We start from the raw sequence: 72,089 nt of genomic DNA, 5'->3' as shown, positions 1-72,089 counted from the left end.
ACAATGTTGCTGTCATCCTCTATAAAGTGCAGTATGACAACATTAAAGTTAGACATCTGTGGTGGTGCTAGTGTTGCATTGTATGCAATCCAATTTGTATGCCTGCACAGGCTTAATTTTCAAATCTCATCTCAGTCAACTGCTGTGTGTGTGATTCATGGTATATTATAGTAATTGTATGATCCGTTGAATCTCTTTTCATTTGACTCCCACTCAGAAGAACATTTAACGTAGCCCCATGAATTCAACATACCCTTTTTCCATCTGTCCACATAACATCCTTTCTGCGGAACACTGGAGGATGTCATCTTCTCTAAGATGTGTACACACATCGTGAACACAGCCCTTCCATGACCCTCTGCAAGACATCTCCAGACTACTGGATGTGTGATTGCTAATTCTGTTATGAGGTGGTGCACATGTCACATATGAACAGATATTGTATGTAATACAATCAATCAAACACACACACACACACACACACACACACACACACACACACACACACACACACACATGCATGTACTCCTATCTTCAATTATATATATATATATATATATATATATATATATATATATATATATAAAACAATTTTTGTGTATATGATGTAATTATGGCTCAGATTTTATGTGATGTTAGTTGTTAGCCTAGTAATGTCCTGTGACTCTATGAAGATTGCACATGTCAACATTGCTGTCATCCATATGTCCTATGTTGAGGTGTGGATGTACAGTAGACCTACAACAGTGTATTCCAGTCTGTGATTTGAGGTAATGTGTTGAAGGCCACTGGTGGCATTTGAATACATGTTACTTCCATAATAGCTGTAGCAATATGCCTCCTGAGGACTGCTGACATAGGATGATGCTATGTATATTGTTGCCTTAGGCATTTGTTCTTGTAGTGGAGCATATTAACATTCTATGCATTTCTCATTCAACCATCACAGTGACACTTTCATTATGGCACACTTGTGCATGTGTATACCTACCATTATGAAATGCTATGTGACATACAACAATATTACATCATACTGATTACATGTGCACAAACACCTTGTTTCATACACACATTGTAATACTGTTATGTATACAAACATATAACCAGTTCAACATTCACTGCAACCTTGGAGATTTCATTGTATGCACAACTGAGTTGCTGTTCACAAGGATTATTCAGGTACTGCCTAGCAGCATTGTGTGACTGTCAGCATTTGTGTCATTAACTGTTCTGGATGAACCACAACCACCTCATTTGTAATGTGTCCCTATATGGTCTCAAAGCACTCATACATAGCTTTCCTGTTTTTTTCCTTGTCTCTGTAAAAAAAAAAAAAAAAAAAAAAAAAAAAAAAATCTCTTGTTTTCCTGCCTTACTGAACTAGAGTAGTCCAGTTTCAGAGTTGCTGATCCCTGGGCTTTGTTTTTAGTTCCTGTTACTGATCCATTGCCTTATTAGGAAGGAGGGAAGTTTCTTTGCTTACCAGTGGGAGTGGGAAGCACTGCCTTTTGTCCGATTTGGTGAAGTTTCAGCCAGAAACTAGTAGTCCATTGGTCGTTTGGGCCAATTCTAGCTCCTTTCAGCCCCTGCTATAAAACACGCTTTCCAGCTTGTACCAACTCAGCACAGATCCTCGTGGTGGCCTGCAGAGTGATCCAAGCAGCAGAGAGCTAAAAGAGTGACTTTCTACCAGATATAAGTATTTTTTGTGGCTTTCCCACTGTTATTAAGCTAGCGACTGCATTTGCCTGTTTTACTGCTACTTTAAGTGATTTCTGCATTTTACACTGTTTATTGCACTTTAAGTTACTAATTGTTGCAAATTGTTTCTGTAGGCTACACACTAAAGTGCACTAGCCGATTTAAAGCATTTATAGCATTTACTGTCTGTTTTTCTCCTTGTCTCTGTAAAAAAACAAAAAAAAAAATCTCTTGTTTTCCCGCCTTACTGAACTAGAGTAGTCCAGTTTCAGAGTTGCTGATCCCTGGGCTTTGTTTTAGTTCCTGTTACTGATCCATTGCCTTATTAGGAGGAGGAAGTTTCTTTGCTTACCAGTGGGAGTGGGAAGCACTGAGTGGCCTTTTGTCCGATTTGGTGAAGTTTCAGCCAGAAACTAGTAGTCCATTGGTCGTGGGCCAATTCTAGCTCCTTTCAGCCCCTGCTAAAAACACGCTAAACACGCATTTTCCAGCTTGTACCAACTCAGCACAGATCCTCGTGGTGGCCTGCAGAGTGATCCAAGCAGCAGAGAGCTAAAAGAGTGACTTTCTACCAGATATAAGTATTTTTGTGGCTTTCCCACTGTTATTAAGCTAGCGACTGCATTTCGCCTGTTTTACTGCTACTTTAAGTGATTTCTGCATTTTACACTGTTTATTGCACTTTAAGTTACTAATTGTTGCAAATTGTTTCTGTAGGCTACACACTAAAGTGCGCTAGCCGATTTACAGCATTTATAGCATTTACTGTCTGTACAAAAAAATCTCTTGTTTTCCCGCCTTACTGAACTAGAGTAGTCCAGTTTCAGAGTTGCTGATCCCTGGGCTTTGTTTTTAGTTCCTGTTACTGATCCATTGCCTTATTAGGGAGGAGGGAAGTTTCTTTGCTTACCAGTGGGAGTGGGAAGCACTGAGCAGCCTTTCTGTCCGATTTGGTGAAGTTTCAGCCAGAAACTAGTAGTCTATTGGTCGTTTTGGGCCAATTCCTAGCTCCTTTCAGCCCCCTGCTATAAAACACACTAAACACGCATTTTCCAGCTTGTACCAACTCAGCACAGATCCTCGTGGTGGCCTGCAGAGTGATCCAAGCAGCAGAGAGCTAAAAGAGTGACTTTCTACCAGATATAAGTATTTTTGTGGCTTTCCCACAATTATTAAGCTAGCGACTGCATTTCGCCTGTTTTACTGCTACTTTAAGTGATTTCTGCATTTTACACTGTTTATTGCACTTTAAGTTACTAATTGTTGCAAATTGTTTCTGTAGCCTACACACTAAAGTCGCTAGCGATTTACAGCATTTATAGCATTTACTGTCTGTTTTTTTCCTTGTCTCTGTAATAAAACAAAAAAATCTCTTGTTTTCCAGCCTTACTGAACTAGAGTAGTCCAGTTTCAGAGTTGCTGATCCCTGGGCTTTGTTTTTAGTTCCTGTTACTGATCCATTGCCTTATTAGGAGGAGGGAAGTTTCTTTGCTTACCAGTGGGAGGAAGCACTGAGCAGCCTTTCTGTCCGATTTGGTGAAGTTTCAGCCAGAAACAAGTAGTCCATTGGTCATTTGGGCCAATTCCTTTCAGCCCCTGCTATAAAACACGCTAAACACGCGTTTTCCAGCTTGTACCAACTCAGCACAGATCCTCGTGGTGGCCTGCAGAGTGATCCAAGCAGCAGAGAGCTAAAAGAGTGACTTTCTACCAGATATAAGTATTTTTGTGGCTTTCCCACTGTTATTTAAGCTAACGACTGCATTCATGTTTTACTGCTACTTTAAGTGATTTCTGCATTTTACACTGTTTATTGCACTTTAAGTTACTAATTGTTGCAAATTGTTTCTGTAGGCTACACACTAAAGTGCGCTAGTCGATTTACAGCATTTATAGCATTTACTGTCTGTTTTTCCTTGTCTCTGTAATAAAACAAAAATATCTCTTGTTTTCCGCCTTACTGAACTAGAGTAGTCCAGTTTCAGAGTTGCTGATCCCTGGGCTTTGTTTTTAGTTCCTGTTACTGATCCATTGCCTTATTAGGAAGGAGGGAAGTTTCTTTGCTTACCAGTGGGAGTGGGAAGCACTGCCTTTTGTCTGATTTGGTGAAGTTTCAGCCAGATACTAGTAGTCCATTGGTCGTTTTGGGCCAATTCCTAGCTCCCTTCAGCCCCCTGCTAGAAAACACGCTTAATTTAGCTGAGTTACCACTGTTGCACACAAGAGCAGCGGTTAAACAAGGTTAAACTATTTGGGCCATCTAAATTCCACTCTTCCAATTTTCCCTTAGAACTACCTTCCTCGAGCTGTACTGCTGATCTAACCAGCATATCCTATAACTGAAAAGTTCATCTCTACTTGATTCCCAAGTAGACTATTCTCTATCTGTAAAGCCTAGCACTTACTCCTACAGTACTTGCACCTTGATAAAGCACTCTTATTATAGATAGTACCCCACCAGCCTAAAACCCACTTCCCCCGGAGTCCTTTGAAAGTCTCTTTATCTACTACTTCTAGTATGTCGAGGGATCAGTTGCTAGTGTCCTCTCCAGCTCAACTGGTGAACCTGGGAATATTGAGGCAATGTTACAATTGCCTCATGTACACTTACAATCCTCTCCTTCTCCCACAAAACACAAGTACATGCGAGAGATGCAACTATACGGCCAAACTGGAGGCTGAGCTCTCTCAACATAGGACTGGCAAGACCAGACAGGAGGAGAAGGTAACCACACACAATACATACCCAGTCACACATGGTACCATCACAACTTCAAATCATACACATACTCACACAAAGACATACTCGGAGGCTCTGATCAAAAATTTACCAAAACAGCAGAGGCCACCAAAGCAGACACCCAAACAACTACCACCTCACGACCCAACACATGCAACACATAGACCACACAGTCAGAGTGTCAAACAGTCACAGCCCTTAAGGCCAAACAAAATGCCAGACACACTTGTCATTGGTGATTCCATAGTCAGACACACTGGCGTCCCGCTCACCAGACTGAGTAAAGAGAAGGTCACAGTAAGCTGCCTGTCGGGCTAGAATCCGCCACATAACGCAAGCACTCAGGTCTCTCAACAGCAGACTCAGTCATTGTCCATGCTGGTGTCAACGACCTGAGACGTACCTCCTTGGACTACATGAAAAGGGACATCGAGGAGCTCTCTGATTATGTAGCCCAGGCAGGTATGACCCTGACCTTGAGCAGTATCCTACCTTCACCTAGAATGATGCCACAATACAGTGATAAGATGATCAGCTTTAATAATTGGCTTAAATTCTGGTGTCATTCAAAGGGGATCCAATGTCTGTCTGCCTGGGATGACATGCTGGACAAGCCATGCTGCAAGGGACGGCTTGCACCTGTCTCCCCTGGGCTTCGGATATTGGCAAAGGCTCTTGCCACCCCATAGTGCCTTTTTAGGCAAGGCTCAAATTCTAAACCTACCACCCTAGAACAAAAAGGAAAAAACTAAGGGTAATGCTGCTCAATGCCAGAAGTCTCAATCTCAAGATGCACGCACTCGAGGCCCTTCTCAATATGGAGAACATCGATGTCTGTGCTGTGACAGAAACCTGGTTCAAGGCTCCTGAGAGCACCCCAGCACTAACAGGTTTCACCTCATATCATGCGTTCCGGCCCCAAAATCCAGACAACACCAAGAAAGGAGGGGGGGTGTCCATATTCATAAAGGACACCCACACCTCAAGGTTGGTGGCAACGCGATGCATCGGAGACCATTCAGGTGCAATTAACCATAGGCAAGACTGCTCTGCAATTTGTAGCATGTTACAGGCCACCCTCTCAAACTCAGGAACCTCACATGGCCTTCCTGAAAACATTGGAGGGATAAATGTATCTCCAAACACCATCATACTAGGTGATTTCAACTACCCTAATATAGACTGGGAACACTACTCAAGCCCGAACACTCTAACCCAAAGATTCCTGGAGTTCATAAACTCAAATGCCATGGAACAACTAGTCACCATCCCCACAAGAGGAGAAAACATACTTGATCTCATCATCACGAACATGGGATCAAAATGTTCAACACCGAAGTATACCCCTCACTGGTGAGATCAGATCATAAACTAATCTCGCTGGAGGTCCTCATCCCCCCACCTGAAACAAAAAGACCACAGTGAAAAACTTCTCAAAAGCCGATTTCACACTTCTAAAAACTAGTGTGGTCTCCTTTAAGGCCCCTGAGCCAGTGGTAAACATTACTCAAACCGCTGAATCACTTACAAATGCCTTCTACCAGCACCTACAGGACTGCATGGATCAGGCAATCCCAAACAAAACTAAGACTCTCTGTACCAAAGGCAAGCGTCCAGTCTGGTGGACCCCAGCCATAAACAAACTCTACAACAAAAGGAGGAAGCTACTACAAGATAGAGCAAAATCCTTGAAAGGTAAGACACCTTTGATCATTATAAGTAAAAACTAAGAGCTCTCATAAAATCATCCAAGGCAAATTTTGAGAGAAAAATCACCAAGGACTCTAAAGAGAATCATAAGGCCTTCTTTAGCTATGTTAGAAACCTAGGAGGAAACTCCCAGATATGCTCAGAATTAGTTCAAAATGATGTGAAAATTACTGAACCTACACACATTGCCAACATACTGGCTGACAGGTTCAGTGCAAACTTCTCCCCAAAAGGAGAGATATCTATTCCAGAGGATTGTAGCCCCCAAACATCTCCAATGCCCAGGTGAGAACTGCCCTCACTAAGGCAAAAACACAGCATCCATGGGACGGATGGTGTCCCCGGCTGTGTGCTTCACGAACTCAACGAGGAATTAAACCCACAGTTAGGACAGCTGTTTAATCTTAGCCTCACCTCAGGATACGCACCCAAGGAGTGGCGACGGCGACTGTGGTCCCACTTCATAAGGGCGGTGCCTCCACAGACCCTGGAAATTACCGCCCCATTAGCTTGACAAGCCTTATCTGCAAAGCCATGGAGAGGATCATAATGGAACTCATAAATAAAGACATAGGGAACTTGCAGACTTTGGATCCAACCCAGTTTGGCTTTGTCAAAGGCAGATCCTGCCTCTTAAACTTGGTTGACTTTTTCGAGACTGTCACCAAGGCCATTGATGAGGGAAAGGCAGTCCATACAGCCTACCTCGACCTGGCAAAGGTCTTCGACACAATACCCCACTCAGGTATCATCGAAAAATCAGCTTGAATGTAAACCCATACATCACAAGATGGGTTGCAAACTGGCTAAGTGACAGAACCCACAGGGTCAGAGTTGCTGGAGCCATGTCAGACTCAAAGCCTGTCACAAGTGGTGTCCCACAGGGCTCAGTCCTGGGTCCACTCTTGTTCGGCATCTACTTTTCTGAAGTACAAGCAAACACAGGAGGGTTATGGCTGACAAAGTTTGCAGATGACTGCAAACTGGGCCATAGTCGAAAACACATCTGACACAGATATCCTCCAGAAGGGCCTCACAGAAATGGATAACTGGTGCCAGAGCCATGGCCTGAAGTTAAACGCCAAAAATGCATAGTCATACCCTTCGGGAAAAACAAGGTTACCCCTAGCTACCATATAGGTGGCAATCCACTGAGCACAGAAAAGTCATCAGGGATCTGGGGCCCAGGTTGACAGTAGCCTTCGTTTGACACTCATGTTGCTAAAGTAGTTAGGAAAACCTTCTATATCGCCCACCTGATCATGAAGGGATTCACATCTAGATCAACGGAGGTCATCGTCCCCTGAACTCATCACTCATTAGACCTATGATTGAGTACAATGCCCGTTCGAATGTATCTGACCAGACACCTGCTGCAGCTTGAAAGGCCCCAAAAGTTCCTCACCAAAAGGATAAAGGGTCTCAAAAATATGTCTTATGCTGCCCGACTGAAAGAACTCCAGCTCTATTCAGTCTCATACCGCTTGCTCAGAGGTGACCTGTGCCTGACATATAAGGCCATGTCAAACCCAGATATGATGAATATGCTTCACCTCAAAAATCTAGATCCCTCAGAACCACAAGGGCGGAGACTTAAACCTTGACACGGTTATAAATAGAACGTGCTGGAGGGACAGATTCATCACCCAGAGACTCCCTATGCTGTGGAACAAAATCCCGGTACATGTGAGGCAGAGCACCTCTCTGGCCTTGTTCAAGAGGAATCTTGACCAATGGATGGGAGATTGCAGATATACCCCAGGGATTACTTCAGTGTCACTGCTTGACAGAGGCACAGCAAAATGATAGGCATAGTTTTTATTCAAACTAAAGGGGTGGCGAAAGCCACATAACTATGGGCTAGGCTTATAAATGCCCTTGGGCAGATAGCCTAGTATGAACCTATGAACCTATATGATGTGCAAATTATGTAAATACATCAAACAGATAGATTTGTACTACTGTATTGACAGTTCCACCATGTGTCATGTGATGGCATTAATGGGCCCTGACAGTATCCCAGGTTGCCATATCAATACATTAAAACATGACCTAGCAGACAAAGGTGGAACTCTACTTAATAACAGCCTCCAGACAGGCTGTTTTCTGGCAAAATGGTAGACAGCAACAGTCATCTATCTGAACAAGGGGGGACCATCACCTGACACAGGAAAGTATAGACCCATAAGCCTCATCTGTAAGCCAATGGAAAGAATCATGATGTATCTTATCAATAAGAACATAATTAATCTCCTGACTGTGAACCAATCCATTTTTACTTATTAAGGTTAGAGCATGTCTAATAAATCTTGTTGACTTCTTTGAGAAGGTCACTAAGACCATGGATGAGGCAAAGAATGTGCATTCTGCATAACTTGACCTGGCCAAGTCATTTGACACAATTCCATACTCCGGTATTTCACAGAAACTCACTTAACTGGCCATAAATCACTATGCATATCAAAACAATCCTACCTTGGTTTGTGATTTACTGTGGAGTAAGAGAAGTTTTATTTGAATGTATATTGTATTTGTTATCACTGTTTTTAACTGTTTGTCGGTAGGAAGGGATAGTTTCTTAACAAGATATACTTTGATTCACATTTTATTGTTTTACCTATAATTTCACTGTTGGTTGTTAGAAAGGGATAGGTTTTACACAGGCACACTGTAGCCATCCCAAGAGGCCTAGACAGCTATAAATTCACACAGACCGCAGAGAGAAAAATCCTGAGCAAATCTAAACAACCCTACCTTGGTTTGTGATTTATTGATCTTTACTGTTAAAACAAAGTGTGACTGTGATCGATAGCGAGCAGAAACTACTGCACGTGATGTAAAGGAATTACATTCTGATGAATTTCGTGGTGTTTTACTAAACGAACGAAAGCTAAAGACAATTGTGGTTCCTTCCTAGTAACGAACGAAAGCTAAAGAGAATTGTGGTTCCTTCCTAGTCTGTGAATTGCTGCTATTTTCTTAGTTTTACATTGTTCTTTGGAGCTGCTCTGTCATTTTAAAGACAAATGTTGACTACGTGGCTCAAGCTGTGGATTTACAATACCAGCTGGATGAGAATTTAATACATAATGAAAACAGTGGGATTAATAAGACTAATGGTGATGAAGATCTATCCTTTGTAACAATTGATAGAGCAGCTATATTACTGTATTAGAAGCTGAAGATTCTTCAGAGCTGGCCAGCAAAGATATTCTTGTAATTGGAGATTCAATTATTAGAGGAACTGATACTTATGTATATTTGCAGAGAGGATAATTAATGTCAAATAGTGTTATTCTTGCCAGGAGCAAAAATACAGGATATGAGACAAGCCTTGGAATGCCTTAATGTAAGGAAGTATGGATCCATTTTTATTCATGCCGGTACAAATTAGGACATCTACAAGGATTCTCTGACTGTTAGTAAGGAACTGATAGCCCTCTTATATAGTATAGCTTGTACTGGTCTTAGGATGTATTTTTCACAAATCACGTAGAGTAAGGATAGTTAGGTCACTATGAATGAAAATATTTTGGGGGGTAAATACCTACATGGAAAAAATGTCCTCTTTTAAAAAATGGAAATGTGTAGAGCATCCAAGCATAGTTTTGGGTACACATGTCTTCAGGCAGGATCAAGTGCATTTGTCAAGATCAGGGAAGAGAATTTTTGCAGCAGATATTTTGCAATATTTGACAAACATTAGGCAGGATCTTTGCCAGGTCAAAAATGTAACAGTTCACAGATAGCAACATGCTAGGAGCATTAATAATAACGTTTTATTTATTGGAAAATTTGCTACATTCCCACAACATTGATGTTGTTATTGTTCGTGAAACATGGTTAAAGAATAATGACTGGAAACCAGTTCTGTCAGGGTATAATTGTTTTTAGTGTAGCAGACATTCTAACAAAAAATCAGGTGGATGTCTTATGATGGTGATTAAAGATAATTATAAGACCTGTGATTATTACATGTTCAGTGATAACACTAATATTGTAGACTGTGTAACTGCAACAATAAAGACACCCATGGAACATATAACAATTGTTGGAGTGTATAGACTCAACAAAGTCAAGTGCAGATGACCTAGAGGAAGTCATACATTTTCTGCATGAAACACAGGAGGGAAGAATAATATTAATTGGGGACTTAAATTTACCAGAAACAGACTGGAATAATATTGATGCAACACCATTAGCAAGGAAATTATTAACAATATATATTCAGTGACAACAATTGCTTTAGATTGTAAAAAAGAAAAACTACCAGGGGACAGAACATGCTAGACATTGCTTGTGTTCCTAAAGAAATTACTGTTACTTCAAGTTAAGTTTTACCACCATTGATGTGCAGTGATCATGGGGTTATAAAGATTAATTTATTGCTAGATAATTTTGCCAAACTGAAATCTAAACCAATGCACAGCAGGCTAATTACAGATTATATGGAAGTAAAACAGTCGCTATGTAAAACTAACTGGAGTGAGGTGTTCAGTGGAAAAACTGCAGATGGAATGTGGAAAGTTTTGAAATGGAAATTGAGTGCAAAAAATCAAAAAAATATTTAACATCAGGATCTAGGCATACAGCAATGGGGGATATATTTCCATAAGAACAAGATATCTTATTAAGGTGAGAGACAAAAAATAAAAAATGGAAGACAGGTCGAACTACAACTTTGAAAACTGAAATAAACAAGCTGGACAGACACATTAAGCATAGTGTAAGACAAGATCAAGAAAATTTGAAGAAAATTTATATAAAGATATTGGGCATAATAGGAAACCATTTTATAGACGCATAAGATGTGGAAGGAGTAAAGACACACAAAGTGATGAACTGTGTGCAGATTCTAAAATGTATTCTCAGACACAACAGATTATAGAAATATTTACAAAATCTTATGCAAAACAGTTTGGCATCACAAAAGGAGTAATAAGTTGTCCTAGTGACATCCAATTAACCCCAGATACTGGAATCAAATTAGATTATACTGAAAAAGAACTGCAGAAACTGGATCCAAACAAAGCACAGGGTGGAGACAGAATTAGTAATAATAACCTGAGAACACTTCAGCAAGAACTTACAGTACCATTGTATCTATTATTCACTAGGTCATTTAAATATGGGGAGATTCCTCAAGATTAGAGACATGCGTTTATTAAGCCTGTCTTCAAGGAAAAGTGGAGTAGGACCAACCCAGAGTCATATAAACCCTTAAATCTACTTTCATGTTGTGGAAAATAATGGAGAAGGTAATAATGGATAAGTTATTGTCACAGTTAGAGATAGGTTGGGACTTGAAACCATATATCAGCATGCATATGTTGAAAACAGATCTATTACCACCAATAAAATGATGTTCTACAACAATATAATAACAGCTATGAATGAAAAATTGGGCTGTGATGTAATTTATATAAATTACTTCAGCATTTGAGATTGTCACACACAAAACACTGATCAATAAATTAGTATAACTAGGTATTGATGTACTCTTGATAAGATGGATAGCTGCATGGCTAACAAATAGGACATGGCAAGTATTATACAGCAACTGAACAGGTTGGTCATAGGCCCTTACTTGTTTAGATTGTATCTTTTAGACCTAACTTTTTCATCTGAGGTGTTCTACAGTCTATAAGCAGACAACCTGAAATTGGATAAACTGATTACATGTGTTACAGATAAGGCATGTCTGCAAAATAGCTTGACTAAATTGACCATTTGGGCATAGGAGAATAATATGCTAATAAATACATCAAAAACTAAGGATATGAGATTTGGGAGACATAAGTTGAAAGGTGAATATTTAATGCAGCATACAGTGACTGAAACTGTAGACTCATTTAAGAAACTGGGTATATGGGTAGATTCAGCTATGGGTTTTTCTAATCATATCAACCAATTGGTTAATGATAGTTATAGGTTGTATAAGAAGATTTTATAAAGTCTAGGAAATCAAAAATTATGAAGTCGTTTATTAGTTACATTAGACCCAAACGTGAGTATGGAATAACAATATGGAAACCCTATAAGAAAACAAGCGTGCGTAAACTGGAAAGAGTACAGCAGAAATATACCAAGGGCATCTATGTGAAAATTTAAGTTATTATGAAAGAATAAAATATCTGAACTTGTACAGAGTTTATTACAGATATCTAAGAGGAGATTTTATTCAAGTATATAGGGCATTTAGAGACAACAATCTCTGAGAATGTTTGGGTTTATCAAAAAGTGCAAGAGAATCATCAGACAACCTATGTAGAAGATTCTATAGGAATGAGAAGTGTACTAATTGATTCTCTGACAGAGTAGCTGATGCATGGAACAGACTACCAAATTACATTAAACCAAGCAGTAGTTTAGATATTTTTAAGAACAGCCTGGACACTTATTATGGGAACAAGCATTTTGGTATATTAGCAAGCTAGAAGGGCATTAATGCCTGTGTTTGAAATATTTGTATGTATGTATGCATGCCACCAAGTGTGTAGCCCAATGGCTGACCAAGCGGACACATACTGTGAAAGTGTTTGAATTAACCTGTAGCAAAAGTCTAGCAAGCAGTGTAGTACCACAGGGTTCTGTAGTTGGCCCTTTTCTGTTTGGTATCTAATTCACAAATGTCAAGGCAAACTTGGACAACCTTTGTCCAACAAACTTTGCAGATGACTGCAAATTGTGGACAATCCTTAAATCCAGTAACAGTATTGATATACTGCAGAAAGACACACACATTATTGATGCTAGATCTATGGAGACACACTAAAGGGCCTAAAGACACAATTATTCTCTTTCCTAAAGCAAATACTGAAGCTAATTACAATATAGACAACACACCCCTATGAGTAGACCCAGTGGTATGTGATCTGCTACTCATATAGATAGTAATCGGAAATTCGATCAACATGTGTCCACAATCCGTTATATGTGGCATAACTCATAACTATGAACATGTCATCCAGATCAAAGGACATTATAATTCCATTATACTCAGTCCTCATCACAACAATAAGTGAGAACAATGCACCCTTTTGCATGTAACTCACCACACGTGGTGAACAGCTGGAACAACACAAGAGATTTTGCACAAAGAATATACACAGTGTCCTAGACAAGTCTTACATGGAAAGACTGAAATCCATATCACTGTGCAGTGTCCCCTACGGATTAATAAGGGCTAATTTCTATCTAGCTTACAGGTCAGTCTTTAATCCATCCGTGACAGAAATGTCACACATTAATAAAGCAAACTGCACAAGGGTCACTCATTTAAAGGATGCTAGCCTAGCCTCTGACATAATCAATCATATTGGAGAGATATAAATGTGTCACAGACACTATCCCTTCTCTGGAGCAAGCTTCCCATTCAAGTAAAGCAAAGGCCTTTCTTGACCGTATTCAAGTGCAACCTACATCAATGGATGGTTAATTGTTAATTGTACTCCTGGTGTTGTACCCATGTCTCTCATGGATAGAGGCAGCTGGTGTTAGATTACATAGCATAGGCTCATAACTGTGTGAACTTTGTTCACATAGATATTTAAAATTTTGAAACTTGTGTTAAATATGGCTAGGCTTTTAATCTGGGATAATAGCTTAGTACTCTCCTATGATGCTATGAATGCAAATTCTATCCTAGGTACAGCTATAGTGTGACTGTACAGTATCATGGACATACCACTACATCACATCAGTATTACTACTTGGTAATTTGCATGAACATATATGCATGCATGTCAGGATTTCATACCAGAATAACATTTGCACTGGTAGTGTCAAGGGGGCAGTTATCATGCGATGCATGTCTTGAGGTTTGACATGTGCTTATAGAGTGCGATCCATGAATTGTTTGGTAAGTGAACAAATTATTCCAGCAACAGCTTGATAGCTTCTTTGGTCATTGACATTACATTTTGCACTGCTGTAGTTTCTGTGCACATGGGCATAGTTAATCCTTTGCTATCAGTCTCACATATTGTTGTACCATTCATTATAACACACCAGTTCTTATTTCAGACATCTGTTGCAGATGCTTCAGACAGCTTATCCATTGCTATTAAATGTGGCAGATACATGCAATATACAGCTGTGTGTAGTGAATCCACTCATAGTAGTGTGTTGTTATCCTTATGGCCCATATCTATCTCAGCCAAGGATACTTTAGTCAAGTATATTACATTTGGCACAGTGAGCTTGCCATCTTGTCACTCATACAGAACTATTCTTTGGTATGCATAATTTTTAAGAATTGATAATGCGGACTTCCCTTCAAGGTGTTGTATAAGATACATGTGTGATACGTCTTTCTGTTGCACCCACTAAATACAGAGATCATTGACAACATTGATGGCATGCGTTCCATTGCTGTATGTGTGGCTTGTGGTTTATGTGTCATGCCAACCTCTCAAATGGCCAGGATTGCCCCTGAATTCAAATCCAAGTTTAAACTGTCCCACTTTAGACCTCCAAAGACAGTTTATTTTTGGAAAAGGGGTGGTGAATTCCCTCTTACAGAATACTGACAATCATTATAGTTGTAACACATCTGTTCCTGCAGAACATGTATAATAACTTTAACTCTCATATTTTGGCAATATCACAGATTAATGTTGTTGATATTTTTAAACTGTTTGCCTGCTTCTGACAGAAGTTGTCCATAAGTCTGTTGCTATTTCTCCATGACTGGTTGTGAGGCAGGCTGACATTTCAGTCATATTTAAGCAAGTCATTTTGAAGATCTTCACAACATGCACATACCCCCTATTTTATATAACATTGTTGTTAAATATCCTCTCCATTGTGCACGTCAGTGATGTTTATATCACAACCATTCATTTCCATTAACATGTAACCTTGTGTGACCATCACATATATACACTATCATGTGTGGTGATACACATATACTTAAAAAGGTGGCACAAACAGCAGTACATACCTTGCTGTCTACATATGTGCTTCATGTTATGCTGACTTGTCTTGGAAGTGTACATAACTTGACATAGCCTATCTTGGGTACATTACCATACTGTACATGCCCGCTTCCTCTTTATTCATTCTGTGGCCATTATAATCAGCACACTTTCCCTGCCTAGTGCATTTATGTCGCATTGTATTTGCCCTTGGTGATCACCCCAGCATCTATTATTTCACTGTGCAAAAACTTTTTGTAGTGTACAGTCCGCTGAGTCCACTTTTCTATAATGTGTTCATATTGCAGTTGCTGCAGTATTTTCTCCCCTGGTAATAACTGTGGCTGTCCATGCAATCTCACAGAGCAGGTTTACCTGTAGGCAGCTTGTATACATCTTCTTCTGCATTCGTGTTGCTCTGCATGATTTCCTGGATGGCAACACTGTTCCTGGCCACAAAACCTTGATTTTATTTGTGTAAGGATGATAAGTGTCATGCATAAATGATTATTACTGCTGCTCATTGAGCAAACACGTGAACTTTGTGTAGGCTTTTCACAAAACCTAATGGAGTTTACTGAATCCCCAGGTATATCTGTTTAAATTTAGTGATCTATATTTTTTTAAAATGGCTGGTATTAACTGCGTCTTAAATATTCAATCAAATGTTTTTTTTTTAAGTTTTCTATATAAGCATCCTGTGTTAATAACTCAGTAACTTGTTTAATGCATATAACCAAGGACATCAGCATAAGCTATAATAAAGTTTATTTCTACTTCCACTCTGTTTATTTTATACTTATTGATTTATGTGATTTATAGGTTCATAGGTTCATAGGAGGTTACTAGGCTAGCCACCCTAAAGCCCTTACAAGTCTAGCCATATTAATCCCGAGTTGCTTCAACTGTCCTTGGTTAGATGCATGTAATTTGCAGAGTGAATCTATGATAAACACTGACTACTCCTGTCCATGAAGGACATGGGTGCCACCCCCGGGGTGAATTTGCAGTCTCCCATCCATTAGTCCAGGTTGCACTTGAATAGGGTCAGTGAGGAGCTCTGCTTCACATGAACTGGAAGTTTATTCCAGAGTAGCAGCAATCTCTGGGAGATTAATATCTGTCTCTCCAGCATGTTCTGTTAATGTCACAGGCTACTTAAGATCCCTAGAGAGAGTAACTCTTGTGCCATTTGACTTGCGAATGTGCAGCATATCCATCAGGGCAGGGTTAGAGACTGCCCTGTAGGCCAGGCACAAGTTGCCTCTCAGCAGCCTATATGATACAGAGTGCAGGGACTTTCAGTCTATCCACGTAAGTCATGTTTGGAGGCCCTGGATTTTCTTGGTGAGAAACCTCTGTGGTCTCTCCAGATGTTACAGGTGTCTGGTGAGACACATGCAGAACGGAGCATTGTGCTCTATTAATGGTCTGATGAGGGTCGAGTACAGTGGAGTTATAACATCCTTAGACCTGGATGCGATGCCATTAATTATCAGATGGGCAACATAGAAGGCTTTCCTTACCACTGTGGAAACTTGGAGGTTGAAGTTCAGATTGGTGTTTACCTGTGTTCCCAGATTTCGCACCACTGGGTTTGAACTTGGGGGGTGGGTGCTGTCAATATTGTAATTAGCAGGGAATTTAACTTTACCAAAGGGGATAATAATGCACTTTTTTGCATTTAGTTTTAGACTGTGGCTTTGGCACTGGTCATTTGTCTGTGTTAGCCCCTCCTGTAATATGTTAACATCACTGGGGAACTCAGTGATTGCACCCAATTTGCAATCATCAGCAAACTTGGTAAGCCAAAGCCCATGTATTTTATCCTAGACTTCCAAGAAATAGATTCCAAACAGTAAAGAGCCCAACACAGATCCTTGTTGTATGACCCTGGTGATGGTTCTACTGGTAGAGGTGGAGTCACCAACTTTGACAGTATGTGTTCTGTCAGTGAGCCAATTGGCTACCCATCTAGTGACGTAAGGGTTATCTGTATGTGTGTGTGTGTGTGTGTGTGTGTGTGTGTGTGTGTGTGTGTGTGTGTGTGTGTGTGTGTGTGTGTGTGTGTGAGTCCCAGGTGTCTATATATGTATATATATATATATATATATATATATATATATATATATATATATATTACACCAAGGATTGTGTAGTAGACAAATTAATCTGCAAGTAGAAAGGCAATAATGATTAACCCTTTGTGTTAACGAAATTAGAGGAATCACATACCTGTGTAACCAACATTTCCTTGGGCAAAACATATTTGAGAAAATGCCTCGCATTTTTGGCAGAAAAGGGTAGTGAAATTATATGGTAGAGTACCTTTACTTAAAAAAAAATTTTTATTGAAGCATCAATATTCCAGTGTGTGAATATTTATCTTGAGTTCAATAACTGCTATTTTCTGCTGGATATTAGATCATTAGCTCTCTGGAGTACTTTCTAGCAGACATTTGGGCCACGGTGCTGTTTATGTTTATTTTCCCATGTTTTAGCTGGCTATATCTTATAATGTTAGGGACCTAGTAATAGAAACAGTTAAATACACATTTTTTTAAAAGAAGATGTACTTATACAGTTCTAAAAAACACACATGCATGAGCATAAACACACACACACACACACACACACACACACACACACACACGCACGTGCACCATGTGTGTGTGGGTTTGTGTACACGCACCGTGTGTGGGTGTGTTTGTGTGCATGTCTATGTCTATCTAGGACATATCTGTCTTTTTTTTTATCTGATTACAATTCAGATGGCAGAATACTTGTTTGCTTGAAAAGTTTGTGTGGTTGTAAAAAGAGCGACTGTGCAAATAAGTGAATATTCATTTATGTGAATCACATATGGCTGAATGCACAACTTTATAAAGTGTAGGTGATTAACAGTGTGTTGGAAAATGAATGTTAGACTGAAAAAGTAGTTGTGAAAATGGCATTATAGAATTTAGTGTGTATGTACAAGTGTTCATGGATTAGGATTACAGAAAGGTTTATGTAAAGGGATAGTTGCAGTAATGTGCCTGTTTGGGTGTGTGTTCTGTGATCTTTTGTCTTGTGTAATAGTATTGCTAGGGAAACGGTTTTAGTAATGTGTAGGGCTGGGGTTATGGGGCAAAGTAAGAGTTACGGTAAAGGTTAGCATAAGATGAGAAAAGTGGTGTAGTGGTGTACTGGCAATACAGCATGCTGAGAGAATGTGTTGTCTACCAAATGTAAATATCCTACATGTTTTAACATTTAATTTTTGCCTAGTTTCAGTATGACAAAAGTTTACATGGGAGAGTTCTTGCTGGAGAGTTTAGGTATCAGAAGGGACTTAAAATAATTTCCAGTCTGTAGTCATCTATGCCAGAGGTTATTGCTCCGTCTAGAGATCAGAATAGTCAATGCTAAAAAGAAAGGGTCCCAGCAATGAGTCCTGAGGGGCATCACTGATATGATAGTCTCCTGCAATTTGTACTGTATGGGTTCTGTCTTTTAGCCAATTTGCTATTCATACTACCACTTAAAGAGATATTTTTACATCATTTAGCTTTCTTATGATGCCAGCATGGGGTATGGTGTTGAAAGCCGTGGCCTGACCTAGATATATTGTGTGCACTGAATGGTCCCTGTCAACTGCCTGTGTGACCATCTCAAAGATGTTAACTGGATTTAACTGTCAGGGTCATCCCTTACAAATTCAAACTGTTGAGGGTTACGTCTATCAAGGTTTTTATATCATACTTGATGAGATCAGCCTTAATATGTTCCAAGACCTTGCAAATGATGCTGGTCAGATTAAGAGGTCTATAATTGCCAGTATTGGTAGTATGGCATCACAAATGCAGTGTGCGACTCTCCAGGTTCAGAATCTGCAGCTAAGCTTAGGTTAAACAGTCTATGGAGTGGCTTAGCGAGGACAAGCTTGGCACTACTTATTACACATACAGGTATATTATCAAGCCTCATGGGAGATGTAGTTCTGGTCTTATATAGTGCCTTCAGTACATTTTCCTTAGTAATGAAAGGGAAGTAAGAGATTCTGGGGTTTGTGGACTATCGATAGTAGTTTCAGGGGTGAAGTTAACACTGAATTTGTTGGCAAGCATATTGACAATGCTAGTTGAGTATGAATGAGGGATGCCATATTGAACAAGTGCAGCACAACACAGTGTGTTGTTCCTTAGTTCCCAAACACACCTAACGAAGGATTTATAATTATATTTAGTTACTAATGCCAACCTAAGTTCATGGTTGGCTTTAGTTGATGGATACAGGTATCCTGTAAATGGTTCATCTCCCAGACCCTTGCTTGCATACCTCTCAACTATCCAGATTTTTGCAGAATGTCTAGATTTTGCCTCAAATATTTGGTCTGTTTCTCATAAAATTTGTGTTTTTTCTGGCAAATCACTGAGGATTGAAGTCACTAAATAATGATATACATTAGAATTTCAGCAAATGCATGTGAACACAAATATTGTTGTTCTATCAACTTTAAGTTTATAAGAATAATATATACATTCTGTCCCTATTTTTAGGCCTTTGTCACGCCATTATTTTTGGCTTTGTCCCGATTTCTAGCATTAAGAGGTTGAAAGGTACACTCCTTGTAAATGTTTCACCTCCCAAGCCCCAGCTTACACTTATCAAGGGTACCAGAACAGGTCAGGGATATGGGATGCCTGGCTAGGCTTAAAAAAGCTGTAGTGGTTGTTAGCCTACTACACATCTGTGAACCTGTTTAGTGGACCTGATGGTGATTTTCACTTTCCCTGTATTGTTTTTAATACTCTCCTTGATGTGAGAGTTGTTTTAATCAGTTGTATAATATAAGGGATTTCTTTCTTTTGTGGTAAAGCTTATTAATGTTGATGAAACACCAGGGTGGTTTATTTTTGAACTTGAACATGGTGGAACATCTATTACAAACACTGATAACACTGTAGTACAATACTACAACATCCATAATATTTCCTCCATTGAACTGACAGATGGGCAGAAACAACTGCTTAATAAAGGATTGAACTATGTTCCTGGTTTCTTTATTGTTGAAGATGATATGGTTAATGATGTTTTTGCTTTTTATCGTAGACTTAACCTTAGGTTGTTTTTTTTGGCTCTAGGGGACACTCTGAAATATCTACTGATTTCAGATTTTTGAAATCTGACTTCATGTCACCGATGAACAAACATGTATCTATTTTTCAACAACCGGTGCTTAAAGATCTACATTTCAAAATGCATCAATCTAAAATGCTCGGTCATAATTTAACGGAGTATGAACTACAGGCCTTGAGGAACTAAAAAATAATACTAATATTGTTATCTTGACGGCGGATAAGGGTGGGGCAGTGGTGGTAATGAATTCAGATTATTATCTGGCTGAGGGAAATAGACAATTGTCTGACCCTCAGCATTATATGCATATGCCCATTAACCCCACCAGTAATTTTAAGAAAGATATTGACCTGTTTCTTAAATTGGCAGTCAAAGAGGGGATCATCAGGGAATCTGTTATGCACTAACAGTCAGTGATCCCAAGAAACATATCTTTATTTACTGCTCAAGATACACAAAAGTTTAGATAAACCCCCTGGTAGGCCGATAGTTTTAGGAATAGGTTCCTTGGCAGAACCTTTGTCCATGTTCTTGACACAATATTTGAAACCTTTATTGAATCTGACAAGAGCTATGTTACAAGATACTACGCAATTTTTAAAAATCATATCTGGCACACAATTGGAACCGACTTGGCTTCTTTGTACTTTGGATGTGAAGGCCCTTTACACCAACATGCCCCACTGGGTGAGCCTACAGGCACTAGAATATTGGTTGGAGAAGGCCAATTTGTATCCGTCGCATTTCAACACATTATTGATCTGCATGGCCGAACACGTCCTAACCAAAAATGCATTTTATTTTCAAGGGGAGTGTTACTGGCAGACACAGGGTACAGCAATGGGTGCATCATTTGTCCCTATATATGTGGACATATTCATGGTATATTTGGAGGAACATCTAATATATGATAATACCCATAAAATCTACTTAAATGAGATTGATATTTGGAGGAGTTTTTTGGATGATTGTTGGATGGTGTGGCAGGCAGATAGGTATTATTTATTGGAGCTTGTTCAGTATTTAAATGACAATAAGTGGAGGATTGAGTTCACGTTGAATTGTGATATTCAACAAATATATTTTTTAGATGTTACCATCACAAGGAATCCTGATAACACTTTGAGAATGCAGGTCTTCAGGAAGTACCCTAGTATAATAACCCACTGTATTCCTCCAGTCTACACCCATACCACATCATCAAGAATATACCCAAATCCCAATTTCTCCGTATCAAAAGAATATGTTCCACACAGGAAGATTTTGACTATTATCAGCAGGACTTGACTCATAGATTCTTAGTCAGGGGCTACAAACAGAGTGATGTTGTGTGTGCCAGTGACTGGCCCTCTAAACAGGATAAACAACTGTTGTTGGAGTACAAAGACAAAACACATAATGTTGACCAAGACACCATCAGGTTTGTTACGACTTATGGGCATAATATTAATTTGGTTAGAGATGTGGTGACCAAGAATTGGAACATACTTTTGGCCAATGAAGAATTGAACTGAGTCCTTAATTCCAGGTGCCAATTCTCTTTTCAAAGGGGTAGGACTTTGGGTTTGTATTTCTCATATTTTAAATATGACAGTACCAGGCGTCCCTCTGGTTATCAGTTAACAATTACAGGGGACAAATTATTGGGTTCTTTTCCTTGTGGCCATTGTTCATTTTGTAAGCTCATGTTGAAGTCGAAACAATTTTCTAGTAAAAATACGGGCCAAGTTTATGATATAAGATTCTTTGCCAATTGTGGAATGGACTGGGTTATATATCTGGCTTGCTGTACCTGCTCAGCCTTCTACATAGGTCAAACTTCCCGCCCGTTATGTATACGCTTGTCTGAACATTTTAGTGACATGCGGAATAAGCACTTGACTAATGCCCTTTATAGGCACTGTACTGCCCATAATTCTGCTAAATTTCATTTTATGGTTATTGACAAAATTCAGGGGGATAGAAGTAATAAGCTTGGTTGGTATTCCATTCTAAATTATAAAGAAAAGAAGTGGATAATTATGTTAGGGGGGGCTTTTTTCTCCTGGTCTAAATGATCAATTATAATTAAGTGGGTGTATGTTTGTCCCTAAGGGACATTATGTAACAGGAAGAAGGGTTTAATTACTTTTTTTTTTCATATAAATGCCTGTGGTATCTGTCAATATGGTTTGTTGACTGAAGAAGGCAGGAATGCAGAAACCGGTATGATGGTGAAGCCACTATTTTTGAATAATAAATGATCGTGTTCTTCTAACACTTTGGTGCTGGCTGTTTTGTTGGACTTCATGATTTTGTTTTTTGGCCGTTTGCACCTGCCATACCTGCGAGTGTCTTTTGGTGATTCCTTATTTTTGAACTTCCCATATTTAGCTCTAGCAGTGAGTGCCACTTCTATGCATTTATCTTAATGGGTATAGAATTCCTCGGTGTAGTGAGCCACTGTCTCTTACTTGGGGTGATTGCAATCATAACAGGATTTTGGTATCTCTTCAAAGTAGGATGAGGTGCACATGTTTGTAATCCTTGAATATAGAGATATTTCCTGTTGGAGATCTTGAAATCCTGAAGGTGAATGTTACAAGTTTATGGTTAGCCTTCACAGGAGAAGAACATGAGGAAGATATACTTGTGAAGAGTGGGTCAGGAATATTGTGGCCTGTGGTATGTTTATTGGCAATCCGGTCCAGAGAAACTTTGTTTACTAAGTCTAAGAACTTCTGGAGATACTCTACATTTCAGATATAGATATTCTAATTTATCGGTGGGTAGTTAAAATCATTCAATATAATGGAATTTTGTTTTTAGGAAGATCATGCAGTATAGTGAAGAATGTTAGGTGATCACCAGGGACAAGGAGGATGTCCTAAAATAGGCTATGAGTTCAAAATGTATCCTGTCTAGCATTATTTGAAATTCACTGAGTTCTGTTTATGGGTCCATAGGAATCTGTCTGGAGGTAATATGGTCTTTGATTAATATAGACGTCACCACCATTAGGCCTGAAGTTATGAAAGTTCTAAAAGGCAGTGTGTACAGGGAGTGCTTTCTTTGCATATAAATCAAGTTTTGCTAATTACACTAACATGAATGTTTTCCAAATGAATGAATGTGTAAAGAACAGACAGTTTATTGTTGATAATTATGGCATTTAGGAGAAACCTTAATGGGTTCCAATTTTGGGTTTTGTGTGTTTATTATGTTGGAAAGGAGTCTGCCTAAAAAGGCACTATAGTGACATCAAAGGGTTTAGCCAGTGTGCAGAAACCCTAGAATAAGAGATGCAGGCTATTCATAGCAAAGCACGTTGGACTCTCAGACATCTCATCCCAGGAATGACAACAACTGTCTAGCCAGTTGTTGTACACAATTATCTTTTATTTGTACCTAGGCATCATTCAAGGCGAAGGAAGGAAGGATTCCACTCAGGACCAGTGTCTTGCATTCATGTGTCATATATATTCTGACATATCTCTCTGTATATCCTTCAGGGTATTTTGTTTTAAGTTGTTCATTCCCATATGGACAGCCATCATGTCGTAGGCATATTTGTCAGGTAAAATTGTCCTTAGGGCCCTTATGACATCTGAGATGCTGGTGCCCAAAAGATAACTCACTGCAACCGTCTCTTTCTCTAACCTTCAGTGGTGAGTCTGTGCATCTATCTATAAAGTCAACTTTCACTAGAATATTTCTGTTACTACTGTGGTTAGGAGTGATAGATTTGAACTGGTTTGGCTCATGCTGGTTCTTTAATAAAAACATTACACGAGGGAGAAAAAGAGTCTGATTTTCATTGTGACCTAGTGTTCTTAGTTCTGGGAGGCCTTTGAATGCATTTTTTTTTATATTTTTGTGTGATCTGAATTTGACTGTGGTGTATGCGCTTTTCACAGGCAATATTTATTTATGAGAGGGAAGTATCTAGATTAGATAAGTATTTATACCTCTCATGTATAGAATTGTTTATGCTAAGCATAAGGCAGTTGGTACAATGCATTAGGACACCATGTGCTACAAGGTTGACAAGAGAAGAGAAACAGGCAGGTAGACTTTCCATCTAGTCCATTAATTGGCGAGTTAAAGAGAACAAACTATGGGCACCTGAGTGAGTAAATTATAAGTAAAATTATTTTATAACAGAAGTGCATGAGTGGGGGATCTTGGTACACTAAGCGTTCCCTACACTAAAGGAATGGAATCTTGTTCATTTGACATTTGTTTTTCAAAACATTGCCTAAACAGAGATGACATACATGATTTCTTTGAAAGAAAGCATTTATTATCTTTGTTTAGGTAAAGTGAACCAGGCCAGCCAGGTAATGCTGACTTCGCACAGCATGTCTCATTGGCTTCATTTTCGTTTACTGCACATGCATCACTCCAAGTATCATCAGTCCTAGCTATTCTGCAAAGGCTAGCCATTTGTTCTGCCCAGAAGGCTTTTAATTATGACCTACACGTGGCCCTGATTATAAAGAAGCCCCATCCTATTTGAAGAGCTGTTTCCCAAAGTGTGGAGCGGTGCACAAGACTACCTGGTTAAATCTCTAAAGCGTCTCATAAGTCTCACAAGGGTGGTGAACTGATTTTAGGTCTCAAACAATCTGTATAGCAAAGGGAAGGCTTTTCCTGTATTAGCCAATAGAGTTTTTCTGAAGTATAAATTTGTAATGACTTATGATGTTCCTTCATGTCATCAACTCATTGACGAAAGTAATTCAATTTATTTTTTCTATCCAGCAATAAGACTCACTCTGAGCTTAGAGTTTCTGAATGCCATTACAATTACTTATAAAGCAAGTGCTGGTATATTACTTTGTGTTATTTTATCAGGGTTATTATTGCTTTATCATATCATTAAGGAATAATTTCCAGATTTCTATCTTGCCTCGAAACGGACACAGTCAGTACTTAGTAAGTGTGATTCCAAGACTGCAAAATGTATCTGATCTGCTCCCCTCCATGTTCTCCTGTAAACTTCTCAAGCCAAGGCACCAGAGGGTTCAGCTTAACCTTTAGTCACTCAGTTAATGGAATGGAACTTGCACACTAGAACCTATTCTAATTTATTTTATTACAACTGTGAGTGCAGTACATGTGGGGGGTTTAGATTTTAGAGCCTTTTTCGTTCTTGCAAAACAAATGTGTGGAATTTGCTTTCCTTGTACTGTCTAACTTTACTGGAGCATTAAAATGCACCAATGTGATGCAGTCCATTGAATGTGTTTTTGCAGATGTAATTATCTAGTAGTTTCAACAGTTACGCAGATGGGTTCATTTTTACTAAAGCAGGACTGAAGGGATATTTATCCGTGTTTGCATGATATTTTGTTTGAAGGCATTCTGCTATTTCTGTAGGTTGTGTGAGTAATTATGAGCTGGGGGGTGTGATCCTGACTGGTAGGGCCTCGTGATTGGATTTTAACAAGGAGCATGGCTGGACAGGTAACCCAAAACATTGCTTGTATTTTCTGGCAGTAGTTTTGAGAACAATTTATAAAGTTGCGGTACCCAACCCAAGCACTTTTTTTAACTTGAAAGGCGGACTTGAGTGACCGTTTATGAGCAGACATAGGAGACCAACAGGAAAGTGTAAATACTTTGAAAAAACTTACTGGGAAATTTGTATTATGCTTGTGGTGCCTAGTGCTGTTACATTAGTGAAGTGCTGCAAGCCTGCAACTGCAAGTCAAGGATTTACATTTCTTTCCACTGTGGCTTTTGGGATCTAGCAGTCACCAAAGCTGTAGTGAAAAGTAGCAGTGATAGCTGTTGTGAGCTGATAGCCATACCTCACAATCTCTCATAGCAAGTAATCTGGACAAAGCCAAAATAATGGTGGGACAAAGGCCCAAAAATAGGGGAAGATTTAAATACTGCTCCTGTAAACTTGGATAGTTGCTAGAATAACAGATTTTGCATTATTATGTATTTTCTGAGGGATAAGTCTGAAATTCAAATGTCTGCCAATTATTTATTATTATTTAGTGGCTTCAATATTCATGTTGTATCCCACAGTTCCATTGGATTGAGTGGGGTTACATGATTTTGTATTCAAATTTTATGTTAATCAGCATCTAGATTTGTGGCCAGTTGTACATACATTTCATGGGCCTTTGTCCTGATTTTTGGTGCTTCCAGGTTGAAAGGTATGCTTCAGTAGTATATCCAGGTAAGCACAAACACCAAAATGAAACATTTCCACTAACAATCTATTCAGTAGTTTCACCAAATATGCACAAGCACCAAAATTAAACATTTACCCACTTGATCGCTTTAATAGTTTCAACAAGTGTGCACAAGCACCAAAATTTAGCATTTCCCCAGCAATCACTTCATTAGTTTGATTAAGTATACTCAAGTACCAAAATGAAAACCCCCAACGACCCCTTCAGTAGTTTGTCCATGTCTACACAAGCACCCCACTGACACCAAAATGAAACATTTCCCCCAGTGATCCTTGCAGTAGTTTCATCAAGTATGCACAAGTGCCAAAGTAAGGGTCCATATCACATTATCAAAATGCTATTCAGCGAATAGCAATTCATCGAACCACAGTTTATCAAAGCTGCTATTCATCAATCAGTGAATTTTTACTTGGGCAAACCAGAGGTTGTCCACCATCTGAAATTTGCCCTTTTCCTCACTGTAGTGTGATGTCAGAGTTTATATTTAGTTTGGGGGGGTGGGGCATGCAGCCCCCCACATTAGGGGGTGTGGGGGCATAACCCCTCACCTTGGTAGGTTTTAAATTTTATGTTTTTTTTTTTTTACAGACGCTTGGTTAACCTACTGCTTGTTTGCCCTAGTTAATATTTCGCTTAAAAAGCCATTTGATAAATAGCGGCTTCAATAAACAGAGGTTTGTTGAATTGCTCTTCTCTGAATAGCAACTGGATAAAGTGATATAGACCCACTAAATAAAACATCTCCCCAAGCAATCCCTTCAGTAGTTTCATCAAGCATGCACAAGCACTTCACCATCACCAAAATGAAAAATTCCCCCCAATGACCCCTTCAGCAATCTGTCCATGTCTGCACAAGCACTTCACTGACACCAAAATTAATCATTTTCCTTAATGACCCTTTCAATAATTTGTCCATGTATGCAGAAGCAGTAACATACAATTAAAAGTATGTCTTTAAGTACAGTCAATAACCGTACCTTATTTTGAAATGTATGGCAGTACATATTACTTTTTTCCCCTTCCCCTTGCGACTCCATATTCTCATGGTAAATTGATGCTTACTAGTGTAAGTTCAGGGTCATTTACACATTTAGTATGCAAATTAGGTCCTTTTAGAATCATCTCTATGAATCTTACTGATATGCAAATGTTAGGTCCTTTTAGAATCATCTCTATGAATCTTACTGATATGCAAATGTTAGGTCCTTTTAGAATCATCTCTATGAATCTTACTGATATGCAAATGTGTAATGTCCCCCAATTGCTTATAACTTAAGCATGTTGAGCTTTTGTGATAGTGAGGCGTGTTTAGCAAAACATTTCCGCATTTTCATAGTAATTCTGAAAGGCGTGATTTGCAGAACCATGTAGCTCTGCTCTTTTCAGATTACTACTATGAAAATGCAAAGGGCTGGACAATGAATACAACTCTGTAATTCTGCCTGGTTTCATCTCTGAACTCATGTGTGGGCATTTTGTTACCACTGAATGTTTTGTAATCCACTAGTGTCACCAGTGCTTTTTCAAGTTAAAAATGTAGTCATTGCTTGCTAGCCTGTTTTTCTTTTTACCTACTGATATAATCTGAGTGTAAGGTGATGACAGATTGAAGCACAGCTGCAGAATTGTAAATCAGCAGCTGGCTTGCCTGAGTGAGACATTGCTACAGCAAATGATGACTGGTTTGCTGTGGTTGTTTGTTGCTCCTATAAATAAATGCAAAATGTAAGCTGTTTATTTGTATTTTTCTTGGTTCAGCAATGTAATAATATCGTTCATTATGGATTATAGTTCATACACAATACCCCCAAATACTGTCACACTTTAATTCGTACAATCTGAGCTGCTTTACAGTTTAGCAGAGACAAGGTCATAATATGAAAAAATGAAATAATCTGAGGGGTTTTTTTATAAGTATTTCAACACTAATCAGGGGCTTTTGTTATTTAAAGCCACAATGGATGTACTGGCAGTAGCAGGCCAATCTCTGACACAGTCAAATGGAAAATACAATGTTTTTACAACATAAAATCACTGATACTGTTAAGCTGCATTGATCAAACACACACACACACACACACACACACACACACACACACACACACGCACACATTTATATTTCAGCCTCCCCTTCTACAAAACTGATGTACGCTACTGTTTTACAACAAGATAGGAGCAAAGTAGAAGGGGCATTTGTTATAGCAGGGATTCATTGCACTGACAAATCATATCACGATACACAAAATAAGCAGAAAACATTGTATGCTAAAAGTGTATATTTGTGGCAAAGTACCCAGATAACACTATAACTCAAGATAAGGAATAGCTTTAATACAGCATGCCTGGATGGCACCATTCTATGTAAACTAAAGGTGCTTATTGGCTAAACAATTTAGAAAATGTGAGAACTGGTGGAGATAATTGTACATGTGCAGATCAAAGCACTTACATCTGTTCAGCAGAGGTTGTGCATGATGTGGTGCTTAGTGTGGCTCTGGGCTAAAATGTCTTATTTATAACAGACAAAAACACAGGACAAAAGCTCAATAAAGCACAATCACTTATAGCAACAAACTTTTCTTCTACTGAAAAATAATCACTAGGGTAGAAACTGCTCTGGCCTTATCTTCTGCCACCAGGAAAAAAAAAACAACAATAAAATTAATGTCCAGAAAGGTCACTAAAACAAGTGCAGAAATAGCTGTACCCCTAATTTTATGCAGAAAACAGAGAAAAACAGATAAAAGTAACTTAACCCACTTGTTCTTGCCTGCAGTACAGAGTCAGTCTAGTGTAAACTGTTTGCAGCAGGCATGTTTAGTTCAGCTTTTAGCTTCTGAAGCAAATCAGAGACTACCAGAGCTAAAATGGCTTATTTATACTTGACAGAAACACAGCAAAATAAAAAAGAGCAACATGAGCTAACAGCAACATGTTTTTCTTCTCCTGAATAGCTATTGATAGCTTAGAAACCACCTCCTTTTTCTTCTACTACAAAAAAAAAAAAAAAACAGTAAAATTACTTTCTAGCAAGGGCACCAAAACAGGTAATACCTTCTGAACCCCCCATGATGGATGAGCAGTATGATGCTCATTTCCATCTTCCTGTCCCACTCACTCCATATCCCATGCCCACTTCTCAAATATGGGTCATCTGGGTCACAGGTAGGGCTTTATCCCTCTGCACCCCAGAAGTGGAATACTACTTACACTATTTTGGGTTAACATTACCTTTTATATGGATTATGCAAAGACTATTGCCAAAGTCCTAATTGGCACTACCAATGAAGCCATCCTACAATCATGAATGAAAAGGACACCTGGGAAAAGACAAAACTAAAGCAAAAGCACTAGTCAGATTTACTGGTCAGACATAATAAAGAGAGAGAAAATGTCTGTCCTGCTTCTGCAGAATGCCAGAAAACTGCATCACATCCTGCATTTGAGCCCATTTATCCCAATGGCTATCTACCATAGACATGCCATTTGAATGCATTGCTATGGATATTGTGGGGCCACTAATAATATCCAGTAATGAGTACCAGTAAAGACTAGTAATATTTGAATATATTACAAAGTTCCGAGAAGCAGTGTCATCATGCAGAGCTAAGATTATTGCTATTGTCAGACAACTGCCACTGTTATTCTCCAAAACTGGCATCCCTAAATAAATATTTACTGACCAAGGCTGTTCCTTTATATCAAGGGTACTGCATCAGATAGGTCAGTCCTTTAATGTCAAACAGTTGAAGACATCAGTCTACCATCTACAGACTTGTAGATTAGTAGAACAGTTAAATGAAATACTGAAGTCTAAGGAAATATATTGACACAGATGGTAAGAACTGGGACCGGTTGTTACCCATCCTAATGTATGCTATAAGAGAAGTGCCGCAAACTTCAGCTTGGCTTACCCCATTTGAAATTGTATATGGCATGCATTCAAGAAGATAACTCAATATTGCCAAGAAAGCTTGGGCAGAACATAAGGTACCATTTAAAAGTGCAATACAGCACTATGCTAGCTTACAAGACAGAATACAGATGACAATGTCCATAGTAAAAGAGCAGATGCATATAGCTTAAGATATGCAACAACTAGTTTAAAATAAAAATTCCTACTTAGGAAAATTAACCCACAAGATCAGCCATTAATATTAGAGCTGTTCAAGGACCAAAAAGAAAAAAAAGCAACAACACTGAATAGTCAGCAGCACAAGAACGTAATGTTCAAAGGTAATGCATTTATTTCATCAGTTAAGTGTTTTTGACAATGTACTAATTTGGACGACTTCATAACTTTTTCAGGTGGTTGAATAAATAAATGTAGTGAAGTGTAAGCTTAGGAAACCAAAAAAGAGAAGCATAGAGCAAACCCGAAGTCATGGAAAGGAGTAGTAAGTTATGTAATGAGAATATAGATTTAAGCTCATACAAGACAGAAATGGATCTCTACCTGAAGTGCACTTACACAAGTCCTTATCAAAACACAAAAGCAGGAAGCAAGATAATTCATTTCAAGAACTAAAGGACTGCTTTCAGACAAGCCTGGAAGAGCTAAGTTGACAGAACATAACAGAAAGACAACACCGGGAAAGAAATTTAGTCTGAGAGAATAACAGGGTCATAAAAACAATTGCCACAAGAACTTTAAAATATGCTCATGCTAGGAGTAAAGGAACAGTCACGAAGTGAATGGAGTAGCCCGATCATACTAGCTCCAAAACCCAATGAAAGCATTAGATTCTGCATTGACTTTAGGAAATTAAATAGCATAACAAAGACTGATAGTTATCTCATGCCCAGAATTGATGAATTGATAGATAACTGAGGGAAGTCCGGCTACCTAACAGCTTCAGACATAACAAAGAGGTAGCGGATACCACTTACCCCTGCTGCCAAAGGAAAAAATACCTTTATAAAATATGAAAACCTATTTCAGAATACTGTTACCATTTGGTCTGCATGGAGCTCCAGGTGAATTTCAAAGCCTGATGGATGCAATACCAAGGCCTCACTCCTGATATGCTGCAGCATACCTGGGTGATGTGGTTATTCATTCAGAGGATTAAAAATCTCATTGACCAAAGTGCAGGCTGTGTTAGAGTCCTTAAGATGGACAGGCCTGACTGTAAACACTAAGCAGAGCACTTGCCCATGGCTTCATTTTGAATATTGTTTTTAATGATACTTTGAATTGTTTCGAAGTAGATGAGTCTTTTAAGCTCTTTAGTACATTTCCACCGGGTTTTCCCCCCGGCCTCCGCTGAAAATGGACATGCATCCAGTCGGACTATCCCGGTCAACAAATGTAAAATAAATAAAAATAAAATAAAAATGGTGGAAGCCAAGTACTTAGGACAAGTTTACCTGCTCTAGATTTTATAAAATTTAAGTGCAGCTCACTGAGCTGCTACAGTCTGACTTAGAAAACAGTGGCAGATTTAATATCATTCATCACATCTACACTTATTTTTTCTTGAGTTATCTACAAAACACACAGTTAAAAAATGAGATGCACTCTTTTTGTAGAATACCCTATTCGTTGTCTTGATGGACCATCTGCATGGGCATTATCAATGCTAAACCTATAGGTAGTCATGTTATACACTGCAGTCCTAGAGTTTTCCATTTTGCTGCCGTGCCCTGTGTACTTTCTTTAAAGGGTTGTGGTCTGTATCCATGATGAACTATCAACCATACAGGTAGACTTAAAGCTTCCACAGAGCCCACATTATACCTAGACACACCCTTTCTACACCTGCATAAGATTCCTTCCTGGTCTGAGGCTGCGGCTGAGACACAGATACGGTGTGGTCTTCTCCATGGTTTGAAGCATCCACAAGCACATTCAATTTTTGACTGTAGTTAGGACTGGGTAGCACAAGTGGTCCGCCCAAAGCATCTTTGAGCATTCAGAATACTTACTCACAGCTGGAGTCTAGACAACCTAAGGTCTGTAAGAGGGGTTACTACTTTTTTATTTACTGGGTAGGTAAGCTGATCTATTGACCATTTTCAGTGGTCAATCCAGAAATAAGACAGTGATAAACACTGGAAATTGAACAACAATTAGACAGTGAGTAGATAAATATATAAATATTAAGAAACAGCATTAAATTGCTTTATATATATCATTAAAGAGATTAATTGAGTACAACATTAAACATTCAGAAGGAAAATAAAATTATATACAGTATTGGCTTATAGGGCAATCTCCAACCCTGCCCTAATGAAAATGCTGCACATCCGCAAATCAAATAACACAAGAATCACTCACTCTAGGGATTTCAACCTAACTTGTGACATTAACAGAACATACTGGAGAGACAGATATGTCTCCCAGAGACTGCCGCTTCCCTGGAATAGACTCCTTACTGATGTAAAGCAGAGCTCCTCACTGACCCTAATCAAATGCAACCTAGATAATTGGATGGGAGACAGCAAATTCACCCCTGGGGTGGCACCCATGTCCCTCATGGACAGGGGTAGCCAGTGTTGATCACAGACCTGCTCTGTGCATAAATTCATTCTGCAAACTACCCAAAAAGAACAAATGGGGATACTTGGGATTAACATGGCAAAGCTTCTAAAGGCTCTAGGGCCATCAGCCTAGTAACCTCCTATGAACCTATGAATCTATTTACACACTAAATTTAATGTACAAGTATTATTGCCACAGTTTAGCCATGGCATTTTAGCTATGGCACTAAGCCACTTGCACTTGGCTTCATTTTTTCATTTTTAAGATTTTTTTTAGTTATACTTTGAATTGTTTTAAAGCAGATGAGTCTTTTAAGTTCTTCAGGTAAATGGTTCCAGTGGCAGGTTCTAGTCATGAAAAAGCTTTTTCCCCAGTTCTAGTTTTGAATGGAGGTTTGATAACTGATATATCATCTTCCTGACTATTTCTTAGATAATACATTTGATCCCTGAAAGGGAGATTAATCCTTATGGGTGAGCAGTATTCTAGTTTTAGAATTGTGAATATTATGCATCTGAAAGAAAAGAAGCCCTATCAGTAACTGATAGCCAATGGAATTCTTTTATGTGATTACAGTGGTGTGTGTGCATACCTGCCAATATAAAAAAATCTTATTTTAAGCAAGCTAGGAAAAGAGCAAACATAGTAAGGGTAACCCATATTCAGTTTTAGGAGTGAATTCTGACCTAGCTGCTGGAAACAATAGATGAGATCTTGAAACACAGTGATCTGAAATAACACCTTACTAGTAATCATACTATAGTGGGAGAAAAAAACTTTGTATAGTACCCAACTGCACCTAGGAGTGCCTTCTCCTGCTTCTTAATAACAGGGGTAGACCATGCCTGAATAGTTTCCATCTTGGAGAGCTCTGGATAAATCTTCAGCCTAACAGAATACTATCTGACTATCATTATTTGGACATGATAGACCTTTTGCTACTGTTTTGCTTATTCTAGCAAACCTTGTGCCATCCCCATGAGCAGATTAAGCCTTGTTTTAAAGTTTAGTACATATCCCTCAATAGATTCCTTGCGGGAATGACAGTCACTCTCTCATTCATCATAAATTAAATCTAGGGGCCTCTTCAAGTTATGACCATCCACCTACTTAATGGGAGAATAACCTGTGGATTACTGGAGCACCTCTTTGAATGCGAAGAGAGGTAGCTCTCTCACTCCAACTTGAACTGGTATGCAAATGCAATCAGCATGGTCTTCAGTGTAGACCACTGCTCTATGGATGGTAGGAGGTAATCTTTAAATGCTGTACTCCACAATACTTCCACAAACAGGCCAGCAACTCTGACATGAAACTGGCACCTCTATGTCTCAGTATTTCTTTTGTGAAACCTACCATGCTGAAAATTCCTAAGAGAGCATCTGCCACCTTCTCTGCCTCAGTAGAAGACAGAGCCACCAGATTTCTATTAGAACACTCCACCAGCACTACTATGATATTACTCTTACCTGCAGAGCATGAGGCACTAAAATCCCCAAAATGCAAATAGGCACCCTTTTAAATGGTCCATCAATAATGGGTAAAATCTGAGCTTTAGCTTTATCTCCTGAATTGTCAACCTTCAGGCACTGCTGAAATATCTTGCAGTACCCATCAAATATTATGTGATACTTGGCCAGCAAAAAGTCTGCATAAATTTTTTTGTACACTTCTTGCCTATATGACTTGAAAAAGGAATGTAGTAGGCTATGGCTGGAATTACCTAGTTATAAGCTCTCAGCAACACCAGATACTGTATAATTTATACCTCTAACCTTCCTCCAGAAGTCCCTTATCTTTATAATAATTCTTTGTCTCAGTATACAGAATTCCCCTGCCCTTGAGAATCAGAGGCCTACATGGTTACCCCTCTCAACTCCTGTAAAGTCGGGTGTAATAGCTGAGCCTGTTTCAACTCTTTCTGTGTGACTCTCCTCTACTATCCCTTCAAACAAAGTTGGATATCCACTGATAGTGGTGTCTCTAATTCAGACTTATTACTACCACCTAACCCTCGCCATGAAATTACACTTTCCAAGGGACGCCCAGCCTTTTAACATCTATGGATCAAATTCAGACTCACTACTGCTAACTATATCTCCTCCAAAATAGCCACAGCACCACTCTTTCTTGGAAGTGTGAGCGCTGCCTGGTTCTATTGTCTTCTGCATTTTCCATGTGGTTGCCTCTATACCTTGCTGCATGTAATCACATAACTACATTATCAGAATAATATCCTATTAAATCATTCACTAGTATTTCATCAAAAACTGCCACATGCTCATTCCCTTGTCCTCCTTTACAATGCAGGTAAACTCCAGACAAGGATACCTGAAAAGTTGTCCCTCCCAAGGGAACTAACAGGAATGAACTGCCCAAGCAAGTACAGTTCCCTCTTATTCAATGCAGGCATAATGCTGTATCTCTCTTGACAACTGTTTCCCTCCCCTCCAGGATAGGATACAGCCTTGTGGTAGTTTGTTGCAGTGATTACAACCCACCATTCTCACAGTGCTACCTCTGCTGCCTCCAATGACTATTTTTCCCCACCCTGATTCAGTGGACCTAGGTACCATATATGCCTTCTTCTGCTACACTGTAAACATTTGACCCCAAGACCAGACAGAAGAGAGTGTTGTTAGATACTGTGTGGTGTGAATATACCTGACATAACAATGGGAGGTGGCGAAATACAAGATGGGGCAAAATATCTTCCTGTTAAACAGAACAGAACTCCACAAGATTTTCAATCATCCTGGAAAGCATATACCAGGATGCTGAAAAAAAGATTTCATCCAATAGTTGATGATCTAAGATGAGTAATGCGAATGCTGTCCTGTCTCCAGAAATGTGGATAAACTATTTGCTCTTGTACAGCTACAGGAGGGGTCATGGGAGTTTGACAGTGCTGTGAACTTGGAGGAGGCAAGTGCCTATGCAACTCAAAGAATGTACTGTGGGAATTGCTACAACAGTTTGTGACCCCCAAAGCTTCTGCATTCTATTTTGTCTCTGTATTTAAAGGATAAGAGTTATGTCCATATTCTCTGCATTAATTGAATATGTTTAAGGTGAATGAAGGACTGCACCATGCATGAGTCTTATCTACCATCCTTTTTATGATGTTAATGGAGAGAATATTAAGGTATAACCAAGGTCAGGACAGTATTCAGTCTGGGGATGTGAGATTCCATTTTGTTGTTTGCAGATGATTTTATTCTCTTAGCATCAAGTGAATGTGATCTTCAGCATTCACTGGAATAACTCGAATTCACTTGTGCTTGAAAACTGGTTGAGATGAAAGTCAACACCTCTAAGTTAGAGGATGTGGCTCTGTACTAGAAAAAGAGTGGCTTGCTCTTTCCAGGTAAGAGAGGGGAATAGCTATCTCAGGTGAAGGAGTTTAAGTTTCTTAAGGTCTTGTTCACAAATGAGGATAGAGATGATTGTGAGATTAACTAGCAGACTGGTATGGCAGTGAGTTCTACATGCATTATACCAGACTGAGGTGGGGAGAGTACAATCTAAAAACAATGCTCTTAATCTAGTTGTCAGTGTATGTTTCCATCCTCACTTATGATCATGCACGTGGAACATACCTCTCAAAGGTACATATTTTTGCAGAATTTCTAGATTTTTGCCTCATATTTTTGGTCCTTTTTTCATAAAATTGTGGTTTTTCTGGCAAATTAGTAGCAAATCATTAAAGAGTGAAGTTAAAAATAATGACAGACATTTGAGTTTCAGACTTCATACCATTCTGAAAAATCACGTTAATGTAACACCTGTTACACTATCAATATTCTAAGTTTGTAAGAGTAATATTTAAAAATTGTCCTATTTTTGGGCCTTTGTCTCACTATTATTTATGGCTTTGTCCAGATTTCTTGCTCTAAGAGGTTGAGAGGTATGAGGTGGGATCATGGATACAAGTAGCAGAAACAAGGTCATTCACAGCATAGCTGAGCTCACTCTCAGTGAGAAAGTAAGAAACTCAACAGTTTTGGAGGACCTCAGGATATAAAAACTCTGCTCTATGTTGGAGGGAGTTAGCTGGCATGGTTTGGGCACACTTGTGAAGATTCTCCTCATCATCTGCCATGAGAGTTGTACCAGGCACAACCCACTCTGAGGAGGCCACATGTGGTCAGACCTAGCACACATACATAATAAGAATATAGAATTTTCAGGGGAGACCTCTTTCTAACTTACTATACTATTAGTGACCCTGTTGTTCTGGATCTTCTGTATCTCCATAAGTGCAATGGCTCCACCAACACTAAAACCAGTGGCCTAAATCATTACATCAAATAAATAAAGCATGGTAAATGGACAGATCTATAAATCAACGCCCCTTGTAAGTTTGAAACACTCTACTTGTGCTGTGTTGATGAGATCATAAAGCCGAAATATGCATATCCACAGCTAGTGGGGTTTGGCTTTATTGGCCTGAAATTGTCCATTAAAATAACGAAACAAGTCACGGGCATTCAGAATTGCCAATTAGCTGAAACACCTGATGTTCATAAGGATCATTTGCATATATCCCATGTACCTCTGACACAAGAGGCTTGGGAGGTCACTTATTGGAAGTTCTAGCTTTGCTGGAGTTTTCATTTTGTTTTTACTTTTTTGTTTTTACTGATTGTTTTATTAAGTGACCTTCTCACTCATAATACAAGCAAAAGGATATAAATCAAAGTAGAAGGGGATGATAATGAATTGGGGGCTTGAGAAATAAGCTGAGAGTATGAGTTTGGATCCAGGTCCTTAAGGAGAATAGCAACAGCCATAAAAACATTATATTCATAAAGAAGCAGAAAGTATTCTAAGAACTAAGCCAACATGGGAATGGAGAAAGGGGATTTTACCAATAGGGATGACTGCAAGTAACTTGAAGTAAAGGTGCAGAAAAGACACAAGAGAGTGCTAGACTTTACTGGAGAAAATTAGCAGAGGAACCAAAGAATTACAAGCAAATAAACAGTTACAGGCATAAAAGAGGCTTTCCTATTCTGCTGCTCATTAGGTTTTGCCAACAAAGAGCTTTCTTAAACTTCCACCACCCTGATCCACATTCCTTCTTTGTACAATAGCTTTCATTTCCCACCTGCACACACAAAAATATCCTATTTCTTCCTTGACAATATTACATTATATGAATTCTTTATTTGCTAGGTGATACATTTTCATTCTGCTCACAGAATCTTCGTACACACGTTGACTGGTTCACTACTAGTGCTCATCTCCCACGCACTCTAAAATCGCTGTCTCAGACCCAAGAACTCATGTACCCTGTAGCTTGGCTAGGTGATTGCTGCTTGTGCTTGAACTCAAATATGAGTCTGGGCAAGCAGCTGTAGGGTGGGAGCACTGCTCACACTCCAGCTGGAATATGTGTGCAGGCAAGCAGCTATGGGGAAGGAGTGGGAGGGGCTATTAGGATTAGGGAGCAGAACGGGGGCATTAGTATTAGGGAGCAGAAGGGGAGGTTTAAGATTAGGTAATTTTTAGTGTTAGAGAGCAGGAAGGGAGTTTTGGGGTTAGGGAGCAAGAAAGGAGTTTTTAGATTTAGGGAGCAATCAAAGAATTAGGGTTTAGGGAGGAGAATTGAAGTTTTAGATTTAGTGAGCAGGAAGTGAGCTTTAGGGTTAGGGAGCAATCTGGGAATTTAGGTTTAGGGTTTGGAGTTATAGGTTTAAGGAGAAATCATAGATTTGAGGGTTTCAGGTAGGAGTAGAAGTTTAGGATAAGGGACCTAGGAGTCAGGTTAGGAACTGGGTGGATGTTTTATGTTTAGGGTTTATGGTCTAGTATAGTTGTCTAGTGTATAGGATCTGGTGTTGGGAGGGCTATGAGAAATGGGTGACTGGGCTAGTGGAAATTAGAGCACTTGTTTTTTTCAAGCAAGTGGTAGTGAGCAGGTGGGCTTTGAGCAACTAACACATGAACACTTTAGTAGGCACATGTTGATATCATAGTTATCTCAGATAAGATTACAATACACTCTTAACACCCATCTTGCTTTCATTATTATTAATATATATATATTTTTTTGCACAGCAGATGAGGCGATCATGCATGAGTAGTCCTCTGCATTTGGGCTCTTCTAAGTCCTGCCCTAAATCTTTATTTCAACAACAATGTTAAAATAACAAAGATAATTTGCAAGGTGTTGCATCAAGATGATTTATTGGCAACACACTGGTGATAGACTAATAATTATAGGTTCAGCCAATAATAGGACATTTTGAAGTAAATAAAGACATAAATATGTGCAATACATTATGGAACTTACTAACTTTAAGGAAAAAAATGCTGTCTAATGCATATAGGCTAATAGTATCCCTTAGATATCAATCATCTATTTTGCATTCAAAATAATGGGCTGAAAAGCTCAAACAAATTACTGAAAAGAAAAAAAATCTAAATCTATCAAAACAACATTAAAATTAATCCCTTTTAAGAAACTCATGTATACTCAACTAAGGATAACTAACAATGCTTACTTTACCCCAGAAATACTCAACACTTTCATCTCGTAAGCTTCCCCAAACTGTCCATGCTGCTATGCACAAATAGCTAACCTATTCCATATTTTTTGGAGATGTAAATGTACTTATAAATTATGGTGCTCACTGAGTCACCAAACTGAACGCGTTGCTACTTACAAATAGGAGACCTACTCTACATATTCTGGAGCTGCAAATGTCCTTATAAATTATGTTGCTCACTGAGAGTCAAACTGGAGAAGATGGGATATCAAAAATCCACATTTTCATGGGAATTTGCAGTTTTGCTAAATTATCCATCGGTCACCAAAACTGCCCCCCCAAAAGGGTTACCTTCAGATCTAGATCCACCATCAACCTCAAAAACACGTAACAACTTTCAGCTGGTCTCCCATTACCAACTTACAGAACCCCAACCTGGCTGTAATAGCTCTGACACATTCCCTCCTTCAACTTCAAGACAAATTCTTCCCTTGTACGCAGCGCCTTTTCAAATACAACAACCCCCCCCCCCCAGCTAACCAGTGAGCTAAAAGCTCTGCTCAAACCTAGTTATGAAAATAAAATTGCCAAAGATTCCAAGGACAACCACAAGGCATTCTATAGTTATGTCACGAATTTAAATGGCAATGCTCAGATCTGCTCTGAGCTACAACAGAATGGCATTAAACATACTGATCCCAAGGATATTGCCAATATCCTGGCAGATCAATTCAGTGCCAACTTCACCACCCTCTCACCCCCTAAAGAGCCCATCTCAATACCAGAAGATTGCCAAATTTCAGTAATCACGGCCACACAGGTAAAAAACGCACTCTCCAAAGCTACGAATACAGCATCCATGGGACCAGACGACATCCTGGGCTGTGTACTACTTGAAAGTACAGTTGTGTACACTTACCATAAATGCAGATGTTCAAGTGTATTCACTGTTGCAGTCATTACATTTGGGTTATCTACCTGCAGGTAGCCCTCAGTCGGCCTGAATACCAGAGTCTTGGATTCCTGCGTCGGATGCTGTCTCTTCTTCCATGACGTCATGTCATCAGGGGTATAAAACATGCAGCAGACGTCATTACATCAGTTTTTCTTGCCCCAGATATCAGGTGCTCCCATAATGGGAAGCAATTATATGTTATGTTACACCTCCAACAAAAAGCAAATACACCAGAAAGCTCAAATACACCAAACAAGAAGGAAAGGTAGAGCCAAGAGAAGTCAGGGGGTTGGAGGGAGGGTAACCAGGACTGCAACAGTGAATGCACTCGAACATCTACATTTATGGTAAGTGTACATAACTGTACTATGTTCTTTGTGTTTCACTGTTGCAGTCATTACATTCGGGTAGATTCCCAAAGCTAAGGAAGAGAGGAGGAAGTTAGAGAGCATTAGGACCAGCTATTAAGTTCTGCAATACTGCAGTGGCAAAACCAGCTCTGGATTTAGAAAAAATAGGCATGTGGTAATGCTTGATGAAGGTATGAACAGTGCTCCAGGTAGCAGCTTCTAGGATGTCCATAGTAGGGACCCCTTTGAGAAAGGCTGTAGAGGTAGATGCAGCCTTGGTGGAATATAATCTTATCCCCTATGGGGTGGGTTTTCCATGGTGCTTATAGCACAAATGAATGCAATGGGCTCTCCATTTAGAAATGGTTTGCTTTGAAATGGCCTTCCCCTCTACCTCTGCAGCAAAGCCAACTAGCAGCTGTTCAGATTTTCCAAGAGGCTTAGTCCTGTCCAAATAAAATCTAAGTTGTCTGTGCATGTCCAAGGAGTGCAGAATTTATTCTCCTTTGTTTTGTGGATTAGGGAAAAAAGTAGGCAAATGAATGGACTGATTTAGGGCCACACCAGACACCACCTTGGGCATAAATGAAGGATTGATCCTGAGGGAAACCCTGTCTGCATGAAAGATAATGAAGGGTTCCACTGCCATGAGGGCCTGTAATTCAGACACTCTTCTTGCTGAAGTGATGGCTAGAAGGAAGGCTGTTTTCCAAGAAAGGAATTTCAACTCTGCAGTTGCAGCTGGTTCAAATGGAGGGAGAGTAAGCTTTTCCAATACAAAGTTAAGGTCCCAGGCTGGAGTAGGGGCTCGCCTGGGGGGGGGGGTCTTAAATTTTTAGCCCCTCTGAGGAATTGCTTTAACAGGGGGTGAGAGAAGAGGGGTGGCTCAGTATTATGATGTGCTGAAACTGCAGAGGCATGAATTTTGATAGAAGAGAAGGACAGACCCTTGTGGAGCATTTCTGTTAAGTACTGAAGAATATGAGGTAAACTGGGCACCATGGTGCCCATACCCTGGGTCTGGCTCCAGGAACAGTATCTTTTCCACTTTTCAGCATAAGATTTTCTAGTACTAGGTCTCCTTGCTTCCGGAATGACCTCTAGCACCTGCTTACTGAGGGATGGTATTGCAGAGCTCAAGGAATTAGCCAGGCTGCAAGGTTCAGGGTTTGAAGCTGAGGGTGCAGAATCTGGCCCGCCTTCTTGGACAGCAGGAAAGGTGTCTGAGGTAGGTGCCATGGATCCAGCAGTATCATGCTGCGCAAGAGAGGGTACCAGTGCTGGTGAGGCCAGTCTGGTGCAATAAGAATTGTCCTTGGTTTGTCCTGTTTGATCTTTAGCATAACCTTCGAGAGGAGAGGCAGGGGGGGAAAGGCATAAACCAAGAGGCTTTCCCAGGTGAAGGACAGGGCATCCACTTTCCAAGCTTGGCTGTGGGGAGTCCTTGTGCAGAATTTGTCTAATTGGTAGTTCTTGGGGGAGGCAAACAGGTCTATCTCTGGAGTCCCCCATTTGTTCCTCAAGAGGTTGAATATTTTTGGTTCCAGTTTCCATTCATATTGGTCCATGAGATTTCTGCTTAGGTCGTCTGTCAGTGAATTTAGCTTGCCTGGCAGGAATTGAGCTTGTAGGTGCACTTGGTAGCTCAAGGCTGTGTTCCACAGAGCCATGGCTAGTCTGCAGAGAGGGTATGAGTGGGTTCCCCCCCTGCTTGTTTATGTACCACATAACTGTGGTGTTGTCTGTCTTTACCAATAATTGGCCTGGAAGGATGTGGTCCTTCTGTAAACTGTTAAAGATTTCCTGCAAGTACAGGTGCTTCCTGGGAAGTATATTAATGTTATGTTTACACCTCAACAAAAAGCAATACACCCAAAAAGCTCAAATACACCAAACAAGAAGGAAAAAGGAGAGAGAGAGAGAAGGGGGTTGGAGGGAGGGTAACCAGGACTGCAACAGTGAATGCACTCGAACATCTACATCTAAGTATTGCAGAACTTAATAGGAATTCTGTACAGCTAACATTTCTTTTTGGTTGATATGCAGGTGCATCTGTCTCAGGTTCTATTTGCCCTGAATGCACTGCCCTGCCAAGTGAGCCCCCCATGCATAGTCTGATGTGTCTGTTGTCAGGGTTTGGGTGCAGGGGGTAGATTGAAAGGGAGCCCCTTGTTGAGGTGGCAGGCCTCTGCCCACCAAAGGAACTCTGTCTTTATACAAGGAATTATAGGAATCATTGATTCCAGGTCCTGAGAATGTTGACACTAAAGGCTTTTTAGATACCATTGTAGTTTCCTCATATGCAGTCTTGCATATGGAATTAGTAGAATGCAAGAAGCCATGAACCCCAGGGCTTGCAGAATTTTCCTTGCAGATAGCTGGGTCTTTGTGGCCAGTTTGAAATAGGCTGTCAAATAAACTTGTTTCTCTGGCGTTAGGTAAACCATCTGGGAAGTTGTGTTCAAGCTTGCTCCCAGGAATACAATCTGTTGGCAGGGTACTAGGTGAGATTTCTTTTTGTTTATAGTGTACTCCAGTGAAGTTAGAAGTTTCTTTACAACTGCCAGATATTTTAATAGCATGTCCTGGCTTTCTCCCTGAATCAGACAATCGTCCAGGTATGGGTATATTTGAATATTTTTCTGCCTGCAAAATGCAATGGCTGGAGCTAGACACTTTGTGAATACCCTGGGTGCAGTAGATAAGCCAAAGGGAAGTGCAGAGAACTAATAGTGCATGGAGCCTGCTCTGAAGCATAGGTATTTCCTGCAAGATTCCCTTATTGGAATGTGCATGAAAGCTTCCTTTAAGTCTAAGGTTGCCAACCATGCATCTTTGCCCAGCATAGGAAGCAGCTGTTGAAATGTTAGCATTTTGAATTTTGGGATTACCAAAAAGATGTTTAGAATAGAGAGGTCCAGGATAGAATGCCAGGAGCTGTCTTTTCTGGGTACCAGGAAAAGTCTTGAGTAAAAACCTTGTCCCCTTTCTTCTGCTGGGACAGGTTGAATAGCCCTGATACTTAGAAGAGAGAGAACCTGCTGTTGAGCCTCTGCCCACTGATTTGGGGGTAGGTCTGGCCAACCATTTAGGGCTGGTAAGGTGTGGAAGTGGAATCTGTATCCTTGGAAAATTATATTTAAAACCCATTTGTCCTGGGTAATGAGTTCCCAGTTTTTTGCATGCAGGGCGAGCTTTCCTCCTAAGGGAGCAGGCAGTTGAGCAGGGCTTGGAAGGGTTAAGGTTAAGTCACTGTGACATTTTTCCGTAGGGGGGTGTCTTACTACTTCCTGCTTTGGAAGTGGAAGTCCCCCACTGCTTAGGCCTGTGCATAGCCTGAGACTGTAACCTAGGTGGTCTGCTGTCCCTGGGTTTGGACTGAAAAGGCCTGGAAGAGACTGGAAAGGACCATTTCTTTGAAGGCCAATGCCTACTAAATCTGGGAGGCTGTACTTGCAGGAAATCTTTAACAGTTTGCATATATTTAGCTTTTTTCTCCATCTTTTTGAGGACTTATTCTGCTTTGTTACCAAACAGGTGATCTTGGTTTAATGGAGCATCCAGTAATTTAGCTTTAACATGATCTGGCAAGTTTTGCTTCTTAAGCCAAGCATGCCTTCTAAGTACAGACCCAGTGACAGCAGCCCTGGAACATGCTTCTAAAGAGTCAAAACCACATTGCAAAGTATGTTTACCAACTTGTTCAGCAGAATGCATTAAATCCTGCAATTCTTTGTGTTCAGCACAGTCAGGAATCAACATAATTTTCTGTTTAAGTAGTCCCATAACATGCTGCTGATACTTTAACATATAAAACTGGCAATTTAAAGCCCTAATGGCCAAAGTAGCAGAAGTGTATACCTTCTTGCCCCATCTGTCCAAGGCTCTAGAATCTCTATCAGAAGGGGTAGGATTTTTGGCAGCAGTAGCCTTAATGCCCTTTGGACCTTGGGAAATGGATCCGCAGTAGGATTTTTGAAGAGGAACCTGTGAGAGTCAGGTACTCTGTAATACCTGTCAGGTTTTCTGTGAGCTGGAGGTAAAGTGTCTGGGACAGGCTAGATTCCAAAAAAGCATCATCTGCAATGTCCAGAACAGGAGGGATAGCTAAAGGCCTGTGTTGAGGAAGGAGTAAGAGTTCCCTAAGCCTCTTTTTGGAGTCAGAGTAATCCTGGCTTTCCCAGCAGAAATGCTCCCTAAGAGTGTGCAAGGTTTCACCAAAAGAAAAATCTTCTGGAGGGGAAGCAGAGGGAATGGAATCCTCTGCATCAGAATCCTCATAGGTAGATAAGGGCAAATCCTGGTAATCAGAAGAAACAGAAATATCAGAATCTTGATCAGAAGAATCAGAAGGAAAATCAGTTCTAGGTCTCTTAGAGAGGGAAGGCTGACTTCCCCTAATTAAAGTAATAAGGTCTTCAGCCATTCTGAGCATTTGTTTTTTAGGCATATGGGCCTGACCATGCGGTTTGGACATCGGTTTTTCTAGGCATGGGTCGAGTTTTAGGCCTGGATGAAGAAGATGGCATTGGTTTAAAATGTAAGTCTGTAGGCCTGAGTACACACTCAGAAGCTGGTGCCTGCACAGCGGCTCTGGACCCATCCAAGGTAGAGACATCCGCAAGTTCCATAGTCGAAGAAGCATCTCGCGGCATACTGGACTCTGAATGGGTCTCTGTAGAGGCCTGTGAATCTGAAGTAGAGGGTATCAGGGGCTGTGAAAGCACCTCACTGAGTACCGGTGGACTGGTGACTAGCTTAACGGAAGCATCGTTGGCAGTTTTGGACCTATGCGGTCTGTCTCTGTCTTTATCCTTATGTTTTTTTTGGAATATCGGTAATTGGATAGCTTACCGAAGCCATTTCTGGATAGTTATACCGAGTACCAAAATAATTTGCTGCAAAAATAGACAGACGACGAATAGTTCAGGGGTTGAATAAGGCGCAAAACCGACAGTGAGGGACATCGTGATCTGGGCCTAGGTAAGGAATGCAGTACCAATGAAAATCTTTATGAGGTATTAGCTTTCCAGTAAGACAATTGTTAACTTTTACTGACATCGGTTAAGAACAAGAAAAAGGATCCCCCAATGGGGTACTTAGCTTTTTTGAAGACTTTGGTTCTGAAACTCAAAAATGAAAATTTCAGGAGTCGGCTGACCGGCACTTGTGAACTGCTTCTGCTTCAGGCACCGCGTGGCAAGAAAGACTGATGTAATGGCATCGGCTGCATGTTTTATACCCCTGATGACCTGACGTCATGGAAGAAGAGACAGCATCCGACTCAGGAATCCAAGACTCTGGTATTCAGGCCAGCTGAGGGCTACCTGCAGGCAGATAACTCAGATGTAATGACTGCAACACTGAAACATGAAGAACATCTACAAAATGAACTGGCACCTCACCTGTCATGTTTAATCATAGCCTCACCTCAGGTTTTATGCCCAATGAGTGGTGCACAGCTACAGTTATCCCACTCCCACAAGGAGGGATCCACCTTAGATCCCAGGAACTATTGTCCCATCAGTCTGACAAGCCTGATCTGCAAAGCCATGGAATGCATTATCATGGAACTTATAAACAAAGACATTGGCAACCTTCAAACACTGGAGCCCACCCAGTTTGGTTTCATAAAGGGCTGATCTTGTCTCCTCAACCTGACTGACTTCTTTGAATCAGTCTCCAGAGCTGTGGATGAGGGTAAGGTGGTCCACACAGCCTATCTGGACCTTTCCAAGGCCTTTGACACCATCCCCCACTCTGGAATCATAGATAAACTTACTAAGCTGGGCATTAATCCCTGCGTCACTCGATGGGTTACCAACTGGCTTACTCACAGAACCCACACTGTAAAAGTAGCCGACTCAAAATCCAGCTCCAGTCAATTGACAAGCGGAGTACCTCAGGGTTCAGTCCTGGGACCGTTCTTGCTTGGCATCTACTTCTCAGAAGTACAGGCCACCGCTAAGGGACTCTGGCTAACAAAGTTCACAGATGACTGCAAACTGGGAGCCATTATTGAATCCACAAATAATGTGAATATTCTATAAAAGGGCCTTACAGAAACAGATGCTTAGTGCCAGAGCCATGGGCTCAAGCTCACTGCCAAGAAATGTATAGTTATCCCCTTTGGGAAAAAACATGTACCCATGAATTACCACATAAGTGGCAGTACACTAAACACTGAATGTGTGATAAGGGACTTAGGGACACAGGTGGACAGTGGTCTCACCTTCGATAACCACATAGCCACAACAGTCAGGAAATCCTTCTATGTGGCACACCTCATCACTAAGTGCTTTTCATCCAGAAAAAAGGAGGTCATTGTCCCACTGTACTCATCCCTCATTAGACCCATTATAGAATACAACGCCCCGTTTGGTATGTACCTTACAAGACATCTGCAACAACTGGAAAGGCCACAGAAATACCTCACTAAAAGAATCACAGGCCTAAAGCAGATGCCCTATGTTGACCGTCTAAAAAAACTCCAGCTATACTCTGTTGCATATTGCCTACTCAGAGGCAATCTCTGCTTACCATACAAGGCCATGTCAAACCCAGTGCTGTTGGACATGCTACACTTAAAGAAATCCCAATCCCTCAGAGCCACACACTCCAGGGATCTAAACCTGGTCATCACTATGAACAAAACATGCTGGAGGGATAGGTTCCTGACCCAGAGACTCCCCATACTCTGGAATAGACTGCCCATACATGTCAAGCTGAGCACCTCTTTGGCTCTCTTCAAAAGGAACCTTGACAACTGGATGGGAGATAGCAAATTCACCCTGGGGATCACAGCAGATGCCCTGCTAGACAGGGGACCAGGGAAGTAAATATTATGGGAAGAAATAGCCAGGGAATTGTTATGGCTAGGCTTGTATAGGCCCTAGGGCCAATAGCCTATTCCCAGCTTATGAACCTATGAACCTATAAGAACAATGCATGGTCTTCATGGAGACAAATCCTTCACCAGAAAATCATACTGCCTTTACTTGTCTTTGTAACCTAGCTAAAGTAGCCATATGTTGCCATAAAACCTACCAGAATCAAGTAACTTGCTCTTCTATGTAAACCCAAACAGTTTGGCGGGAAGTAAATATTCTCACAGGCTGTAAACCTACTGATTCCACTTCCTTAACTATCACCAACCAGACCTGTCAAAGCCAATTCTCAACTTCTGAATTTCTCAAGAATTCAGCCACCTCCCTAGTACTGCAATCTCTACCTCTCCCAAACTCACCTAGCCCCCTCCTTTCATCTTTGTCTTCTATTTTAAGAAAATTACACAAAGTACTTGTTCCACTTCTATAATACTTACAGTTTTATTTTACTTTTCCCCTGGTGCAGACAACCTACTCCCCTGATTTATATCACTCTGGAAAGACTTCCTTGCTACACATCTTTTACATATTTGTAACCTCTGCTTAAATCAGAATACAATGCCAGACATATAGAAAAAAACTGCTCTGATTAAACCACTTCTGAAACAGCCAGTAACCACATCCCACTTCTGCCCTATTTCCCTTCTCCCTGCACTTGGAAAATGCCTGTAAAACTACGCTACAACCAACTGTCCACTTATACCCAACAGGACAACCTCCTCACATTTAAACAGCATGGATTCTGGGCTGGCCAGAGCATGGTGACAGCATTATGGTCACTTACAGATAAGATTCTTCTCAACATGGATAAAGGAACTTTTTAGGAGCACTGTTCGTTGACCTTACCAAAGCTTTAGATCTAATTAATCACTTCTTGCTCCTTCAGTCCCTTCAACAAATTTCTTAACTCTTAACAAATAGGTATTTTATAGTCAAAGTAGGTCCACCCTTGTCGACACTAGCATCCCTTAACAGAGGAGTGCCCCAATGATCTACACTCACCCTTCTTTTGTTTTCAGTCTTTATTAACAAGCTTCCCTCTAATTTCCCTAACCTTCCTATTACTCTTTATGCAGATGACATAGTTATTCTTCAGTCCAGTCCCTCAAATTCAACTATTCAACACCAGCTTCAGTCTGACATCCACTCCATTAACTGTTGGCTAAAGGAACATAAGCCACTCCTAAATCCCTCTAAAACAAAAAGTATGACATTTGGAACCTCACAAAAGCTGAAAAAGACTTCTAAAAGCTCAGCATTGCAGCTCTCAATAGTTGCCCAATAGAAACAACCACATCCTTTAAATACTTAGGTTTATGGCTAGATCAGTTACTTAATTTCCAAAGCCACATTGAAAACACCAGGAAAAAGACTGATTCTCTTTTATTCTGGTCCTGGAAAATATCCCCTTTCTCTCTAGACCAGCTAGAGCTGCAATAGGCAAAGGAGTCCTCCTTTGTCAGCTTGAATACGGGCTCCCATCATAGCCACAGCCTCTAAAAAAGAACTCATCCATTGTACAGTCCATTGAAAACAAAATCTTCCAATTAATTTTCAGTTCCTTTCCTCGGGAATACCACTGCATCACCATCTCCAAGGCCAAATGGCTACCAGTCTCCTGCAGAGTCGACCTACTCCTAGGGTCTCTTGCTTTCAAACTACTTCAGCCTGGTGCCTTTCCACCTCTCCAGCCAAACCATAATAAAACCACACCATACAACCTCCACAGACTCTCCCAATCTAGGTACTCCAGGTACCCCAAACTAAATTCCACTGTACCGACCATTCCTCCTTCATTCTTGCCTCCAGTCCCTCCCCCTTCACCTTAAAGAAGTCTCCTCCTTCTGTACCTTCAGAGCTCACCTCAAAAGACACCATCATCACAAATCTGACTGCAAGTGCTTTTCCACTGGACATATAACCTAACTCCCTCCTCTCTTGTATCACTTTTACTTTGATCCTCTCTTTTCAGCTATTGCTTCTCTGTCATATTTACTATTAAAGTTAATTTACATTTGATTTTCTACCATGCTAATATTATTTACATAGTGTACCAATTGTCTACGGGACTCTCTACATTTTGTGATTATGCTGTGTTTGTGAATTTGGTCTGTTTTCTTTTTCTATGAATCTCCTCACCCAGGCTATACCTGCAAATGGTCTGTAGTGATCAGTGTACTATCCTGGCAAACAAACTAAAATAAAAAATAAAAGAAAATAAAAATAAAAATAAATGTAGCTACTTCTCATGTTATCCTTAAGTGTAATATTGCTTGACTGGTAGAGTGATAAAATAATTATGTATGATTAGACTGTTTAAGATAAAGCAAGGATGGCTATATTATTAACTTCCATAAAGGAATGAGCTAAGGTATTGCAATAAGAATTAATAAAGATTAAACATAAAGTTTATTGTTTCTTCTTAATTTTTTAAAATCCGAAATAAAAATTGATTTGCAAAAAATCCAGGGATGTTTTGGAAAAAAAAAAGGACAGCTCTTTACATCTGTTTCTGTCTCTCTTTCATTTACTCCCTCTCTCATATACAGACATATAATGGATCTACTCACTTAAGTCGAGTAGCGCATATGTTGAACTCAGAAATGTTGACCGTAAAAGGTCAACAAACTAAACATCAACACATTACTACACATGCGCTGAAAAAGTGCCTTGGCTCATGCAATTTTCACTCACACACACACACACACACACACACACACACACACACACACACACACACACACACATACACACTTCTAAAAATAATCTTTGACATTTTTTTGTGTCTTATAGGTGTATAGGTTCATAAGTAAGTACTAAGCTAACTGCCCTTGCAGGCCATTTTAGCCTAGCCAATTTCCCTTTTTCTGCTTGAACTAATCTGTCCTATTTAGTGACCTCGTAGCACACTGTAGGATACTGAATACAGTGACAGGGCTTGGAGTAGGTCCATTTAGGACATTTTGTTTATGCCTTGTGTCCTTTAAGTAAGGTATCTCTGTGGGCGTTCCAATTGCTGCATGTGACTGGACAGATACATGTGAAAGGGGGCATTATATTCAGTTATTGGCCTAATAAGGGCTGAATGAAAGGGGACAAAGACATCCCTAGATCTAGACACAATCTCTTTGGTTATAAGCTGTGCAATATGGAAGGACTTTTTAACAACAATGGACAAATGTTATCAAAAGTTAGGTCACTGCCTACATAAGTTCTCAAATCCTGAACAACTGGGTTAACTCTTATGGGAGTAGATGACTTCCCAAATGATACAATAATGCATTTTTGGACATTTCGTTTCAGTCCACGATTTTAGCAACAGTTATTTATTTCTGACAAATCTTCTTGCAGGATGGCTAAGTCATTTGAGGATTCAATGGACTGCTCCTAGCTTGTAGTCATCTGCAAACTTACTCAGCCAGATCCCTTTGGTATTGGCATTTACTTCAGAAAAGTGAATGCCAGCACAGAACCCTGGGGGACTCCACTAGTGAGTGGTCTTTTGTGTAGGTAACTTCCCCTGTTTTGATTTCCTGCATCTTATCTATGAGTCAGTTCCAATTCAGCGGGTGACACAGGTATTTATTCACTGTTTATTTAAATTTTCTGCTTTTGTGTTAAATGTTTTGACTAGGTTGAGGTTTGTAATGTGCACCACTTTGCCTTCCGCTATTGCTATGATGACCTTTTCAAAAAATTCACCAGGATGAGTAAGCATGACCTGCCTTTGATGAATCCAGACTGAGGCAAGCCCAGTGTTTGAAGGTTCCTTATGTCCTGCGTGACTAGTTCCATGATAAGTCTTTCCATGGCTTTGCATATGAGGTTGGTCAGACTCATGGGTCTGTAATTGCCAGATCTGCAGAAGATCCTTCTTTATGCAGGGGAATGACTGTAGCTGTTCTTCATTCTCTTGGTACAAAACCTGTATGGAAACTGAGACTAAACAGTGTTGTTAGGGATCATTCTCCAAGCTATTTAAGATGCACCCAGGGATACTTTCAGGACCAGTCAATGCAGTATTTTTAGCTTCTGATAATAATCTTAGGACTTGGTCTTGTGTGATAGCTGGAACCAAGCCAGTTTCAGGTATATGTTGAAGGACAGACAGAGATGGGGAGAGAGGGGTAAAGTTATAGCTAAATTTATCAGCCAGTAAGTTTGCTATATCTTTAGCCTCAGTGTAGGCAACATCGTTCACAATCAGCACAGAGCATTGCTGCATTGTGCTTTTGAGATTACAAACATGACCAAAATGCCTTGTGATTGTCTTTGGTTTAGTAGCTATTCTAGCCTGAAACTTGGCTTTGTTAGATTTTATTAAGCTTCTGAGTTGTTTTTTTTTTTTTATTTCAGTGACAAGGGCTCTAACATTCTGGAAATTACTTGTCTTACTTTTGGTCAAAATTATTTTTCTTTTATTATAAAGCCTATTAATATTATGGTTCCAGCAGGGTTTGTTTCTGGGGTTTGATAACTGAATAATAAGGTTGGATAAGATTAGGGTTGCTGCAAGTTATACTATGGTCATGTGAAAAGCTCTGGCAACTAATGATGCAAAGTTTGCAAACCTCACTGCATACACTGCAGTTGAAACTTACACCTGAACTATTAGCTTGTGACATCATATAAGAAGGTACGTTTTTCACATATCCTGTGTGTATGTGCCAGTGTATCTAAAGCCCTCTTTGTTGTTTTCAGTATTAAATGAAAATAAATAGATGTAAATGTAATTTCAATACTGATATTAGTAAGAAAATACTGGAACTGTCATCTGCACAAGTTTAATGTACTGTAATGTCTGAAAAATAGCTTTTGTTATCAGTTTAGGCTAGTAAGCATTTCTTAAAATGGAAAAATCAGTGCAACGTATATACTTCATTTAACTTAGAACCTAGATCCAGACATACTCACATTATTTTCCATGGTCTAGCTTTATGGAATTAATATGAGGGCTGTTTAATATATAGTTTGTCTAGAAACTGAAAGCTAGGTGATGGTGATTTTACATGGTGACACTAAATCTGAAGAGCATTATATCTGCCATTGCATATAATGCTGTTCTAAGCTGTATTTTAGAAACTCAGCTAAAAAAATTATTCTGGTATGAAAGCCTGCTTAAGATATTCTAAAAAATGGATGCATTCAATAAAGATGCAAAAGAATATATATATCTCTGCAGTCTTGAATGGAGGTGCTGACTCATCCAATCAGCAGACATTCTAGCTTGTCTGAGCTGACTCATGGGGTGTAACATACCCCATCGCATATGAAACACCAAGTCCTGTTGCTTTTCAATGCCTGGGACCTATCTTGTGATTCCCATTAATGAGAGCAATACTCAAACTCAATGAATGCATTAATGTCCACATGTTATTCATGATTACTCTATATTGCCATTCTGCCCACTGGAAACTTGATAATTGTTTTATTTAATGTAAATGTAGTCCTAAAGATATGAAAGTTAGCATGCAGCAGAAGTGTTAAACAGAATTAATATGCCTTAAGAGCTGCTCACATCAGGACAACTTCATTTAAGAAACTCTACTAGTTTTAGAGGGTATGATGGCAACAAGGTTAAAAGGCACCAATAAAAATACTAACTCATTCAAAAATAATGGAGAACAAAGCTGCAGGCATGAAAAATTGCACACAGAGGAAATGACTACTGTCATACTGGTTTGCATTTTATTCGGCAGGTGTCCCTCCCTTATATGAGATGACAAAGTCTGAGAGGGGAAAAAAAGAAGGAATATGGGTCTAACAGTAACAAATAAGACAGATTTAATGTTTCAAGATATCTTAACAGCTGCTCAGGAGAGATTGATAACTAAAGTGAAACCAGCAATGCTGACACATAAAATCTTGGGAGCATGTTACAACATCGAAAATAATTTTGGCGAATGGAAAAAGAACGAGTACAATTCGGTGAAATTACTTTCACTGATAGTGAAGTTTCCTTTTTCTCTATTGTTGTGCGACCTTGAAGTTGGTATATATAAGTCTTGGCGAGTGAAGGGGAGCTTGCCCCCTCTGCAAAAACAAAACTGTTGAGTTGTTCATTGAAGATGGTTTCGGTGAAAAGTTTTAATTCTTTTCCATAAGTTGAAATTACCTTTCATGATTTGACATGAATCTCAAAATCTTGACACAAACTTTTAATATGCATACAAAATGCCAAAGTTAACGTATAGAAAGCAACCCCCACCACAATAATAAAAATAATAATGCTTTTTGCTCTGTTTAAATGGCCATTTTATTAGTGGATCAAGAAAGCTATCAAATTAACAGACTGGAGCACTCCTGAATAGAACTATGACTTGCCTTCCTCTGGTTAATTACTGATTTGTGGTTGCAAACAGGTACGGCAGGTTGTTTATCCCTCCCCACAACATAACTGTAACCTAATGCTTAATAGTAGCTGCTGCTTGCACAAATTCTTAATTTTATTTTGGGACCTGCAATTTATTATATTTAAACATACCCAACTGCAGTCTATTTTTTGTTTTCAGCACTTTGGTCACTGTCTCTATGTCTCCATGCAGGTCACGATTGGCAGACCACTTCTCTCCCTTCACACCCCATTCCCATTGGCCACACCCCCGTTTGCTACCTTTAAAGCCCCATTTCTTTACCTCCTCCAGTCTCTTCTTATGTAGCTCACACATCTTTTAAACAAAATTAACCAACTAACTACTTCTCCATCTTTCCTTGCTACACACCTACTTCTCCCATTATAAGCCTTCTTCATCTACCCTTCCACTACATTTCCCTTCCTGCTGTCTTATAGGTTCATAAGTAAGTACTAGCTTAGATGCTCTTTTTCGGCATTTTAAGCTTAGTCAATTTCCCAGAGATGAGAATCAAACCCTGTACCTTGTGTCTGTGAGATAAACCATTTAATCATTATGCCAACCCTCACTTAAAAATCTATTGGCTGTTTCTAAGTATTGAACCCACACACAATTAAGCTGATGTATTCAATGCCTAATACAATAGCCAGGAGCTATTGCACCAGGAAATTCTCTATAACCACCTTCTACATTAAGTAATTCCAACTTTTTTACTAATAATATGCATACATACATTTCAATACCAACAACACAGTTGCATCATTACAACTATTACATGGCCAACCTAGCATCCTGGGGGATCACTCCTGTGGCTCTGCTCGAAAGGGGCACAGGAAAATAACTTTATTGGGTGGCATAAGCCAGGGAACCTTGTTGGCTAGGCTTACTTAGGCCCTTGGACTGATAGCCTAGTATCTACCTATGAACCTATAAACCCATTATAATCATTTATCCTCTTAAACACACAAACTGGCACCCACAACTGATTACAGGCATAACCACTCTCCTCTTCTGACAACAGTAAAGTATTGATGTGGTTTTTGAGCTGTTAAAATTGAAACCCACTGAAAGAATTTAAGTGAAAGGAAGCAGGATTGCAAATATGAATTCACTTCAGAAAGGAGAATACAAGTATTGATGACATAATTAATACATTTTGTATATCAACAGTGGTAGGCCACACCATTAACAAATATATTGCACAGATATAGCTCAAACAGATCCCTGAGAGGTACTTATGTCAAGTAAAAGACTTGAAGAAACAGAGTTTATGTCATTTGATACACTGAAATCTGTTTTCTACATAACTGGAACATCACTTTATAGAATTTCAAGTGAGATCATTATCAAAACTCATGACAAGCAATGTTAAGAGCACTGTAAGGATACAGGAACAGTGGCTCATCCAATCTGTCTTGATCAAAACGACAATAACTTTATATCAGGATATCCAGAAAGGCAGCATCACTTCTGTGGTTGATTCAGAAAATGTAATTTTTATTCAGGGATGAGAATGCTATTAATCACATGCTGCATAAGTTGCAAATGTACTTATTTATCAAGAATTTTGGATAAAAATTACAACAGATTATATTTAGAGTAACTGAAGATCATCATTTATGAAGAGAAACTACAGCAGCATGTTTTGAAAGTGCAGGGACTATGTCTTGCTTTACTGGTTAATGTGAATGACGATTTGAGTATGCAATAGCACTGACTGCAATCTTTAGGAATTCATGGAGAAGATTAGCACATTGCTATTGATACAGGTTTCAGTTTAAGTAGAAATTCATAGACTAAATCAGTTAAAACTGTAAACTTGACAGAAGAGCAGATTTTATGGACAGATAAGACAGTCATTTACTGGACAATGTGACACAGTATGAGTGCAATTTCAGTCAGTGAGATGGTGGAATGTAAAGGGGTAGAAATATGGGCCATGGTTGGGGGAGTGATTAGGAGTGTTCCAGAATGTATTAGGATTGTTGATGAGTAAAAAGTATTGTTCCAGATCATTTTCTTAGTGGCGCAAAGCCTGTTTGACCTGATTATCCTTCATGAATTTAAGAAGGTCAAAATCTCGTCTAGAATGTCAGTACATTGGCTAGAAAAGTTCACTGTGTGACACCAAAGTTTTAATGTGTGGAATAATCCAAAACAGATTTACATACTTGTCTTTTACATAATGGGTCCATACTTTATACCTTTAATAACAAAGATTATGCTACAGTGAAGGATGGCATCATCTAGTGAGAAGCAATATAATAAAGAACCTTGGCAATGTTGGTTTCAGGCTTCCTCAGACTCTAGAAAAGCAGATACCAAAAATCTTATTAATGCTAGTCTGACCCGACATTCCAAATACAAGTAAGTGGTCACTAAAGGAGTCTACCATGAATCCTGCAAATGTAACATTATTAGGCGTGGTTACAAGTATCCACTCAAGTATGCTTCCATGACCAAACTTTTATCAATTCTTATGGTGAGAGTTATACCTGAAAAATACCATATAAGTGAACAAAAGACCCTATAACTGAATAAATATGTGACTATGCTCAACAACTGAAAGCCTCTCATCTACATTTAGGATACCCATGACAATAAGCTCATTATTTATATTTAAAGTAAGTCTTTGAAAAGCTTCTGTAGCTACAGATTCATGACCTTTGAGTTGGAAGTAAAGAAGACAACACAGTGTTGGTTTTACATGTACAGAATCATGCAAGTGGGTAATATATACTTCATGTAAGTGGCATGTGAAATTGTCTCTGCTACATAGTAACTCTACTAGTGCCTTTATGTTACTTGTGAGACCTTTTGCTACTATAGCAAGGAGGAGAAATCTCAGTATCATACATACTTTGCTTTAACCAAGTATCAGATACTGCTAGGCTATCAGGGTTGTATAGTTTAAGCCAGAAGTGGATCATAGTATTCATGTTTCGTAAACATCTGCCATTTATATGGTAATTGTCAAACCTTTTGCATTCATCCATTTGGCTTTAGTTGGGTCTAGACTGGTATTTTCATGCAAAGGACCAGGGTGAGGGTGACGTCTTGAAGGATAAGATGTAAGCTGTGATCAGTGTTATGTATGGTGCTGTATGCTGAAGAAAAGATAGGAAGTAACAGAACTGTCCAGAAACCTATGGGTCTATAATGCTGGCAGAGGGCTAAGCAGTTTGCACATTGTGAGAATGTACTGAGGGGGAACAATGTTGACAGTATTTTATTATTACACAAGTTCTAATGGAAGGGTTACTGGTAACATAATGCAAAAGGTAAGCCCCTCGATCACCAGGAGTATAGTAAACATCTTAGTGTTTGTTCTTTTTCTTCATAGGTTTGTAGGTTCTTAGGTAAGTACTAGGCTAGCTGCCCTTGCGCACCATTTTAAGAATAGCCAGTTTCCCTTTTTTGCCTGAATTAATATATCCCATTTGATTAGAGATTAGCCTTATGCATCCCATGATCAATAATTAGATATTACCCCTAATAGTAGATTGGGGTTTGGTATAATGGTTAAGGTGTTTATATCAGAGATACTTGGTATAGAGTTTGATTCTCACCTTTGAAAGGGAGATTGGCTAGGCTTAAAATCCCCCTCAAAAGCATCTAGCCTAGTACTTATCTATGAACCTATGAATGAGAATAACCTGGATTTTATCATAGATAATTTCAGGGGACCCATGAATGGGGTAAAGCATTTAGGAGCTGCCTCTGTCCATTATTAGTACAAGGGACAGTTTTAGGGTAAATGTTCTGTTTCCCATCCATAGAGCCAAGTAGCTGGTAAATATGGACAGGGATGGATTTTGTTTTATGTGGAAAGGGAGCCTGTTCCAGAGCAGTGGTATCCTCTGCAAGATATAACTTTTCCTCCAAACCATATTGTTGATGTGGCAGAAAAGGTTTAGATCCCTAGATCAAGTATTTATGATGCGATTTGACTTGCAGAAGTGCAGTATCTATCAGTATTGGGTCGGAGGATGCTTTGTATGCCAGACACAGGTCATCTCTTAACAGTTCATAGTCTGTTTCAAAGAGAAATCCTCTGGAAAGATAAAAAGATCTTAATTAGTATATATTTAGCTATACAATGGCTGAAATGAAATTTGCACTACACAAACATAGAACATACTATTCATAAACAAAATTTGGAAGGATGAAATTAGCTTAATTTTGTTTGGAACTACTATATTCCTCATGTACGTGTTGTAAATCTTGGGTACCCAATGCAGTTCCAAAGGCTGTAACTGTGACCCTCAGAATCATAAGGATGTTGTTTTTTTAAATACCTTTATTGAATTATCATCTGTGACATAGGCAAATTTACATTTATATAAAAGTAATCAAACTGTATTAACAAGTTCAAGTTTACAAACATTATACTTCATATATATTGCTATATATTATATACTCTAAGGAACATTATATAAATTATTCAATTTCTGCCCCTTTTTTTCTTAAATAAGAAACATCTTTATTAAACCATCAGTTATGACATAGGCAATCCTACATTTATATAAATGAAAACAAACAACACAGACACAATCCTAGTTGGAAGCATTTTACATCACAAACCATACTGAAATACTCCCAGACGCAAACATTATACACCACTTACAATCTATCCAATCATTTGCAGTCAAACATTATATAGCTCATTTAAGTCCTGCCGTCTTTTAAAACTTATTCATCCCCTGTATGTATTGTTCCCATAATTTTCAATTATTCCTATGTAGTTTGCTTCTACCCTTTTCTAAATACCTGAATTCCAGTTGTTTTACCTCTGTTACTATATTCACTACTTCTAGTATAGTTAGTTTAGATTTTGATTTCCATTTTCTAGTAATTGCTTTTTTGGCAGCCAGCATAATTAGAAACAGCAAAGCCTTACCATGTCTAGGTAGTTTTCATTCTGTATCATAGCTCAGAAAAATCATCTCCCTCATCACACCAATCTGTCCACCCAGCATCTCCGACAGTGCATCCTGCAGGGAATCCTTAAAGTCTGCCAGCTCACCTCACACCAAGAAAATATGTTCCCACTTACCTCTTTCTTCCCTGTCACACCTCCAACATTTGCTGTCTACCTGAGGAAAACTTCTCTGGAGTCTATTTGAGGTATAAAAATATCTATGCAAATATTTCCAAGATAAATCATAAATCTTCTAGATCTTGTTGTATATTTGGGAGACATACATATATCCTCCCACTGTTTTTTTGTGAATTGCTTATTCAGTCTCTCTTCCCAATCCTTTTCAACTTCCTTTGATTATATGGATATGGATAGTAAGATACAAGCAGTTAGAATCATAAAGATGTTATTTTCACACTGGGGGAATATATATTTTTTCTGTGTGAGAGGGGAGTCCAAGTTTACATAATTTGGAAATTTAAACCTACTCTGAGGTCCAGTTTACTATGCATAGCTAACAGAGATATGGAGGCATAGTCTCCCATGTCAGGATACACAGAAGACTTTATTCTCTGGGGAGAACATACTTCAGTGGTGTAGAGATGAATTCCAAAATTCATTGCTTAAGGGATAGAATCTCAGTTCATTTTCCATTTTCACAACCTATACAATTTCAGGTCTTGAAAATGTGATAGGAAGTTATATAACTTATTTCACTCCACCTAACCACTATTATGCATGAAGATGTGTTTACTGAGCTAACACCTTATCTTTGAAACTGGTTTTAGATATGTGTTTTATTTAGAAATTTATGAATATTCAAATGAAAGAAGTTGTAGGTAAAATCATACAGCCCTACAGCTAAAATTAAATGGGATTCACAAACACAGTACTCAATTCACAGGGTTGGCACACAACATACTCTGGGGCATCAAAGTCCTGCATGATCTAAGTAACATAGCAGAGTACTGGTGCAACATAGATATGTGTGGGTACTGCCTACAGCTCCATGGTGTACCTCAAAATGCAAATGCAGCGTATGTACTGAATATGTTGTGAAGATGTGAGGTATTGCCAGCTATGCCAGGAGAAGTAGGGCAATGGATGTGTAACATATGCCAGCATAAATGGCTGGAGTTTTGTAAAGAATTATATGTCATTTGTACATCAAACTGATGTGCACATGTGCTTGTGTTGAAAAATGTATTTGTAAAGCTGTTTGTGTTAAAAATGTACCAACAGTGTGTGCTGCTGGACATAAAAAAATATACATGTATGAAAGAGTTTATTACTTTAACTGGTTAAATGTATATATTGTAACAGAGGACACTGGAAAAGAAGAGGTTAAGGTCAGCCTCTGCTAACGTTTAGAATATCCTGTAATTAAATTGCCTGGTGGGCCATAAATATTGTATCTTACAGTTCTGATTGCAGCCAGACACAAAATGTCTTTAAAAACAAGGGCAATGAATCCTGCTTTATTGTTCTTAGCAGTGAACTAATTGCTACCCCAAAAGGGGTGGAAGTGTTGAAATGGTTTTATGGCTTCCAAATGTGATAACACGTCTTAGCAAAACTCTGTCTGTGTGTATAACACATATGCGTGAGATTCTGGTTCAGTTTCTAGTAAAGGGGGTAGTATGGGAACCAGAAGTTGGATGACCAGATGTATGTGTTATCATTCTGTAATCCAGCACTGAACTGATGTTTTAATACTAGCTGAGATAGAAGTCTCAGAACAGTCTGTTTTTGAAAGCTGACATAGAAGGATCACTCACCCACTTCATCTTGCCTTGCTTTAGTAAGTAACCAGGGAATATTAATTCTTTAGATCAGTCAGGAAAATATAGTGAGATGTGTTAAGTACTGTTTTTCTGTATCTGTTTGAATCTATTCATCTGTGTTATTTTTAATATTTCCTGTTACTGAAACTCTGGTGTTTATTGTAAATAGATATTTAGTATTTTCATGTTAGTTTCATTATTTACTAATAAAGATATATAAAGTTTTCTTTGTGACTGGTCTTTTAGAGAATATTTTAACGTTTGATAGTACTTATATTTATTTGGTGATACTGTTGCTACTCCTGAAAGCCTTGCTGTTTGGTTAACATTACCATTTGCATTAATATTAATTTTACTCAATATAATTGGATACCCTTGTAAGAGTCTTAGAGTAGCTGGCTTTGGAGTGTCCTGGTGGCAATAACTACATTATAGTCTGGGCAGAGGGACATAGCTAGTAAATCTGTGCCAGCCTTTCCCAGGTGTGTGTGTGTGGGGGGGTGTACTTGTGAGTGTGTGTGTGTGTGTGTGTGTGTGTGTGTGTGTGTGTGTGTGTGTGTGTGTGTGTGTGTGTGTGAAAATCAAATCTCAAAGAGTGTGTGTGTGTCAGCTACTTGGAGCATGGACACAGAGCACTGGTTTCACAGAGAGAATGGTAGAGGACTTGGCCTGAGACACTCAGTTGAGGACAAAAAAATACTGAATATCAACTGAATGGAAAAAGCAGACCTGGAACACTAAGACAAAAATCACGATACACCATATATTCCAAGCAGTTTTTATTTGATGCTTCCTGGTACCTCAGCCAGTATGCCTTCAAATGGGAATACATTTTCAGCACCATCTTGCTTTAAATACATTTTCAAAATCACTTTGGTGTGATTAACAACCCATTAATACCAAATTACACAATTACATTTAGTTAACAGAAACCCAAATTTTTAAAGTGACTGTGCAACTATATAATAAAAGTGCATGTATAAACTGCCCTATATTAAATACAATGAATTGGGAATGCAGGATCACCAAGAGTTAAACTCTATGTACTAAAATACATTTTAATAACTGTATATACCATAAATCTAAACTTCAATATACATATATACCCAAAGATGAAATCACCCTTCTGTAAAATACATTAAATATCTTTTACACATTACATCAATACATCTGATGAAATATTTCTTTTATATATTAATATTTAATTCTTGATTCAAACCCCTAGGGTTTAATGTATTAAAATTAATAATGAATTTGACTTCCAAATTATTTAATGTATGAGGGAAATTCTCCCCTTGTGTGTGCAATGGTTTGGCTAAAATGCCAAAGAATAAACTGGTTGCTGAACCCCCATGGGCCATGTGGAAGTGGTAAGCTACAGGACTACCCAATCTGTTGTTTCTAATGTCTCCCAGATGTTCTAATATTCTACTTTTAACCATCCTCCTAGTTTGTCCCACATACCATCTGGTTGGTGTACATCCATACCCCAGAATATATACCACCCCACATGATCTACAGGTAAAATGATTCCTAGCCATGTACTTAACACCATTTATCTTAATTCCATCCAAGTTTTTTAACCTGCAACATACCCTACATCTACCACACATATAACTCCCCTTAATTCTCATATTCAGTAGTTCTTTTAAATTAAGAATCCCAACAAAACGAACCAGCACCCAGGAGACTGGCTGTTAAAATATTTATTGTGGCAAATCCTTCATAGAAATAACAGCAACAGCAACAGCAAACCGGTTTCGGCTAAACTATCATAGCCTTCTTCAGTGCAGACAGACAAACACATGGTACATTCTGATATCCATTTATATAGGAATTACTTAAAGTGACAAGCACAGAAAACCCCTTGCATGAACAGCTGATATGTAAACTGGTCCATAGCCCATTTATGAAACATAATAATGTACAAAAACTATTATTTTTAAAATAAACAAATAAAATAACAAAATAAAATGCCGACAGGAGCAAATAGCCAGGTATATTACCCAACCCATATTGCAATTGCCAAAACATTAATGTAATATATTTTGGACTGTTTAATGTTCTTTTTCGACATATAACAAAGCAATTCTGACTGATGTGTGTTTCTAACTTGATTTTTGGTTTGATTGATCGATCAGGATGGTAACTCCTATCATCGAACCTCTGTGCAAATCATTTCACATATTAATTGTGCCCTCCTCTGATGAACATATCGTTTAGTCCGCAAAATTGTGATTTAGGAAATTTCCTATGAACTTTGGTAGCAAAGTGTGATCACTTTGTCTGGAAACTACCATCATAAACTCATCAGCCGAGTCCAAATCACCCGCCACACCATCCCCACAGTCGCCTAAAATATCATGCCCAAATATCTGAATATATCTATTATGGTCAGTGATATATATATTGTGTTGTCATACCTCCTATTGTACCTCATGAGGAGTGAACTTACCTCATTTGTCTTAAAGTTCCACGTTCGTTCCTCAGTTCTCAAAGTTCCACATTGAAAGGCTCTGTCACACATTCAGTGTTAGGAATTTTTTAGTGAACTCCACTGTAAACAGAAATTAATCATATTAATTCATTTATTAAATCTTCTTTATTAGTAAAACCAGCATATTTAACCATCCTGACCTTTTCCTAGTTGAAGTTGTTAGTAAGTCATTCATCAAATTCATTTTTGCATTTATTCCACATTATATGAGGGTAGAAACTCTCATTTAGAGAAAAGTTGAGAAGAATATGATTGTTGTTCAAGCCCATAAATAAATCGGCATAATAAATGGAGGCAAAACAAACTCATGGCATTTACCCTCATGGTTTATTTTAAAATTAATAGTTTTTGTACATTATTATGTTTCATAAATGGATGGACCAGTTTCTATTCAACTGTTCAAGTTCTGTGTTTTTGCTTCACTCACTTAATTCCTATATATGGATATCAGAATGTACCATGTAGTGTGTGTCTGTCACTGCTGAAGAGTATGGTAGTTGAAGTTAACAAAACGTTTGTTGCTGTGTTTGTTGTTATTTCTATGAAGGATTTGCCACAATATTTTTAACAGGTCTCCTGGGTGCTGGATTCGTTTTGTTGGGATTTATCAATTTCTACACACTCTCCCACGTGTTCTCTTACTACCTGCGACCTTGACATCACCTATTCCCAACACCCTTTAAAAAAATAACTCGATTACATAAAAAGTCGTGTTGTACATATACTTATGCATAAGCAGGGGCATAAGATTTACATTGCTGTTCCTTCCTTTTGCAAAAAATAATTATGTGTGAGGGAAAACTCCAAGAGCTGTATTAAATAATTTGTCTGTGGGCCCTTACCCAACATGGAAGCCACAGCCTCCAAACCCCAGTGATTCCTAATGCTGGTATATAATGCCTTAACAAAATTACATCCCCAGAAGTCAACACCAACTAAATTTCATAATTCCTTCATATTAATCTTCATAAATTATTTATATATAGTTATATGAGTATTAGTGTCTATCTATAGGCCAGTGTTAGAGAGAGAGAGAGAGGAGAGAGAGAGGGGAACCTGTTCCTCCTGTGTGTTCCCTTTGTGCTTGTATATGAAGTTGCTTGGTGCTGAGACCTGCACCTAGTTTTTGTGTGTTTGTATTTTGTTTTTGTCCCCAGATTGTGTCAGTGGTGTGTCAGTGGTGAGGTTCAGCATGGCAAGGGAGGGTAGCCCTACTGTGTCTGCATCCACATATCCCAACTGTCACTGTGCTGCAAACAGATGCACAAGATCCAGTCACAACAAGGAAAGAAAGGAAGCGTATACCATTGCATGTGTATGAATGAGATAAACATGGTCATGACACAGGGAGAAAACATGGCTCAGTAGCTTTTTGTTTATGGGATGTAGATCACTGAATAAAAGTGCTCTTCTGTGCTTTGTTTTTTTTAAACACCTGCAGGGAAAGATTTAGAAAGAGAAGATATGAGAAGAAGGGAGTTGGAAGGACCTACTAGAAACACTATGAGCCCTCCTCTCCCCGTGTGTTGAATTATCCTCCTGAAACATGGTGCAGAAGCAGCAGTTAAAAAAAGAAGCTGATCAGGTTAATGTAATCAAGTAATCAATCAGTAACACAAACAAAGAAGTCACTTCACTTTATTAAATTAACATGAATGAAATCAGCTGCTTGAGTGGTAAACCTTCTTATGTCAGAATGGTATGTGCCTCTTAACAGAGCTGGTGGAATCTCCACAAGCTGTGGTGAGAAAGCAATGAACTGAAAAAATAGGCAGCAGTGCAATAGTTTATGACATAAACAAAATTACAAGAAGCCCTGGATTTGTCTTAGGCCTGGATCAAAATAAAATGGAAGTAAAAGCCAAAGAACTAACCAAAAGTAACCAAAGGACTAAATAAAATAAAATATCTTTTCTGTGAGGAGTCATGCATGCCTCCCACAGTGAGGTGAATTTAAAGACATGTGTGTGTGGGGGTGCCTTCTTTCTTGAGGTTGGGTGCGCTGGGCACTTCGACACTGTAATTCTGCTGTGGCGACCCCTAACCAGGAAAAGCCAAGACAGTTTATGAATTAACTATATTTTACTTTAAAAAAAAAAAAAAAATATATATATATATATATATATATATATATATATATATATATATATAAAATTTCATGCTTCCATAACTTTAATTAACAATTCAAAACCTAACTTAATAGATCATTACATATATATAATAACACATAAATAAAAAACATAAAATAATTTTGTTATGGATCGGATGCATGCTAAATCAGGATTTATCAGGATTTCTACACAAAAGTTACAGATAAACAGAGAGCCTTTGCCATGGATTGAAATATATGTTATAGGAATGAAATGTCTACTTTATTTAAAAATTTCAGCTTTATTGTTCCTGAAGTAGATGATATCAACTAGAACCCATGAAACACAAGATTCATCTTAATTTAATCTACACAATCTACTTTCAGAGATCCATGATCATTTGTCCTTATGCAAGCCAGCTTCATCTTCCTTATCTGGGCCACATATCGGAGATACTGTAAGGTCTAATCTTATCACAGATACTTCACAAGGTTTGGAAACCCCAGACAGCAAATGCAATCCTTTGAGTGTGGAGTACTCAGGCTTTGAGGTGCGTACCCATCCCCATTGCCTTGCAAGCCCACAGTCCAATATCCCCACCGTCTTGTAAGCCCACAGTCTAACAACCCCACTGTCTTGAAAGCCTGCAGTCCCAACAGCTGTTTGCACTACCTAGCAGTATGTCCTTTTGAACCCTGGAGGGGCTGATGTAGTGCAGTTTGTTTCGGCTACCTCATTAGTTACTTGCTTTTTGATGGAGCATCACTCTCTTCAGTTTTTCCTGCAGGCATCAGGCATTAATCAGAAATCTAAAACATGAAGGTTATAAACACTTACACTGAAAGATCCAGATTGTTTGTCCTTCTTAAGGAGTAGTGTGACCCTTATTTAAACCTTAATCCTCTAAGCAGCATCCTAATATTTACATGATGTAAATCGTTTATGCTAGAATTGAGACAAAAGATATGATGTATAATAGATCTCATTCTCAAACAGGTAATTTCATAGCAAAAATTTGGATTTTTACTTTCAAGGGCAAATAGGCTGTGTAACACAACCAGCTATTACAATGTCTTAGGAGCCTTTAACTGAAGTAGATTACTGCTGTCAAAGGGAGGCATGAGCTATACCTTCAGTGCGCAGCTTTAAGCTCCCAGGCACTCAAATGTAAACTGGGTAAGTTTTGGATATTTTTGTTGGCTAAAATAAGGAGTGATAGTGCAACTGTAAAAAATAAATCATAATTTTAAGCACGTGGAAAAGCCCTCAAGATCAACAGTGTGGTCAGGGAATTTTATGCTAAATTGCATTCACAGAATATTACCCTTACTGATAAATTTGTTTCTACCTTTCTAAAGAGTTTGGACCTTCCTAGGCATACTCCTGAGATAGCTTATTCAGTGGCAAATGGCATTGTTATGGAACAGGTTAAATCAGTTTTTCACTCATCTTTATCATGCAAAGTGCCATGGATGGACCAGCAGAGATGTATACAGGAATAAACTATATAATTGCGCTAGACCTCTTACCTTTTCTTTTTCAAACATTTTCAAATGATGAAATTACCCAGCAATCTAAGTTGTCATTGATTACTATTTTTACTAAACCTGGCAAGGATACAACTGTTGAAGGTAATTACAGGTCTACTTCCCTGATATGCGGAGAAAGAAAAAAAAACTTTATGCCATTATGATTATATATATTATAGCTAGACTTAACCCTTTCTGATGTTATTAAGATCTCCAAACCAGGGTGGCTTTGTCCAGAGGAGCAGTACTGTACATCACCCATTGGTCCCCTCACAGATGTTTCAGACCACTTACCCAGACCATGTACCAGCGGTGGCCACTCTGCTAGACTTCAAAAACACATCTGCTTGACTTTCCTCAGCATATTTATTATTGGCTGTTAAGGAGTGTGGGGAACTGGACCTCTTCTTATTGCACTTAAGACACTGTTTAATGCTCCCTTAGCTATGTGCTTACAAATCAAGAGACTTCTTCTCACTTTCTGCTACAGACAGGCATCCACAAGGCATGTCCCTTTCTCTGTTTCTGGAGGCTACAGATTCTTTAGATCAATTTTTGCAGTTAAGGCATTATGATGGTTTAGAGTCATTTAATGAACAAGTGAAGTCTTTAATGTTTGGGATGACTGTCTGTTATTACCTTCTAATATTCAGCAAAACCTCCTATCATTATAGACCAACCTCATTCTTTGAAAAAGATGTTTCGACTGAAATTGAACTTGTCAAAGCCAAAATTATTTCTAGTTGACCCAGCTGTTGAAATTCTGTGTGCCTCTGCAATATAGTTCATAGATTAGTACTAGGCTAACTGCACTTGTGGGCCATTTTAAGCCTATCCAATTACCTCATGTAAGAATCAAACCCTGCACCTTGTGTCTGTAAGGCAAACACCTTAACCATAAAGCCAACCTCCCACCTATCCTTTGCTCTGCAGTGGTGTCCCAGTTATACAAGGTGTTTGGGTATTAAGCTGCATAAGGTAACATCTAAGATAAACTTTTTAAGTGTTAGGTCATGTTTGGAGAGGTCTAGGTATCCCACTTTTATGGAGAGCACAGGTAGAAAAAATATATTTGTTCATAAATTCTGTTATATGGTCAGTCATATTTTTGCCTTTGTCTCATTGAAATGAATAGGTAAAGTGCAGAAACTGGTGACAGAGTATAGTTGTAAAATGTTATTAAAAGTAATATAAGCGCCAACATATGTTGGTGGTCTGAATGTATCCAGTTTCAAGGCCTATGCTCGGGCCTTTATGTTGAGTCTTGAGCTGCAGGTGAAGGACATCTCAAAATTACTAATGGCTAAGTTGAAAGCTTGCATTCATTTGCTAGTATCACATCCTGCTATTTTGTATAACAACAATTTAATACCAACACACGGCAGTGGCACATTTTACAAAATATTCATGTGGGCTATTAACCACTTAAAAAGGCTGTTCATCTGAAATTTCTTTTAAGGCGCACATACTTCATTTTGGAATTTTCTAAAATTGCAGGTAGTAAGAGTTTTTATTAGATGAAGTCAGTGGGAAGAAAAAGACATAATGTGGGTATCAGCCTGACCCCCCCCCCCCCAACAGTCATATCCTTTGAGATGTGGAAGGGAGCTTTTCTCCCCTCCACCCGGAATAATTTTTGAAGATATGTACAATTAGGATAAGCTGTACTGGAATCACTTTTAGGAGACTAGATCAGCTTTCATAATCACCAACCTTATTTTGTTATTGAGAAATGAGGGTAGGAAGTGAAAGCTAGACTTATTTATGACCTTATTAATATGCCAGATAAGGAACACGTTTCTGTGCTGTTAGGCACATTTAATGATGTGTAGAGCTTGGGCTGTAATAGTAATCCTCCAGAAATAATGATACAGACATTAAAGACCTTATGTTGCACACTTTCCTTTATAAATTCATATTTGATGAAAACTGGACCCCAGTGGATAGCATTAAGCATTAATATAGAATATCAGGATATTGTGTGACCAGTTATCACTCACGTGCTGACTTAAAGCATAAAATGTAGCACTATGCTAGTATGTATATAGTATGGGACATTCTGTGTGGTTTAAGTTCAAATGTTATGAAGAAACAGATCCAAGGGTCCCCAGAAGTGTACACAATATTGTCAGCTATTCATCTTACGTTATCGCACACAGGAAAAGGGGTATGATGCTCAGTTTACTTCTGCTGTTGTTGGACATCCTTTTATTCCTGATCATTGGAAGTACCCACAGTGCATTACTAAAGCTGGAATTATTATTTACTTGAAACACTCTATTAGTTTACTGGCTAGGGGTATTATTGTTAATTTTTCTCTTAAATTGCTTTTTCTAAGAATGCTTGCAGTGAAATAGTGGATCCAGTTATCCAAGTTTTGTTAGCTTGCAACATATTTATATTCATATATATAAACAGTTATGAATGTTAATCTTTGCTGATGTTGTTTGTTATTAATTGTTGTTAGTTGCTCTTTAACTTGCTGGATTTATGCCACTGTTAGCAAACTTAATGTAATGCCCTTAAGTTCACATTCTACTTTGTATATTAAGTTAACAAAATAAAACATGCATACATGGACATAGACACAACACAGAATAAAAGCAGATGGCAACATGGACTATATTCTGGATAGAGGCACCTTTCTCACCAAAATTGTGCAAGACCATAGTGGATGGATGTCATCATAGTGGACAGGGCACAACCTAGCCAGAGTTAGCCAAAGATTGTAAAATCTTGATGACTACCCCAGCTTCAAGGTGGTGGCATAATTCAGATCTTCTCCCCACTGATAAAAATTAAAACTTTAAATCTATGGAGAAAAAATATTGATACAAAACCCCTACAGTTCATAAAATGTCAGAAGGTATATCCAAAACAGAGGGCACTCTATTAGAAAGATTTAAGGAGGGTGAAGCTGATGAAATGCTGCTGATACTTTTTCAGCATCTTTCTCTTATTATATGAACCACTGAGGCCTTTTACAGCACTTGGACTGAAACCTGTGACAAGTTCCTTCAAGTGGAGCAACAATTTCATATCCTGAACAAAAGGCTCCAAGGGCACAATGCAGATAAAAAGTAGCATTATGATAACAATTTAAAACTTTAGAGAAACAATGCAAATTACTACTGGCAAAGGTTGATGACCTAGAGAACAGGTTAATAAGACAAAATGTTCACTTAAGTGGAATTCCTGAAAACATATGTAATGAATAACTCAGACACTGGGAAAGCAATATTGTTTTTAAGCACAGAGATCTTCCCAAATCTCAGTTAAACATTGCATGCATCCACGGAGCCAGCAGATGAACTGCTAATGCATCACCTTCCAGGCAAGTGGTTCTGGCCATGGTGTCATTTCAGACCAGGAAATGGCTTATAAGTTATAGCAGAACACACAAAGGGGTACAATGGAGGAATGTCCAATTAAGACTCATGGAACATTTCTCCCCTTTGCTATACAAATGTAGAAAGGATATGGAACCTACAAAAAGAGTATTTCTGTCAAATAGATATGTAGCCTTGCTTACATACCCAGCAATTGTTACTGTTTTCCTCTCAACAAAGGTTTGGTAGTTTTCTGACAAATCTGAAGCATGGAAGTTTTTGAGAGATGACATTTAGGGTAGAGAGGATGTCAGTTGGGGAGGATAGAACATATAATATCAGCCAAAGAAATGGAATGAGAAGCAAGAAATGGAAAATGGAAAGTAAAACTGTAGATCCCTCCAGCTCTCCTAACCTTCAAAAAAAAAAAAAAGCTGACAGAAACACGTTTCTCACCTGAGCAATGCAGCAAGACATCAACAGAGAAAAATGTGACACTCATCTCTAACCATGGATACATCTGTGACACCTGAAAGTAGAAGGGACCAGGTAACAGGCCAAAAGATGCATGTACAGGAGGAGAATACTTTTGGAGAGCATTCAGTGAAGAGGTATTCAAAAGGGATAGATGAGTCAAATGTGATTCACATTCTTAAGATGAATATTGTTGATCTGCAGAGGGGCTATGCAGACCAAACAGAAATGATTCTCACTCAAATTCCTCAGCCTCTCCTGACAATGGAGAAGGTTAGAGATCTAGAGGCTAACAATGTATATCTTCAATACAATGGCAAAAAAATAGATTTAGTGTACTATCTTTTTTCTATATAGAGAGGTTTTGTGTATTTCATTACAATTTATGATTTTTTTCCTTGCCATATTAGCTCACTCAGTTATCAGTTCTTGTTTCTGTTTAACAGAAAGAAACAACATAGCTAAAGCGTAGGTTTATTCTGGAGGGTAACAAAAAGATGTACAGCATATATGCTACAGCTACACAAGTCTATTTATATACAAAATGGTGGATCAGATGTAGTTGCTGTGTACACAATATAGGTGCCCTTGATCGGGGGTGGGGGGGTAAACAACTAGCTCCCAGTGGATAAGCAAATTAAGTTTCTGTTTGAAAATTCAGCCAAAAGAATATGGTTGATTGGTGCTGGGATTGTAAAAAAATTAGTTGCCACTAGACCCTTTTTGCCTAAGCGTAGGTACTAAGGTACACAAGGATGGCTTCCTCCAGCATGGGGTAGAGACTCTAGATATATTCAGAGGCTTGGCGGGTAAAATATTCAAACAAAAAACACATCATTTGATAGGGCAGCACAGGCAAATAAAGACAAGAGGAATGAGATAAGAGTAAGGAATCCACGCTCAGCAGTAAATCTCATAAACTGGAATATAGGGGACATCTCCAACCTCAGGAAAAGAAAAAGAATGTTCTATAGAGTAGGGTACGCAAAGGAGCAAATACTATTATTACAGGAAAGCAAATTAAAAATTGGGGAGGATTTTACATTGAGAAATAGAAACTTAGAAACTTCTCAACTGATTAGGCAGACCATGCACAAAATAGAGGGAAGGGGTGGGTCTGTTATTCCATAAAAATCTGCAAATTCCACCAGAATAGTTCAAAATCAGTAACTCTGGGAGACGGATCATTTGGAAGGGAATAATCAAAAAACAGAAATATGCTATATCTAACTTATTCCCACCTAACATAGATGATACTCTCTCTTTTCTTTTAAGAATTTATTTAAAACATGGACAGAAAACACTACTAAGCAATACTTACAGATTGTTGGTAGGGACATCAGTGTTACACCAGACTATGATTTAGACAAACTTAATAGAAAGAAAGAAACACACAAAAAAGTTCAGAAACTACTTTTAGTGATATTGTGTCAAAGTGAATGAATAGATGTGTGGAGACAGTTCAGTTCCAAGTCAATTAGGAATTACCCGCTCCAGGAGAGAAGGTCACTGAGGTAGCAGACTGGACTGCTTTATATCCCATAACAAGAGGTTGGTAGAG

This window comes from Protopterus annectens, chromosome 2.part1 (assembly GCF_019279795.1).
Source record: "Protopterus annectens isolate FY-2018-M chromosome 2.part1, PAN1.0, whole genome shotgun sequence".
NCBI lineage: Eukaryota > Metazoa > Chordata > Ceratodontiformes > Protopteridae > Protopterus > Protopterus annectens.
Note: the sequence above shows the minus strand (reverse complement) of the source record.